Raw genomic sequence first — 72,089 nt, forward strand, 5'->3', positions numbered from 1 at the left:
AGCAGAAAGACAAGGGACATTTGCTAAGTCCTATTTGTGCTGGGCACTTTATGGCTATCATTTTATTTGTCCTTGCAATAGCTTCGGTTGTTGCTGGTATCTCCGATTTACAGATGACAGAAACAAGTCCCGATAATCACAGTGACTTTCTCAAAGTGATGAATATATAAGCATGCAGTCAGGCTTCAAATCTCCATCTGTCCAGCTCCAGAGCCAATGTTCTTTCCACTCAACTCTGTTAATTTCTGGGCTCATGTGCTTGGGACAGATCATTAACATTATTTTAAATAAAGTAAATATAATTCAATAGTTCTATACAGGGTTCAAATAATTTGCTAATGCCTTCAAACTTGAGCTTCTCTCGTTATTGTCTTATTAATTAAAACGATCCCACATCACTTGGGAGTTAGAAGTATCTTCATCCTACATGAACTTTAATACTTGGCTTGTTGCTAGGTAGCCTGCAGAGTTACCCTTGAACGGGCCCCACAGAGATGATGTCAGGTGTCAGGGTACCTTGGTCACTTCCACCTGGGCAAGTTTTAGGATTTTTTTTTTAAACCACTGAACCAGTGAAACAACTGAAGAACTGAATGTAAACACTTTCTTTCTTCTCAAAAGAAATATAAAATTATAGTCCTACAAGCAACTGTCATAAAATCATATAAAAGTCTAATATAATGACTCTTCCTCAGTTCTAAGCTCTGTACTTCAAGAACTTGAAAGGACAAGATTTCCATTTTATGAAAAAAAAAATGAATGCAACAAGACAGAACAAAATATCCATGACATTTTGGGTATGTGCTTAGATTTGTTAAAAAGTTCCTATATGGTAGGTATTTCACTGCAGGCTGGGCCACAGATAGGATGTGGGCTTCAGAATCAGAAATATCAGTTAAAATCCTAGCTTTTCCATGGGCATGTTATTTTGATGCTAGAGATTAATCCCAGGAGCACTTTTTTACTAAGCTACATCTCATGTCCTTTTTATTTTTATTATTATTTTTTTTTTTTTAGATAATGTCTAGTTAAATTGCTGAGGCTGGCCTTGAACTTGAGATTCCCTTGCCTCGGCCTTCTGAGTTGCTGGGATTAGAGGTGTGTGCCACCATGCCCAGCTCCATAGGCATGCTATTTATAATCTCAGAGCCCCAATTTCCTCATCTGTAAAATGGAAGGATTATTGTGAAAATTAAATAAAGTACATAAAGAGCAAATAGGATATTCTTCATCCTACTATCAATTCAAAATAAACTTTGAGAAATCTATATAACAATTTTTCTTTTTTCTGAGGTGGAGTCTTGATATATTGCCCAGGTTGGCTTGCAAATTATGGGCTCAGGAGGTCCTCCTGCCTCAGCTTCTGGAAAGCTGGAACTACAGATGTGTGCCTCTAGGCCCAGCAATAGCAATCATTTTATTGATTCCTTACCATGTGACAGGCTGCTGCGTGTGGGTGGCACACACCATCAAGACAGACTGGGAAAATGTCATGTAAAGCTAAGCAGAATCAACAAGGCTGGAGGAGAGGCTAAAATTTGCAACACATTATAGGGAAAGAACCCAGAGTCCTAAAGTCAGATGGCTTACAGTTCCCGATTCTATCACTAATAATGAAACTTGCAAAACTTCAATTTCATAATCTACAAAATGAGGATACCAACATTTGTCATAGCTTTCCCACTGGATGATGAGAACTTCTAGGACAACGTGGGGAAGCACCTCATTTTGAGGACCCTGCTCAAGGTCAGGTCAGCAAAACACTCAACGCCTAGCACCAACCCAGGCACTCCGTGAAGGCTGGTGCTTGCTCCTTTCTTCCCCCTAGCTTTATCTCCACAGCAGCCGCCATGGGGAATAAGAGCTTGGAAGAACAAGGACCCAAGGATGGCTGGCCTGAGACTGGTTGTGTGCTGCACATGTTATTTTTTCTCTTGACCCAGTCTGCAAAAGAGAAACAAGAGTGAAATGATAACAGGCATGTCCACTGAAGCAAAACAGGTCACAGGAAGAAGATAATACTCAATGACAAATAAAAGTCAACTGCAGCTGGACCCTGAAAGGGTAGGTGAAAATCCATGGGAAATAGGGAAGGCATGTCCTTTTGTGTGGAATAGGCTTTTAAAATATTATCACCAAGCCAGGCATGGTGGCACACGCCTCAAATTCCAAGGACTCGGGAAGGAAGCTGAGACAGGAGGATCATGAGTTTGAGGCCAGCGCGGACAATTTAGCAAGACTATCTCAAAAATAAAAAGGGAGGTGGGGATGTAGCTCAGTGGTGGAGCACCCCTGGATTCAATTCTCAGTACTGCAAAATAGTAAACATTATCACCAACGTGAAAACACACACACTTTTGCAGTTTTACCATCATCTTTGCTGTTTAGGCTGCCTGTGCAAGGTGGAACTCCTAAGAGATACAAAATGTTTATAGCGTAAAACAATGACAAAAATCTTCAGCCTTGTTAAATGAAGGCACCAGACATAAAATATCCACATTGATTTGATATTCAAGACTGTGTACATATGGGTAAGACCCAAGGAAGGGTACTTGGAAAACAAAAACAGCTGATTAGGACAGAATTGCCTCACCCAGTGCCTGAAACCTAATATTTGTTCAATAAATATTTGTTGAACCAGCAAGAAGACTTGATTTTTATTTTTCATATTACAACTGTGAATACATTTGTTAGCTAATCAGAGATAATATACCTTCATGACATATTTTGTTGTTTTGTACCCCCCCAAAACACTTTTGTCATCTTATGCCCAAAGAAAATGATGTCATCATAAAAGCTTGTAGGGGCTGGGGTTGTAGCTCAATGGTAAAGTGTTTGCCTAGTATGCGTGAGGCACTGGGTTCAATCCTCAGTACCACATATAAACAAATAAAGGGATTGTGTCCTTCTATAACTAAAAAAAAAAACAAAAATCATTTTCCTCCCCCTTAAAAAAACAAACAAACAAACAAAAAACTTGCAGACCTGGGCATGGTGGCACATGCCCATCATCCCAGTGACTCTGGAGGCTGAGGCAGGTTCAAAGCCAGCCTGGGCAACTTAACAAAATCCTGTTTCAAATAAAAAGAGCTTGGATATAGTTCAGTGGTAGATTGCCCCTGGGTTCATTCCCTGATACCACACAATAAACAAATAGTAAATAAATAAGTAAATAAATAAATAAATCTAGGAATGTGGGGTTTTGGTACAGAGAACTGGATAAAAGTCACTAATGCATTTCAGTTATCTAAAGCAAGCAGAAGCATTGGTAGATAAACAGGAGATCTGCTATTTGTTCATTTATTGGTCAACTGTCTTGGAAAAATAACCCCTTAAGATCTTAGTTGACAGGTCTGTGACCGGGTGATCCCTCCTACAGCCCTTTCACTACTTTAAAAGTTAAATGTCAAGAGAAAACATACCGGGTTATTATGTCATGTGCATGTGTAGATACAGCATAATGGCTCCTACTATTACACATAGTTATAAAGCACTAATAAAAAAATTAATTAAAAAGTATCAGGCCAATGAAGACAGATGGATTCTCAAAAGAGTTAATATTTGAAAACTTTATTTTCTCAAATGAGCACCAACACAGATCAGAAATATGACAGAAACAATGCACTTCTCTAATACTCCATCACTATGTACAAATACAGGAAAAGGTGAAGACAAAGTGACCTGAAAAAATGCCAACAAAGACAAAAACAAAACAACCCAAACCCAACAAATACAGTTTGTAAACACAAGCATAAATAGATTCTGTATTGTAAGATAGTCTCTGCAGGTTGGGAAAAGGGAACCAACTCCCACTTTCACCAAAATGTTATAAAACACATGGGCAGATAGAATTGGATAACAAGAGAATCCTTGTTTCTTGGCTTTATCTTCTACTGCCAGTAAATTTTATGACCATACTTTTTAAAAAATTAATCTCTTTTCTCTTCTCATAGGACTAGCATTTTTTGCCTTTGTGGCAGATTATTTTAAAATATGTGAATTGATTGTATTCAAGATTTGATTTCCCAGCCTCTTCATGAACCTGAGGTAATCTGACCTTAAAAAAAAAAAGCTGTTTACCTAGAAGGTATGTGTATTATGTTATTAATGTTCTTTTAACCCAAACCAGTTAATGTTTAACATGATGTGGCTTCTAAAACAACCAGAGCCCTGGGACACGTGATTAATATGCTCACATCTCAGTTAAAAGTACAGATTTGACTCTGCTTGATCTTCGCAAACAAATTTCCTTTACAGTCTGTGAAAGTTGAGCACACAAAGAAAAAAAAAAAGGAACAAAATGCAACAGCTCTGTGCTCAGGAAAACAAAGATCTCGTGGTTTGTGCTGTTGGTCCACTCAGAAACAAAAACAACCAGAGAGAAAGAAGAAAAACCTTATGTGCCCACAGTGTAAACTATAGTTACAGTGTCCCCAAAAGAAAACAGGAGGCACAATCCAAAATGCTTTCACTCACATTCTCTCTCTCTCTCACACACACACAGTCAATCAAATTCAAGATCCCGATTTGTTGGATTTTTTTCCCCCAACAAGTGTAATTACTCTAAATTGTTACTACTAAATTTACTTGGTTTTATTTATTTTCTTTTCTAGTCAATATTAGTGCAAGAAAATATTTCCGTTTTCAACCTGGTAATTTACTGCAGAGTCTGTTCCATGGTAGGGTGGTGGTAGTGGGGGATACAGACAGGCATTGCTTTAAAGCCTTAATCCAGATTAAAGTGAGATATCCTCAAAAAAGAAGAAGAAAAAAAAGTACATTGGTGATTACTGTTTCCCTTAAAATATATTTCAAGAAATGCACAGGAAATCATAGAATTTAAAATAAAAAGTGCTCTCAGGGGATCTGAGAAAACAGCACCAAATATATTATTTAAAAAATTAAATATTATTTACAAAAGTATATTTCACAAGCAACTTTTTTTTCATATATATATGTATAGATATATCTACTTGAAAATCTTATCATAAAGGGGACACCTCTTTGCACACACTGACCCACTAGTAAAGACTAACTTTACCCTGTGTATGTGATCTTGTGGTCACAGGAGCTGGGGTAGTACTCAGACCCAGCTGAGAACTTGTGGGCATCAAGTTTGGCTCTATTTGATTTATGTCAAATCAACCCATCAGCAGCCTGAGACTAATATCCCAGGGGCGGGGGTGGAGGCCTGGGTGCACTTCAGGGTGGCCAAGGCCATATGACCTAGGGTGGGGCAGGGGGGCTGGAACACAAATCTGCCAGCTGGACTTCAGTTCAAAATGAAGGCAGCTGCTGGCTGAGGTATAGAACTTCCTGCTTTTCCCTTTCTCACTTCTCCTTTCCCCTTCCCTTCTCCCCTTAACTCCACCCCCCCGAGTTTAATCAACAAACTCCAATTCCCTGAACCTACTTAGGGTGAATGGATGAGGTCTTTGGTTATGCTCTGGGTCAATAATTTGGTGAGAAAATTAAAGAATAAACTGACCAAGGCCATGGGTTGACGGGTCTCCATTGCTCAGCTGTGGCCTCTCCAATACTGCTAAATGTTAGATAGACAAACCACAAATAGAGCTAGTTATAAGAAGCACTTTTGGTTTCACTGACACAAAGGGAAGCCTAATGAGTTGTTTTCCCCCCTGTAGTTATGGAAAAACCTACACTCAGATCTCTTGCACCAAGTATGGTGCCATCCACCCACTGGATGCTCAATGGATGGTGACTGGAAAAAACCCAGCAGCAGGGTCTGATTGGAAACTGCTCTGATCTATGCTACAGTCAAAGGCCCCATCTTCAAGGAACAACAGTGGCACATTGGTCTCCTTCTCTGCCCCTTGACAATTCTAGGACATCCCATGTCCAGTTTCGGTACATGACTACCTTAAAACTGTAGATCTAAAGACAAAAAAAACCTGTCTTCATTTAATCCCATTTTCTTTTTATGAAAGACTCTTAATAGCCAGGATAGTCCCTGAGCAAAGGGTCTAACTGAATCCACAAATGAAGGCCACTTGCTTCAGGAGGAAAAGAGGGGGAAATCCATGATTTCCGTCATGGTAAGCCAGCTTAGGAATGTGAAAGTTGGAAAATGTTTGAAAACTTGGGCCTGGGACCAGAAATTAAATACTTCTGAACCTCAGTCTGCCTTGCAATAAAGGGGGGAGAACAACTTAATCTCTATGGCTACTTCTTAGACAAGAAGCCCTGGGGAACAAAATTCAATGTTTCCCCCCCTTGGTACAAGGGACTGAACCCAGGGGCACTCTACCACTAAACTACATCCCTAGCCCTTTTTGAGATAGGGTCTCAATAAGTTGATGAGGCTGGTCTGGAACTTGAGTTCCTCCTACCTCAGCCTCCCAAATTGCTGGGATTATAGTGGTATGTCTCCATGCCAGTCCAAAATTCAATTTCTAGAAATCCTTCTGTCTTTAAAGAGGAGAGGCACGCTTATTGCCAAACATGGAACTACCCTGTTTTCTGTCATCCTGCCATCTGCCAGGGGCAGGGCAGGACCATGACTGTCTCAAATCTCCCATTCTACAGTCAGCACATGGAGACACAAAAGGTATTTCCATCGTAGACTCCTTTCTTATGGGAATTTCATTCTGTTGTGATGAGATTCTGAAAATGTCTGAGGGTTTGCAGCTTTACTCTTAACCAACTTTACAAATTCTTATCTCCATGAACCCACTCTTTGTGAGGCTGTTAAGGTGAATTTTCCTATAGGAGCAGCCTGTTTGGAGGACTAGAAGGTTTGAATTACCTCATCTGCAAGCATCTTAATATTTTCAGTCTAAGAAATGAGATTAGAGTTTCAGTCCTGCACCATGTACCTGGCTGAACTGCTGCAGAGGAGACTTTCACAGTGTTGATGAAATGGATCAAACTTTTTTTTTGTATGCCTTATAGGGATCTGTTCTTCACTTCCCTAATGCTCTGAAGATTGCATAGGGCGGGGGAGGAGAAAGGGGGTAATATTGGGATTTGTAACCCCTCCTCATTGCTGGACCAGTCTGACAGATTTCTCTCCACATAAGACACTGAAGGTCCAAGAAGAGTAACCAACCAGGTGATCCCTAGGCTCAAGGCCTTTATCTTCCACAGTCTGCAACATGGAGGTGGAGAAAACACCCTGAACACTACAAAGAATTGCTGATCCCACCAAAGCCACTGCGTATCCAAAGAGCAAAGATGCACCTAACCTGGACTGGTTCAAATCTGAACTATTCTTCACACTGTTCCAGTCAGCTTCTTCCCCTGGCAATACGAATCAGTATTGCTAAGGGTCAGGAAAAAGGGGTAGACGGTCAGCATTGCTAATATTTCTACTTTTAATTTTTCTGGCTCAAAATCTGAGCTATTTCTTTAGGAGCTCCCAAGCACCAGCCCCTCTCTTATTCGCTGCTTGCCTCAATTCCTGATTTTACTTGGTTGCTGGTCAAAGCCTTTGGGACATTTGCATCTTGCGTACATTGCAAATGCCAGTGTCCTCTGTCCTCACACGCAGTGGCTAAGGAAGCATAGATGATTGCCCAGGGGCCGAGTGAGGAACCAGATCAGAACTCATCAGGGCCTCACCTACCTCACTCACTGCTGCCAGTACATGCCCCAGCTCAGCCCAAGAGAACTAGGTTCTTGCCCTGTCAGCTAGAATTAGGGCCACTGCTTGTGCTCATTTGCTATCCTGGCACACGTGGTGTCACGTACAGAAGCTTCTGATCAGAGATATTGCAGCCATGAGGTATATTTTTTTTCTCTTTGTCCTTTTAGACAGGTTGATTATTTCAAGCCTAAGTTACCAGGTCTCCAGGAGCAGTGCAATTTTGTTCCTACCTCCACCCTCCCACCCTCTGCCCATTCCCAGGACCCTTGGGATTCCCCCCTTTCCCTCTTGCTAATGCCCACGTGCCACGTCACTGCTTTCCTGACAAGAGGCCATCAGGCAGCTCTTGCATGGGCCCCGGGGGCCCTTTCCAAGGTGGGCTGCCGCCATGTGGTCAAGGATCTGTTCCTTTTGTTGTTTTTGTTTTCAGCCAACACTAGAACAGAGAGAGAAGCCAGGATCAACTCACAAACAGATACAAAGCAAAGAGACAGAGAGACGGCAATTTAGAGGCCGGTCACCAGAAAGATGGTGTCAGTGTGGGAGGATGCCCCAGATGGGAAGGCCCCTAAATGGATGGAACCAAGTGTTCAGTCACTCTCTCACGCTTGGGTAGAATGTTCAGTTAGATGGCATTCACATGGACACTGGGTTGGGTAGATGGTGTCGGATCAGTCCCAGCCATTGTCCTTGATCATGTGTGCTAGTTCAATGATGTATTTGCCTTCTTTATATTTCTGGCTGCTTTCAAAAGCATGTTCCTATGAAACAGAGAAAGAGAAAAGAAATTCAATGACCAACAGGTAACTTTTATGGCATAGAAGCAGAGGCGTTGCCAACAACAGGCATCAGAACAACTGAGGTCCCATCCAGGTTTCACCCAGACCCACTGAGAAACCTGTCACCACTCAAGCATTCTGTCTCCTGCACTCAACAGCAGAACTGAGGCAACACCAGGACTTCCTCAGTATTATGAAATAATTTCATCAGGATCTTTGCATTTTTAAGTCTTTACTCAAGTGTCACTATCTCAGAAAGATCTTTCCCAGCTGTTCTACTCAAAATCCCAACTAAATTTCACCCCTGCACTCCCTCTCCCCTCCCCAGATTAGTTTTTGCCCATAGTATTTATCATTTTCCAACATACATTATAATCTGTAGTTCTGTTTTATTATCTGTCTCCCTTGGTGATAATATAAACTTCATGGATGGCAGACATGTTCATGTTTTATTTCATTGCTGTGTCCCCTAGACAGCTGTGAGGCACCTATCAAATCTTTAATAAATAATTGCTAGGGCTGGAGTTGTAGCTCAGCAGTAGAGTGCTTGCCTAGCACAAGTGAAGCACTGGGTTCAATCCTTGGCACCACATAACAATAAATAAAATAAAGGTATTGTGTCCATCTACAACTAAAAAATAAATAAAATAATTGCAGAATGAATAAGTATACATTCAGTGAAGGTAAAAGAGTGAGAGTATTCCTATGAAGAAAAAGAAAAAAGGCCGAAGAGGTAGCTCAGTGGTAGAGTGTTTGTCTAGCATGCAGGAGGCCCTGGGTTTAATCCCCAGTAGCACAAAAAAATAAATATATAATCTCAGGGGAACTTGATGCCAACCAGATCTACCCACAAAGTTTCCATGTCATTTCTGCTAGTTTCTAGGAACTCAGGAAAGTCTGGTTATAATTTTAAGCTGAACTTGTTAACCTTAGAGAAAAGACAGGAAGAGAAACCAGGTACTATGAGGCCAAACAGGTCTCTCGGCCTTATTTCCTTGTTCTTGCTGTTTCCCTGTCAGATAAGTCAAGCATGTTTTTCCTTCACTGACTTTCTCCAGGGAGACAGGAGCTCTATAAACGCAAGACTGAAGAACCTGACAGCCCTCAAGCCCTAGACAACTGCTAGGTCTCCAGAGGGAAACCTCAACACCTGGCAGGTTACTTTCTAAATTTACAATACTGCGGGCACTCCCAATTAATAAGCCCCAAAGAAAACAGTCCCGCACAGGTTCAGGATAAATGGTTATTTTATTTTCAGCAACAGACATCTAAGAACATCCTGGTGTATTATCTGAGAACAGTGCTCCCTAGAGCTGACACGTGACTAAGGTCAAGGGACAGAAGCAGCGACATCAGCTGTTCCTCTAGGGCCCTGGAATTAACAAACTGAAGCCTATGTGGTGGGTTCCTGCAGCTCTGCATGAACAGTACCATAGACTTTTGGGTTTCAGAGCAAGAGTTTGAACTCAATCTCTTGTTGAGAGGAATCATTCACAAAATAGAAGGAGAGAGGAACCGAGAGAGAATAGTTATAGGCTCAGCAGCAATTTCCCTCACACTTCATTATACCCCTGTGCCGTGTGTGTGTGTGTGTGTGTGTGTGTGTGTGTGTGTGTGTGTAAGTGCACAGGGGCATGCACACTTACACACAATAGAGGAAGTGGTTTGGAAATAGATATATCATTCCACAATAAAGAGTTCAGGTGGAGGAAAAAGGAAAAAAAAAAAATGAAAATTCAACTGCCCTGAGCCACAAAGGCACTAGTAAAATATCAGGACTGGAGTCTACAAAATCACCAATGACTCCACCTTGAGAAGAATCACTTAACCACTGGACTTTCTATTCAATCACAATTGGGGATAATCACAAGATTGTTTTGAGGGTCAAAATATTTTAGTAAAAACCAGAACTGTGCATGCCCCCACCATCAGTCACTCAGAGGGATGGGTGATGGTGAGAGGGGCAAAATGGCCAAGGCCAATTTCTCCCACAATGAACAACAAGCAGCGCCTAAACCATGTTGTCATCACAAAACATACTGTCTGGAGTTTTTCTTCCTAGCACTGAACATTTCCAAGGAGATGCAAAAAACTGAATCTGAAAGCAGTTCTGCCAAATGCTGCTGTAGACTCCACCTGTGGCAGTTTTTAATTTTCTTTTTAAATCACTTGCACATTTTCAAGTGTTATTTAAATGGAATTATACATGTGTGTCTGGCATCTATTGCTCATACTATTTTATTTATTTCCCCCAATAATTTTTTTTATTTTTCAAGTCATATTAGTTTCATAGCTAAACTGAGCAGGAAGTATAGATATTTCCCATATACCCTCCCTAGCACGTCCCAGACACCCCCACTATTACAAACCCACCGAGTGTTCCACTTGTTACCACTGGTGAATCTACAGCATTAACCCTGCAGTAGTTTCGATTATTCCCTTGGGCTCCTTCCCAAACCAATAGTAGGTCATAAGCCACATGACAGGATGGGGAATTTGAGACATTTTACATAGAATAAATCACCCTCCCAATGACAGAGAGACCAATTTTTCAATATCCTCAAAATGACAGGGCAAAACAAAAAGTACTGTGGTACACATGGAAGTACAAATGCTGGCAGAAAAAGATCTGCCAATAACAACAATGTAAGCTTATCTTCACTAACATAAGCTACATGCCAAGTGATGACCTAAGTATTTTACAAAAGCATTATTCTATTCAAAGCACTAAAAACTCTATGAGTAAGGAGAATGAAATAGCTGCCTAAGGACACACAGACAAATAAATGATAGAGCCCAAATCTGAACCTGACTCTAGCTACCTAAATGGTACTTAGCCACCAGCCAGAGGGACAGTGGGGCTATATTTATGGTTGTTTGGTACCCCAGTACATGTTAGAATACCTAGTCCCCAGGGTCTTTAAAGTAACAGATCCCTGTCCTCCTCTTACCCTGACAAAAGAATATGCACTCTTCCTAGGTCCCAAAGGAACCTTAATTTTCTATGTTGAAAGAATGAATTGTGCATCTGGGAGAGTCCAGCCATAACTATATCCACAGTGGACTTGTGGATAATGTTTGATGATGCCCAGCACATGACCTAGGACCTCGGCAATCTTCTCAGAGCATTTACACTTCTTCAAAGTACAGTGATTTAAGAGCTCGGTAGTCAGACAACTCAATGGATTCCTTTCCTGTTTTGGCCATTTGATGGCTGGATAACCTTGGACATACTATTAACCTTCCTCAGCCTCAGTACCCCAATCAGAAAATAGAGATAAAATAACATCTAACCTCGAGAGATGCTGAAAAGTAAATATATTCATCTGTGAGCAAATGGTATATGCTGTTAATATTATTAAGTCTACAAGGGTGTGTGTGAATATGAGTGAACAGGTGTAACAATGAATTGGAAGTGGAATGAGTATTGTAGATAGATGACGGCACCAGGTACTGCTCAGCTTCCTGTCCTGGTCAAGGATATTTCCACAAGGCCACAGGAAGCAAAAGAAAAAAGCATTCTTCTAACGTGAGGCCCAGTGCTAGTCTCTTCACAGGCCCCTCAAGCAGACTCCATTATACTTACATATTTCCAGCCCAGAGTGGTTTTGCAGTTTTCACAGTAAATGTCTGCAACTGCATGTAGTCCTGTTAGCAACACTCGCTCCTCTGCAGGCCCACAGCCCACATTAACTCTATGCCAAAAGAGAGAACAGGAGAACAGGTAGGTTAGTCACATGTAGTACACCATTCATTGTTCAGGCTGAACTTCCAGCAAAAATCCAACCAGACAAGGCTGTCCCAAGGGAAGTCAACACTAAGAACCTCATTTAAAACTTGAAGAACATCCCTCCAAAGGTAGCCACACAGAAATATCTCAGTTGCAATGAATTCCAGACCTGCTAGATTTGATTCACTTGGTCTACTAAGATAGTCCTGATTGAAACTTTGCTTAGGATTCAATTTTTCTAACAAATGCTTTTAATCTCATGACTTAAATGGAGGAAATCCAAGCCATGGGCACAGGTCCTCAAAGTTTACTGAGGGCTAAATGAAGCCAAATATGCCACACAGTCTTGTCCTTATCATAACAATGAATCCTGAACATTGCACATACTACTCCTTCACAGAGCGCCTATTTCAAACTGAAGGCCTTAGATTTCCATTTTACAGTTCAAAAGGCTATGTAAGCTTCACCTTCCTTTCCCAGGAAGATGTTATAAATCACACATCCAGAGATGACTATGGGCTTCGTACGCTGTGTCACAGCCTCTAGTAGAGGCTAGAGGATCTTCCCTAACTTCTTTATGTTCTTCCCTCCATCTTTATGTTCTTCAGCAGATCCTGGTGGAGATCTTTTTCACCTTCTCTCCCCACAGTGACAAATCTCACTTATGGCTATGAGACTTCCATGTTGAAGCTCCCTCAGATACTCCTCAGCTTCTTCCCTGTGGGATTATTAGGGGCACTGTGGCGAACAGAGTATTTTCAGCCAGAGATGAATGAATGAAAGAAAGGAAGGAAGGAAGGAAGGAAGGAAGGAAGGAAGGAAGGAAGGAAGGAAGGAAGGAAGAAAGAAAGAAAGAAAGAAAGAAAGAAAGAAAGAAAGAAAGAAAGAAAGAGGGAGGGAGGGAGGGAGGGAGGGAGGGAGGGAAAGAAAGAAAGAAAGAAAGAGAAAGAGAGAAAGAAAGAAAGAGAGAAAGAAAGAGAGAAAGAAAGAAAGAAATATCCCCAAAGGTTACTGACTGTTGTAACACTCCACAGGGTTTGTTACAGAAGTCAGGGTCCACTGTTGAATTGTTGAGAGTTGCTCTTCCCATCCCTCAAAATTTGCACCAAACAATGGATGCACCATTCAGAGACACTCACACTGAGTTAAAGAGGTATGCTCGTCCTTGACTTCCTTGGAACGACTGAAATACAAGAAAACAAATGGATGGTTAGATATCCATTTCACCCACCCATTTGGATAAGTAACCCCAAATCATAACAAACAAAGCCTTCCAGGATTGACACAGAAGGGAACAGTAAGCCAGCTCACAGACTAGCTGGCAGATGGCATGAGGAGGGGGAAGAAGGCCACATTTGCACTATTTCACAAGCTTAGGTGAGAAGATGGGGGGCAGGGCATACCAAACCCCACTATGTCACTAAAAACTGCTTCCCTACTGAGGTTGCCTGAGATAATTAATCCGTTTGAGATAATTAATCCATATTCACTTCTCCTAGTGCTACTTGATTTCAGCCATCTGTGCTGGCCACAGTTTTCCCACATTGGCTGGGACATAGAAAACCAGTAAGAGGCACCTTTCTTTGTTCTCTTGGTCCTTTCCTACTGAAGGCAGCAAAGAACAAACAAACCATTTATCACTCATCTTTGCCCTTCTGTGGATCCTAACTGCCACAACAGTCACCATCCTCCTAAATGGGATCACAGAAGCTCCCCTTCCAAGGTGTAAGCAACTTGATCTCTACAGCACAGAAATGCTTACTAGGCAGTAATCCCATCTTAGCCTCTAGCTTCTTTCTTCCGGCTGGGGAATGGTGAGGGGAAAGGACAAACAGGAGCCAGAGCTTGCCATGCAATCTGACATCTACTTCCATTAACATAAGCCCTGTCCATGTTTTCCTCCTCTGGTTACACTGAGAAGTCTAGCTGACATGAGCCAGCCATGTTCTGCATGGCTGTCTGCATTTTTAATGTGGTATGAAAATTTTATCCTGAATTTAACATCCAAGCCTGCTCTGAAAACCACTTTAAAATCAACAGCTCTAAAAACAAACAAACAAACAAACAAGGGACTCTGAAGAAATCTGGAGGTGACTAGTTAATAAATGACTAGAGGGTAAAAGCACCAGACAGGGCACAGATCACTATGCATGAATCTGTCATTTATTAGATGTGCAGGGTGGCAGAGACTGGAGCTGCTAGCCACCGAGTAAGGCAAAACTCTTTTTACTTGGGCAAAAACTGCCTCTAAAGCAGCTGGAGTTTTGGTTGCCTCCAATAGTCAAAAAGGCATGCCAGGTACAGCTTCAAGGAGAAAGCGGATGTTCCGCAGCTGCTGCCCAGACCTGCACAAACTCTCTCCTTTTTGGGATCTTGATACATCCCTGGGGAACATAAGACCTCCTAGGCACAACTGAGAAGCTCCGGGTATCACAGCCTTAAAACATGAATCCTAGAGGCCCATGCCAAATGTTTCAATAGACAATGTCCCATTGACATAAGACTAGATTTCTTAAAATTGTTTTTATAGTTGTAGATGGATACAATACCTTTATTTTATTTATTTATCTTTATGTGGTACTGAGGATTGAACCCAGGGCCTCACCTGTGCTAGGCAAGCACTCTACCATTGAGCTACAACCCCAGCCCAAACACAGGCCTAGATGTGGACAAATTGTTAGTTCAACCTTGGAGCACAAAGACACCCCAGGGTTTCAAGGGCAGCCAAAGCTTCAAATTCTGGCTCCACCCACTCCTCTGGTCTCTGTTCTTGCTACTTTCCTTTGCTCTAGTCAAAATAAGCCACATGCGGTGCATTTCACCAACTTTGCCCATGGATAATGGTCCCTCTGATGGGAAAGCTCTCCCAACTTATCCCTTCTAAGCCTCAGCTCAGCTCCTCTTTGATAAGGCTTTCCAACCTCCCTAGGAAGAAGCACCATTGACACCCATGTTCTGGACCCCTCTTGTTCCCCATGTTTTCTTTTTTCTCAGCATTTAATATCCTGGATTTAAACTGTCTATTTAATTCCCTCACAAGGTTGTGGGCTTCCTGAAGGCCTGAGCCATGTCTCCAATCTCTCTGAACCCTTAACACATATTTGAATCTTGCATACAATATGCATTTAATATTTATTCCAGATCAATTGTATCAAGGTCTGAAGTATAATAAACTACATATTTAAAGAATACATTGAACACTTCTGGTTCTGATATCTGCACATACCTGTGATATCACTATAATCCATAGTAAGATTATGGGTTATCCCTCACACCCAAACATCCCCATTCCAGCCTCCCCTTTCCTCTTCTTCTCCTTCCCAGTTGGGACACACAGGCAACCATTGCTTTCAATCACTCATTTGTAGGTTCTAGAATGTCATATAAATGAAATCACAGAGTGTGTAGTATTGTTTTTTTTAAAATCAGGTTCTTTTACTCAGCACAATTCCTTTAAGATTCATCCAGGTTTTCTATAAATCAATAGTTCATCCCCTTTTTATTGTTGAACAGCATTCCATTCTATGGATATACCAGAGTTTATTTTTGGTTTGATTATTTAATGTAAGATTTTGACCTCAGAGTCTCCTTCCAGCTCCAAAATTATATTCTTTTATGAATTCATGGTTCTAAATTATATGTACAGGTTCACTATCCTCTAAAACACATTTGCTAAGACCTTCAAGTTCACCACTAGGAAAAAAGTGGCTACAGGAAAACAAATCCTAGAAGAGAACAGACGGTAAAATGACATGAAGCAACAGGGGTACTCCATCCATGACAGGAAAGGACCCTAAAGAACATATTCACTTATTTCTCAAACACTCACTGATCCTCTGCTGTCCACTAGACACAATGGGGAATGCAGGGAGAGGCAACACTGAGATTTTCCAGGGCCGCAGTATCCCCAGAAGGTTTGTAAGATGATTCTCCAGAGCAAGGAGAAAATACTAGAATTTTTATCTATTTGTATCTACAAAATTAAGTTTCACTAAGCAGTTACAACAAGGAGGACTGAGGGTGTGGCTCAGTGGTAGACCATGCATAAGACCCTGGGTTCAATCCCCTGCACCACCAAAAAAAACTGGTGCCTTCCCTGGGCTGTACATCCAGGAATCAAGAAGGAAGGGTGACAGTGGCACTCTTCTTCTGCCTTTGCTTTTAGCATATTGTGAATACTGCTTTTTCTCTGCTATAGTATGTCAGTCATGAATCTGATCTGATAAAAAGAGCCTTAAATAGCAGGATCTTTGCAATTTTTTAGAATGGGACAGAGCACCACAGAGGTGGTTCACCTACAACAAAGTACCTGAAGCTTGTGCTCTGTAGCAAACTTAGCATTTGTCAAAGTTTTCATTTCTTAATAATTTTTGTGACTTAAAAAGCAATTATGTAAAAATGACTATTTAAACAAAAGGAGCATCAAAAACAATTTTATAATTGTTGACTTTTTTTTATAATTATATATACAAATTCATTCAGTTTTTCTTTTATGTTTATGAAACTTACTAAACGGCCTGGGGCTGTGGCTCAGTGGCAGAGCACTTGCCTTGCACATGTGAGGCACTGGGTTGGATCCTCACCACCACATAAAAATAAACGAATATATCATGTCCATTTATAACTAAAAAATCAAAAATTTAAAAAAAACTTAAAAATTTACTAATTACCTGGAAGAGTTACTCAATCTCTCTCAGTACATATCACATAGTAATTTACATATGGAATTGATAGGTAGGTTTGTGTGTATTAGAGTATGTACTCAAGCCTTTTACTGATAGGCTGCTGCCCTGGGGATCCAGTTGGCTTCAGGGCACAGCCTGGAAGTGACTTTCTCTGGCCTGACACAGATTAGAATTCCTAGAGAGAAAGAAGGGGTGAGGGGAGGGTGCACGGCAGAAGAAAAAGGCCGGCCAGGCCCAGAGGCGCCTCCCAGGCAGGGGCACTACAGTTCCTCCAGGCCTGTTCTATGAGAGCTTACTGGCAGGGGCCCACACTCTGCCAAGGGTGCTGAACCTAGTCGTAGCTGTTGTGGCAGCAAGACCTCCTCAAGTACCCACCAAGAGGCAGTGTTCACAAACCTCTTTTCCTGAGCCTGGCACTCAGAACCAGCTGCGCTTTCTGAGGCAGACTCTGGAAGCTCCTCCACCAAGGCTTCCACCCTGGGGCCCCTGCCAAGTCGACATTTATGATGGGAAAAACAGCCACTGAGAACAACAGGCATCTTGCAAACAGACACAGACAACAGTCCCTGCGGGGCCACTGTATCTTGTGGGGCCCAGCCCAGGCTGGCGCAACCTGGCACAGGCTGGTGCTCCCTTGAGTGAGGGTGGTACTGAAGGTGGGAAGACTGAAAGGAAGTTAAGGAAGCAATTAGAATGAAGCAAACAGAATTTCAGACCGGGAGATGCCAAACAGACTGTCAGACACGTTTGTTTGCTGTTATTACTGCCAGGCAACAAGGCGGTTCTTTCCCATGTTGTGTATCAACTGAGGCTGGTGTGCAGGCCTCCAGGAAAGGCTTTCTGCTTTGTTTTTTAAAACCACACAAAACTTTTCTTCTATCCTTTAAAGTAGTGGTTCCAGGCCCAGCCCTTCCAGCCAGCTCAAAGGAACGGAAAGGGCTTAGAGTTTCCTGTTTAGTAGCCAAAACCACCAATTTCTGGACCCTTTGAATGTCTGGAAGGCAGCAGCTCCCTTTCAAAGCAGGAGAACCATTGAAAAGTGAATACTTTTGGTGGGAGGCAGTGACCGAGAAGCCTGTAGGTTCCTGCCCCTTTGTGATAGGTGCAGGTCCTCACCTTGCTGTCCTGCTCACTTGGTCAGACTCCTCACAGCACAGAGGTTCCAGGACAAGAACACAGCCCCTCCGCTCATGAGGAAAAGCCAACCATACTCAGCTTATCATGCACTCAGGAGGTGCACAGGGAGATGAGGGAAGCAGAGGTCCACCTGCCTCACCTGCTGTGATATCTGGAGGCTAGATGACCCCTTGCGTCTTTGTACAGGGTATAAGGATCTTGTCTTGGCATCAGAAAAGTCAGGTTCAAATCCTGGCTTACTAGCTACTGAACTTTGGAAGAGTTATTTAATCTTTCTCAGCTTCCGCATGTTTTGCATCTATAAATGGAAACCATGCCTTTTTCATAGGGTTGTAAAGCACAATAAGTAAAACAAGGTGCAGAGTAAACAGGTTCCCATCTCTCCTTTTCAGGAACCTGGAAAAGAGATGAGAAAGATGACCCTTAACTTATTCGGTCATTCAAACTTTGTTTCTTTGGTGACTCTGGTCTTGCTCCTTCTTTCCTAACATGCCAAAAGGTAAAGCTCCCTCTCTTTGCATCTCAAGTGGAGAGAGAGAGAGAGAGAGATAGAGATAGATAGATAGATAGATAGATAGATAGATAGATAGATAGATAGATGATATGGGAACAAAGCTCCCTATTGATACTTTCAATTTACAATATTCTGTGAATCCACCCCTGGAAAAGCACTTGGCACTTGCTTCTCTAACCTATCATTCTTCTACATGGCATTAATTTCCTGGGCTTCAAAGAGTCAGGCTGCCAGGGTTTGAATCTTGGTTTAGCCATATACCAGCTATGTTACTAATGAGCAAGCCAAATAGCTTCTTCTGGGCCTCCCAATTTCCTAATGTGTAAAAATGGGCACATTAAAATAGTAATCTCATTCATACCGGATTTGTTTAAAAAAAAAAAAGATAACTATATTGGTCCAGGTATAATGGCACATGCCTGTAATCCCAACTACTCGGGAGGCTAAAGCAGGAAGATTGCATGTCTAAGGACAGTCTGGGCAACTTAATAAAACCCTGTCTCAAAATAAAAAGCAAAAGGGTGTAGCTCAGTGGTAGAGCACCTTTGGGTTTAATCCCCAGTATTGCAAAAAGAAAAGGGAGAAAAAAAAAAGAACTGATATAATGTAAAGTTGAGAGTTTGGGTTTTTTTTAAATTAAGGTATAATTTACATTATCAATATTATATGTACTTTTTTAGATAATGATGGAGCTTTATTTTATTCATTCACTTATATTCGGTGCTGAGAATTGAACCCAGGGCTTCACACATGTTAGGCAAGTGCTCTACCACTGAGCCACAACCCCAGCCCATCAATATTCTTTTAATGTACTCAATTCAGTAGATCCAAGGTTGTGGAACCATTACCCCTAATTCCAGAACATTTTCATTCTCCAAAAAGAAGTCTCTCACCATTAGCAGTCACCCTCTATTTCCCTTGTTTCCATCTTCTGCAACCACAAATCTACTTTCTGTCTCTACAGATTCGTACAAGGCACCATACAGTTTTAATGGATGGTTACAATTGATCTCCTTCTAAGCACTTTTTAGCATTTAGTGGGAAGGTAGCAGAAGTGTTTAGGTAGAGATACAAAGGAGGATTTGTAGGTCCTTGACCTGGGATGTTGGCTGCCACCCCCAATTCAATAGATCTAACATTTTGCAAGCAAGAGTCAGATCAGTCTTTTTTTTTTATTCTTTCCCATTCTTTTCTGACTATGGTTAGGCCTGTGAGGTTTTTTAGGGTCAATTCCAAAGGGTTGAAACCCAAGCAAAATAGCACTGGATTCTGCTTGGATTTTACCCTTGAGGAAACATATGGAGAAAGTGAGAAGAGTGATAATAAAGAACAATGATGAAGGCTTCCAGAATTAGAACATGAGTGCAATTTTAAGAAACTGACTGCTTAGCTAAGAGGAAAGAAGACTAAAGGGGATTTCTTCCATCTTTTCTACAATAAGAACAAGAGGAAATGGACTTAGGTGGAATAAAAGAGACCGGTTAATTAAAAGAAAGAATTTCCTGACTGTGATTTCCACACTGGGACATAGGTCACTAGGAAAAAAGACAGGGATAAAATAAAACCATTTGTATGTGTTAATGACTTGCCAAAAGCTTTCACATACCTATCTAGTAAAAAGCCATGTGTGCTGCGAGAGGGAGAATGGTGACTTTCTTAAGGCCCTCTTCCCAGGTCTTGGGGCTATAGTAGGTCTCCATTTACCCTCACATTCCCTAAACAGATGGAGGGAGGGGCAGGGAAGGGGCTGACTCTAAAGGAGGAAATATCTGCTTTGTGGAGTCATAAAATTCCAAGAGCATGGGAGCATTCATGATGCCTAGGATTGCAAAAATAAAAGATGGTAAGGGGACCTGGGTGTCACATTTTATTGCTGAACAGGGGAGATTCTGAGACCCAAGCCACTGAACAATCAGACCCTTCAATATACATTCCCACTGCCTACACAAACCGCCCACCTTCAGGCCTGGGCCTAGGGAATGGGAAAGATCCTTCAAAGCTTGCTCCCTGGTGGTATCCTGTCTGCTGATGTTAATGAGAAAGGCAGCTTTAGAGTCTTGGAGGCCTTGCTATGTAACTTGGGCAAGTCACTTCATCTTTCTGAGACCCCCAGGGCCCTGTGTACAAATGGGAAAAACAATGCCTCTTCCAGGATGCCCTACTCCAGAGGGATGTCATGGAGATTAAGTGAGTGTGCGTATATTAAGCAGGGCCTGGCTCATAAAAGGCATTTAATAAATGTTTGTTTCTTTTCACACATCCACAGGCTTTCTTGGTGTCAAATGGGAGCACTGCATAGTCTGGAGGGCAGGATAAGCCTCTCTAGTCTGCGGCAGCAGGTTAGGATGGTAGATGCTAATGGAAACCTGGGGCCAGAGGGAAAACAGATGCTGCCAGCTGTCTACATCCTGCATCCCCTCCTCCCTCTCCACAGGGAGTGAGGCCTAGAAAACATGCATTCTTCAGGAGTGAAGAGTGGAGAAGACCCATAATCAGACAACCCCATTCTCTGCAGAACAAAGGCTGACATGTCAGTCTCACTAGGTCTGTTTGGGGAGGCTGGCTCCCCAGTTAGAAACTGGGGGTGGTACGATTAGGAGGTAAGAGCACTCACTCAGCCCTTCAGAGCTGGGCTCTTTGCAGTTCAATTAGAGAACTAAAATTTTAAGAAGGCTTTCCTATTGGAGCTCAAATTCGCTCAAAGCTGTCAGGCCTTTGAAAACAATTCAAAGTTGCTATTATTCAAAAGACAATGCAAATTAATATGCCTGGGAACACAAATTCCGATTTCCTGATTTATATTTTAGTATAGTACTCCTGATTCCAAAGCTATCGGTGTGTTGGCAAATAAAAATATCCATATAATATAAAGGATATCTATGGAGTCAGTGGGTAAAACCTACAGACACTCAAAATAATAAGTCCTTCCTTGCACCCAAAGAAAAAAGGGCAGAGAAGGCTATCTTTCATGGCTGCAGCCTGTACTATGGAAGGAACTGCCTTCTAAATATTGGCAAACAAGCAATGACTACAGTGAAAAATGGAGATGAGACTGAGGTGACTCTTTAAAATAGATTGTTAATTGTAAAAAGACAAAAAATAATGGCTCATCCTGATATGGGGCATTTAACTATGTACCAAATAGGATTCAAACTGCAATTCAGAGCAAAGTAGTTTAATCTCAAGAACTCAAGCTAGAAGGTTCAATCACCTTCCCTATTTTGCAGATGAAGAAAGTAAAACAAAGAAGTTAAGAAACATGCAGGTCCAGAGAGTCTCACTCCAAAGTCCAGGGGAAAATGAAGATGGGGTAACAAGGGTGTTGTCCAAGCAACTTCCTAAAAAGGACACTGCGCAACAGAGTTAGACTAAAATGGTCACAAATTTGTCAGAATGTGCAAAGCACTTTCTCACATATTAATGATTTCACCTCCAAAACAAGAGGAGAAAGTGAAGCCCAGAGCTATTAAAGTCAGTTCCCAGTTTTATACAACTCGTAAGTCAAGGTCAGAACCTACACCTAAGGCTCTCAACTTCAAGTCCCAAGTTTTTTCTAGAGGGTATTCACTTGGAAAAATCTGTCTCTTTAATGAAGAAGGATGGATCAATCTGTCAGTACTGATGAAAATCTCGTAGGTCATTCAAATTCCTCTTCTCTGATTCCATATTTACTTAGCAACTGTCTAAATTTAATTCTCTCACTCCAGTGGGTTTACCTTCAAGGAAGATAACACACAGGTTGAGCTTTCAGGATTATGTGCTCTACTGTAAATCAATGAATTAGAATTCTGGCTTACCAATTAGCTTCTTGTGAGTTGTGTTACAATGAATCACTTCATCAGAGCTTGGTCATTTTTGAGTGAATGGAAAAAAAACTCAATTTGGAGACCTTCAATGTTTAAGACTGAGGATCACCAAGAGAATGTTCTGAGTCCCAGACTAAAAACAGCTTTTCCAGCTCACTGCCACACAAATGAATGAATGGTTCTTATTTCACAACTTTCAAAGAAAAAAAAAAAATCAAAACCTAAGAAGCCCCTTGAAATTCCTTCTTTCTTTGGCACCTGGACTTCATGGTGAACAATAATTAGAAGAAAAATGTTTAGAGAACTAGAAAGTTTAACGATTTTTTTTTGTGGGGGGGAGGTGGGTACCAGGAATTGAACTCAGGAGTCACTCAACCACAGAGCCATATGCCCAGCCCTATTGGATTGCTTAGCACCTCGATTTTGCTGAGGCTGGTTTTGAACTTGTGGTCCTCCTGCCTCAGCTTCCTGAGCCGCTGGGATTACAGGTGTGGGCCACCAAGCTTGGCTTAAAGATGTTTAAGTAACCACAATCTGAGGGAATATCATACAGTGAACTGCAATTGGGGTATAGAGTTGAGGATCTTAAAGTGTACATATGACTTTATCCAGTTTCAGTTTCACAGACTCACAGACTATTGGGATTTGCAGGACTCCTAAAGATTAATCACTCACCTGAAGCATGGTTCCTGTCCTCATTTCTATCAAGCTCTTCTATTAATACCTTCATGGATAGAAAACTCACTACCTCCTGGGGAAGACCGTTCTACTGCCAATCATCCTGATGCTGCCAAATCCCTTACATGAGCTGAGTTCTGTCTCCATGGAGCTCCCTGAAATCTTCCACCTTTAGATCCTTTTGCCCTATTAACTATTTGGGTCATAGCTTAAAAAGTTCTTGCTCACACCAAGATTTCCTTCTATGGACTCAACTTTCTCCTAGTCAGTAGCTTGGTATAATGAAAGAATTAAGTACAGTCGTGCACCACACAACAGCATTTTGGGTCAGCAATGGACCATAAATATGCAATGGGGGTCCCGTAACATCACATCACCTAGTGATACATAGCCATCTAGGTTCTATGTAAGTACAGTACAATTACCTGGGAGCATATTTCTCAGAATGCATCGCCATTAAAATTCTGTGAACTAGATTCAATCCCTAGTTCTTACATTTTCTCTGCCATGTGTTCCTGGTTCTCATCACCACTCAGGTCTCAAGTTTCTCATCTGTGAAATGGGATGACATTGTCTACTTTCTGTCTACTAGTCCCTTCTAATTTTCTGCATGTGCCTTGGTTTTGCATCTCCCTGACCATGTTCACCACCATCGTCTATGTCTTATTTTTCATTTCATACTACAAGGTGTTCTCCAGATGTTCTTAACATCTCTTTCCCATAAATGCAAACCAAAGCACAAGGCCTTATTGACAACAATTAATTGAGCTTCAGGCTGCACTTACAAAGGAAAGTAGGTTGACTGATGTGTTCTCCTCCGAATGGCACAGTTGTCCAGCTTTCCTCTGATGAGCACATTAGCATACATCCACCTTTAACCTCTGTGTACATATACCCTCAGGACCATGTTTAAGAGTGGTGAGATGAGGTAGTTAGGAAGGAAGAGACCACCCTGCTTAAAAAGGGTCATAGTAGTTAAGAGTCATGGAGGGACTGAAGAAATCACAAAGAGCTCTTCTGAAAAAGAGCATGTAAATATCAGAAAGACTTGAGGATAGGGTGTTTACCAGGGTGCAAAAATTGGGCACTGTTGATTCTTGGTATTCCCTCTACAAATGGAACATAACTAGATAAGAATAAGCAGCCTACCCAATCCCACCCCTGCCAGGCAAGGCTAGATAATCTGCTCCAACTATCCTTGGGCAGATCCCTGATGCTCTGAACTGGGATTGTGTCATCTGTGAAATGAGGGGGTTGAGTATTACAAGGGTGAACATTCTGTGAGTCCATATTCTCAAGAGAATAACGCCTCACACATAAAATGAATGTTTTTGACTCAGAGTTACAGCTCTTCTCTCATGTTTTTAAATTTCCTGTTTATATGTGTAAAAAGCAGGTCTTTTCTGTTCACTGGCTGATCCATCTTATCTGATGATTCCTTAAGATTCTTACCTTCTCCAAGCTACTTAGAAGACTGATACAGGAGGATCAAATTTGTGGCCAGCCTGGGCAACTTAGTGAGACCGTGTCTCAAAAAAAGTCGGGGGTCAGGAATGGGGATGTAGCTCAGAGGCAGAGTGACACTAGATTTAATACCTAGTGCTACAATAAGAAAAAAGCAAGAAAGGGAGGGAGGAAGAGAGGGAGGGAAAAGGAAAGGAAAGGAAGGTGTGGTCACACGAACAAATATTGGGACTCCATGATTAGAAAGCAACCAATATTTAATGCACAGACATATACCAAGATTTGCTGGGTACCACAGAGGATGTAGTTATCTGACACTATTCTGAGCTACTAACATCTATTTTCTAATTAGTATACCTAGACATAATATCTATTTGATAATAATCTCCCCTAGGAAGAGATGGGAATACAGACAGGCTACACTGGTCCAAAGGGATTTTCATGAAATAATAAAACAAATAATGTTATCTTGTATATTCTATAGTTTGATGGCCTCAGGGCACAGTCCTAAGCACTCTTACCTTTTGCTTCTCCCAACAACCCAGGGGGATACACAGGTAATATTATCTGTATTTTAAAGGTGAGGAAACTCAGGAATGGACCAAGTAGAAGCACTCCCAGAACCTAATTCTCACAAACCCCTGCTACTTTCAGCCATCTTCCTACTTTGCTGTGTGAGCACTGTCTATTGTATACACATCTAAACTCAGGGCATTCTTCTCCCTACCCTATCCCATAATCTTTCCTTACTGGTGGGGGTGGAGGGGGTGTGGGATTCTTAACAGAAGGGCAGTACATTTGAAAGCAGAACTTGTTAGTTTTTAAACAAGGACCAGCCAGTTGGACCTCAGAGTGGGTGTTCCCATGCAAATTCCAGCACTTTCATGTTGCTCTGTGAACGGGGCCAGCCTGGACAGCAAGCCACGGCTTTTTTTGCAGCCAGCTAAAGAGTCTTTGATTAGGTCTAGAGAAGGACTCAATTAGCATCATGGAAACACAGAGCAGATTTCAGAAAGGAAAGGTCAGCCACAAGCCCTAGCATTTGCTATCAGCCATCTGCCAAGCAGGAAGTGCTACTCAGATCTATTTTTAATCATCTTCCCTAGCTAGGGCTCCTGGGAGAATGCAGAGGCCAGTGTTATACCAAGACAAACATTTAATTGCTACCTTTCTGTACACATTTTAAAATAGTCTCTGGATAGTCAAGACCAACTTACACATGCAAGCCCAGTTCTTGGATTCTGTCACTCTGGCACGTACCCACAGTGTCATCTTTGGAAGCCATGGTTGAACATTACACCTTGGGGAAACAATCTGAGACAGTCTGGAATATCAGCCAACTCCACAGACCTTGATAAGCCCTATAACTAGGTTCCATGTATGAGCCTTGGTTGTAAGTGACAGGGAAGAAGAAGTGGAGTTTAGGTTTGGAGTATATGGTAATTCCCCCAAAGAAGCAGGACTGCAGAGGGTGCTCTGTGCAAGCCTCCTCGTCACTCTCATTTTGATTTACCCACATTTATCACTTCAGAAAGGTAAATTAAAACCAGTTCATCTGGGCAATAACCTCATTTATTACTCAATACGTGGAATGGCTACAGAAAGGGGAGAGGTTTCATCTCAATTCCCAAGAACCCAGCCTGTACTGGGGCTGGCCCATCCAAGCACAGGAACATTTTGTCCACTGGCTCCTTCCCTCTCCCGCCTAGCAGCGTTCAGGCCTCAGTTCAATCCAGCCCAAGGAAAGAAACATTTCTGAGAGGTCTGAACAGGAGTCTGGCATGGCCGGGGCAGATTATATAGCAACAGAGCCTGGCTCAGGCAGCCCCTGCGTTCTCCCAGCCCACACATCAAACAGAGTTTCCTTGTCTCTTGACACTTACAAACTTTCAGCCTCCAATTTCCACCCTAAGGTAAAGCCTAAGCATATGTACCACTGGGCCCCAGCCAAGCCAAGTTCCATCTGCCAGTAAAGGCCTGGGGCCAGGCAGCAGGCCAGCACCCAGGCCTGCCCCACCCAACACAACACTGGGGAGCTACAGGGCTCACTGTGCCCGCTGACAAGGGGGTCTGCTTGGGGCTTTGCCCATATCTCCACTCTCCCCTTCCCTCCTGTGAGGAGCTAATCTGTCAGTGAGCTGCCAGTGGGAAAGCTAAGCTGAAAGGGCACCTTGGCTGTGGGATCTCTGCCTGAGGATGTGAAAGAGGAGACTGGGTATTTGGGGCAACTTAACACCAGCCCGAGCCTGGCCAGAGGGCCGGGAGGAAGGGACTGAATAGGCAGGTATGCGCTTCAAACAAGGCTAACCCCCTTTAGTGGAGGGCAGGGATCCCTCCCACCAGTGCTGTGAACTCTACTCTAGTGAGCTAGGGCACACTTGTCCCTGGGGGGTAGACTTAAAAAATAAGGGCCAGTGCACAGGGTCATTCCCCCTGACCTAGTTGGATCACGGTTTATTGAGGGCTTCTAAACACTGCTGACATCTGAGTTCCTCTTCTTGTCTGGTTCCAGGAGAGAAAGGGAGTTAATCAGCAAACAGCTTAGGAAAGGACAACACCCGTCCCTGCTGAGGATCACCTGTGCTCCTGCTCCCCTCTTTCTTGTTTGCCAGGGCACCCCCGGCCAGAAAACCCTATTTTAAAACACACAAAAACGCAGAAGAAATCTGGGGTGCCACGCTAGGTCTGAGTGTAAAGCCCCAGCAACAGAAGGCTTCCTGGAGATTTCAAAGCCAGGCAGAGAGCCTGAGAGGGACCAAGAGAAGGGCCTGGGCTGAGTTCTGGGGCTAATTCAGAGCAAGAAATAGGCTGCGTGACGGAGCACTGAAGGGCACGGGCATTGGGGTCAGGCCTGATTTCTGCTTCTTCCATTGACTAGCTGGGTCTCCCTGGTCAACTCAAACCATCTAAGCCTCACTTTCCTCATCTGAATATGGGAACAATAGTGGTCCATCTCTCTCTGGGGTGGTATGAGACAAAGATGTGATTCATATCAAAAGTGTCCAGCACAGTGCCTGCACACAGGCTTTAGTAAATAGTGAAAGGATGACTATTTACCGTCATTTGAAGGCCTCCAAAGAACGGTTTCTGCTTTTAAACAAATGCCAGTCAAAACCACGCTTTGGGGCCTCTAGAGAGTTACCATGAGTGGAAAGGGAGGGCTAGATGGCAGATAGTAGGCAATGGGGACAGCATATGTAGGAATCATCCAAGTACTAACATCATTGGTCCCAGAATATTAGTACAGTTGCATCTGAATGGGGAAGGGAGGGAAGCTCCTTAAAATAGATCCCTAGTAGGGCTGGGACTAGGGCAAGAGAAGCCCGAGAGCTTACTTTAAGAACTTTAAGGCAAACTTTAAGAAGGCACCCTGCAGTGCTGACCCTGTTCTTGTACAGCCTGAGAGCAGGTGCTACCTTAAGCCTTGTGTCCTAACTGACTTGCTTCCATTAGCCAGACACGGCCCTGACTGGACACACTCAAACTTACTGAATAGGAATCTCTGGGGGTAGGACCTGGAGATCTGTCTTTCTGGACTCACTGTCCAGGAATCCCCATTTTCTGATGCCAATTTCAACTACCCTCATGTAAGCCCTAAATGAAGACTATAAAAGCTACTTATTTCCCCCTACACTTGGCCCTGTCCCAAGCCTTAGGGTCATACCCAAAACACCTGAATGCTGCAATTCATCCTTCCTTAAAAATAACAGAAAAACTAAAGCGCTGGAGGTGTGGCACAGTGGTAGAATGCTCACAGAGATGCCAGCCTTGTGTTCTATCTCCAGCACTGTAAAAAATAAATAAGTAATTGAAAAAACTCAAAAGTATTGGGCTGCAATTGCCAGCTTTCAGTAATTCAGAGAGCCTCACTCAAGAAGCCAGAGAACAAGCCAGACATAGTGGCACACTTCGGTAATCCCAGTGACTTGAAAGGCTGAGGCAGGACAATCTCAGGTTCAAAGCTGCCCTCAGCAACTTATCAAGACCCTGTGTCAAAATAAATAAATAAGGGGCTGGGACTGTGGCTCAGCGGTAGAGCGCTCCCCTAGCACGGGCAGGACCTGGGTTCAATCCTCAGCACCACATAAAAATAAAGGCATTGTGTTGTGTCCATCAACACCAAGAAAATGAATATTAAATAAATAATTAAATAAGAGCTGGAAATGTAGCTCAGCAGTAAAGCACTTCTGGATTTAATCCCAGGGCCCCCTGCCCCAAAACAATGCCACAGATGTCAGGCCCTCTAAACCTCCAGGTCTCAGGGACCCTATAAAGGCCCTCCTCAAAGTTAAGACTGCTTTGTAGTTTGACAATGATTTACCTGCTTGCTAGTTAGCTGATGACATCACCAGGGAGAGACCAAACTTAGTTAATTTATAAAGTCATAGCTGATGCTCAGTAACTGCCACAAATATCAACATTCTTAGTCACACAAAGTTCTAGGACACAGAAGCTTAGCATGAAGCTGATTTTTCAAAACAGGTCATGTTATATTCTCCTCCAATTTCAAATTCTATCACTCCCTTGCTTCCAACCTTTTAGTGGCTCTCCACTGCACATCAATTCATTCCTGTCTCCTTAGTTTGGCCTCTGCACCCTGAGTAGTGCATCCCTGCTGACCTCCAGCTTCCCTCAAACATACCCTTCTCCATCTGTCTTACCAGTGGTTCCTTGGCTTCATCTCCTCTGTTCTTTAACTCCTCTTTTCTTGTTCACTTAGGAAACACCCATTCTGCATCCTGAATGAGCACCCATTTATAGCCTGTGTTTCACCATAGTTTAGTATAATTTACCTATTAGCCTACCCCACTAGAATTTTGTTGTATCCATCTCTGTATCCTCAGGGCCTCATAGAATAGTATTCAGTACATGAGCAGAGAGATTAAATGACTTGTCCAACACTTCACTAAAAATTTAGTGCAAAACCAGGCCTGGTTTAGGGCTTACATGAGGGTTGTTGAAATTGGCATCAGAAAATGGGGATTCCTGGGCAATGAATCCCAAATCTGACAGTATACCAGAAAGACAGCTCTCTAGGTCCTACCCCTAGAGAGGTAGCTTGACCCCTCCTCACTCAGGGCTTTTAAAGATGGTGCACTGACTCTCATCAGCAGGGCCTCACATTGTTTTCCCATTAGAGTGATGAGACTATAGGAAAGTATGTGCACTGTCTGGCTTGGTCACCCTGAAACCTATGGTAGGAACCTGTGTGTGCTACATGGCTGAGGCTGAAGTCTGGCCTGTGGAATGGAATTTTCTATGTAGCTAATTGACGCCAGAGTGTCAATTAACAGGATGCCTCAACCCCTACACTATCCATACCAAATGTAGCCATCCTGGTGCTTTAAGATTACTCTTGAAATCACACAAGCCCATTTCTCCAACATTTCACAACAGACATTTCAACCATCTATCCTAGGAATTAGCTGGGTTTGTAAACCCAGCAAATAAGCCCAGGGCCAGACTGGGCCTCTCACCTGTTTTGTAAATAAAAGTTTCACTGGAGCAAAGCCATGCTCATTTGTTTACATGTTCTCTGTGGCTGCAGGGCTTGGAGTTGAGACTATATGTCTAGCAAAGCCTAAAATTATTTACTATCTGTCCTTTATGTAAAAAGTTTTGCCAATCATTGGATCTAGAGCAAATAATGGGGAATCAAGACTCCAAACTGGGCCCTCCCTCCTAGCAAGGGACTGGCTGCCCCGATTCTGGAAGCTAGTGGACCAACTGGCTTTTGAATGAAGTCATTTCTTTTTTTAGCACTGGTTACAGGCCTGGGATCCAGGAGGAGATTTTTGCCTGTAAGAGACAGAAAGGGGACCAAAATGCCTCACACATGGTCTGTACCTAATAGTGCTCAATAAATGTTTATTGAATAAATGAACAAAGGTATGGGAAGTCAGCCAGTCTGGTTCCTGAACAAAAGAAAAAAATCCATCCTCCCTCCTGTCAGTTTCAAGGTGACCGGTCACACAGGTGGCTGGCAGCAGCCTGGTGGCCTAGATGTGTCAGGCCTTATCTTATCCGCTTTCCTCCTTCCTCCTGTACTTACCCAGCACCTACCCCCACAGTGCCCAGGGCAGACTGGCCTGTTGTTTTTATAGAGAAGGAGACAGACAGGGAGGAGCTTTCCTCCCCCACAGATATATTTTGCTTTTCTTTCTCCTGCTGAGGGGAGGATGGAGAAATATGGGGACTTGGGGTTTGAGAGAACTCCACGAAGTCTGGTTTCACTTGCTTCCTCTCCCTGGGTGTCCTGGGTGAACTTGTCTGAGACGAACCCTCCTGTCATATGGCACATTTGGCACCTAAAGGGAAGAGGCCAGCTGTGGGTGAAGCTGGGCGGCTTTCAGAAGGTCCAGAGTATGTACAAAGCAGCCACCACCCAGTGCTGACAGGCCCGGCCCTGAGAAACAGGGACATTGCTCAAAGACCCAAGTGAGCGGCAGGTGGTTTTACTAGGCTGGGTTAGCCCGGGCTGCTGCCGGGGAGGACAGGGACAGTCAGGGAAATAGCTGTATACATTTGACCACCTCATGAAAAGCAGGTGATTTGAACATATGGAAATGGTGGCTTCACAGTTGCCCCAGATAATCCTGGAGGGCAGGCTCAGGATGGAGGCCCTCATTTCTGCTGTCCCCAGCTGCTCCTTCAGATCCTGAGCCTTTCCAGTAACCAGGGTGTACTGGGTACAAGCTTGGTGAGGACAAGGCTTCCACCTGTCACTGTATCCCCAGTGTCTGACAGCTAAGATGAGCTCACTATACGTGGAACAAATGATAAGAGATAGGGCAGGAGGGTTCACTCTGGGCTCTTTTATTTTAGCAAAGAAATGCTCTTCTGCCCCCTTATCCATCTGCTGGGAAACTGATACCACAATGAATGCTCACAGTGGGGCCAGCCCTAACAGGGAGGAAAAAGAGCTCCTGGGTCGCCAGAGATGGGTAATTTTCCTGTTGATGGATATAAGTTGCCCCCTTCAAAGATCCATGACTGACAGAGGGTTGAGGGGGAAAGCAGAGGCAGGGGATGGCACCACCTGCTCTGCCTCTTGACATCACTGTGGCTGGAAGGGAGGGAGTTTAGGGACTGATTAGATGTTGCTGTTGTTTTTAGTAGCAGCTGGCGGAGCCATCTCCTCATCTCTTCCTCTCCTCCCCCTCCTCCACTGAGTCACTGTCCAGCCACCAGCCACAGGCCAGAGAGGGCAGGGAAGCAGAGAGCTTGGCAGCCCAGGCCTCAGAGATAATGCTCTGGGTCACCAGGTCAAACCCTCCCCTCAGGAGCTTTGCTGAGGGCTTTTGGGATCAAGCATATCAGGGATTCTTCTTTGGTTTTGTTTTTTTTAAAGATAAAGAAAATGGCTCCTTTCAAAAAGATCTCACCCCACCCCCACCCTGAAGCCCCAGAGAACAAGCAAAACTGACAAGCAAGGCTCAGCTACTCCCAGCACCAGGCCAGCCAACCCTCTTCCAGCTGCCTGGGCCACTGTTGTCACAGTGGACTGAGGCTTTTGTAACCCGGTTGATGCATGAGTCAGAGGCAAAATGACCACCTGACAGATTAGAAAAGGGCTAGAGGCAGATTTTTCCATTTGAATTCTAGAGAGGCCTCAGTGCTGCTTGCAGGTAAAGGCCCCAGAGAGCAGCAGCAGCGGAAGGTGCTGCTGATGTTATTTAATTACCTCCGGAGACCTGCTGGTCCCCTTGGAATTATAAGAAACAAGAGACTCAGTTGATTACAGAGGTCTCGGAAGACCAAAGACAGCTGTATGGCTCTAAAGTACAACAGCTCAAACTCTCAGAAAAAGAAGGGAAACTCAGATATACCAGGGTGCCAGGCCCTGGTTATATTTGAGGGTCATTTCCATTTGATTTTGCTTAGTGAACATTCATAAAGTGAGAGCTACTAATACTCATTGTGCATTTACTTTGTCACATGTGGTAAGGACTTTACATTGATCGCCTCATCTAATCCCACAAAAATCCTTTCAGGAATCTAATATTAATAGTATGTCCATTTTGCCATGAGACACAGAGGTTACTTGCCAAGTAAAAAAGTCCAGGGCTGGTTTGTGGCTCAGTGGAAGAGTGCTCGCCTAGCACGTGTGAGGCACTGGGTTCGATCCTCAGCACCACATAAAAATAAAATAAAGTTATTATGTCCATCCACAACTAACAATATATTAACATTTAAAAAAAAAGTCTAAGAGTTTGGCCCAGGGGTTATACTGCTAACCCCTAAGTTATGTTGCTTGGTATCTTATGCTATTCTGCTAGACTCAGAGGATGCAAGAGGAAGAAGCAACTTCTGAGTATAATCCCTCACACACATCTGGATGGGTGAAGGAAAAGGAGAGCCAGAGAGGTGAATAGTCTTTTAAGATCACAAAGCCTGACTCTGCTGAGCATGGTGGCACATGCCTGTAATCCCAGTGATTGAAGAGTCTGAGGCAGGAGGCGCACAAGTTAAAGGCCAGCCTCAGCAACTTAGTGAGATCCTGTCTGGCTTCAATATTCAGTAACCTCCAAGGCAGTAAAGTGGTGTGATGGGGGCGGAGGCAGCAATGTGTAAAACCAAGAGGCTCTCTACTTTTCTTTCTGGGATTCTGAATCTATAAAATGAGAAGCTGAACCAGAAAACTGGTTCAAAGGCACCTCCAGACCTATAGTTCTGAGAGTCCATGACTCCAGGACATCCAGAATCTTGTTAGGAAATCAGACAATTATACATAAAAAGTGCAGTAACCGCAGGCCATACCAAAAGGTAGTCATTAATTAATAGCCAGAAGAACAATCAAGCAGTGAATTCTACAGATGTTCAGAGGAGGGAGGGAATCCTACAGACCAGGAGACTTTCTAGAAAACATCTGAGCTGGCCTTTGAGAATGGGTGGGAATTAATTAGAGAGAGAGGAAAAAAAAAAAGGAAAACAACAGGACAGAAGAAAGGATTTACCACCAACAGGGGCTGATGCCAAAAGGAGTACCCAGGTTACAGTCAAGCTGTGGTAGAAAGGGCATGGAGAGATCCAGATTTGAGATTGCTGGGCTACTTGGTAATCTTGCCCTTACAAGTCACTTCAACCTGACCTTGAAGAGATGTTGTAAAGTAAGTGGTGGAATAAGTAAAACATCTGATAGAGTCCCTAGCACACAGTAGAAGGTCAAGAAACAGCAGTTAATAGCAACAATGTAGATTTTCTCATCCTGTGAATTTTTATGTACCAAACACAACCTCATCTATTCTTCTGCCCTCTGTGGTAAACTTTGCATTCCTGTGTCCCCTAAGGTCACAGGCTCTTTGAGTAGAAGAATCACATTGGCTTCATCTCCTTATCTTTGGCACCTAGAGCCTAGGGCCTGGCATGATTTTGTGACAAAACTGACACAGGGGCACTTCACCACTGAGTTACATCCCCAGCCCTTTTTCATTTTTTGAGATAGGACCTCAGTAAGTTGTTGAGGCTGGCTTTGAACTTGCAATCCTCCTGCCTCAGCCTCCCAAGCTACTGGAAATGCACCACTGAACCCAGCCTTTTCTCCACCAGCTTTTTTGAGTCAGGGTCTCACAAGTTTCCCAGAATGTCTTGGAACTTGCAATCCATCTGCCTCAGTCTTCAGAGTTGCTAGGATGACAGGCATGCACACCCCACGCCCAACTGGCAAGGTGGTTTTAAGGCATTAGAAATACTGAACTGAAAAATCACTGCAAAACAGTGGATTCTGGTCAGGTCCCAAAATACAACAGCCAAACCAGCAGTGGTGTGGCTTTATCATCCCAGGGGCCAAATAAGTGTTGGTGCACAAGCGAAACCACAGCAGAAGGAACATGCAGCTACTTCTTGTTCCCAGAGTGCATACCCTGCTGAAAAAAGTCTCTCTGAATTTTGAGGAGGAACACAAGCTTGCCATCACCTATGTCCTTGCTAAGTGCCCAAACACTAATGTACAAACCATATCAGGTTCGTACATTAAAACCTCACAGGCATTTGTAACCCACAGAGTTAATTTTCAGGGTACGCCTCATCGCTCAAGTCAACATTTCCTTGTGGTATTTGAAGTAACCACATAGAAAGGATCACATTTGAGCAGATCCGTGCTCCAGCTGCTTGCAATCTGCAGCAAAAAAAAAAAAAAAAAAAAAAAACATAAAGATGATTCACCAGACTTGGTCCCCAGCAGCTCCCTTGATAATAAATTGGTGAGCAACTCTACATGTGCCCAGATCATTAATTTTCACAGTGAGCAAGAATGACTATGAGATAAGTCTGCTTCCATCTAAAGAGTATGACTTTCGGGACTCAATTCTCTTGTTCATGTCTGCAAATGAGACTTAAAAAAAAAAAAAAAAAACAATCACTGAGCGCTTAGATTTGTCTGCCAAGTAGTGGTCAACAAATATTTACTGAATGACCACCAGGTGTCTGGAATACATTCAGACCACAGCAGTGGACACACTCAAGCTGCCCCATTTCTAGTCTTCTCAGCACATCATCTTCCACATTACAGCAACATTCACCATTAGCTGGTCATGTCATTACTTGTTCAAAAGTCTTCAGTGGCACCAAACTGCCAACAGGATGAAGTCTGAACTTTTATTCTTCTGACAATCTGGTTTCAACCTACTCTTTCAATCTGTTTCACACAGTTCCTCAATATCTAACCCCAAAGAAGGGCTGCTCCCTGCAGGCTTCCTGTCCGCCTCTTTGTTCATGCTGCTCTTTTTACCAACTCCTCCCCGTCCACTTCCTCATGTCCAGGTTCATGCTTCCAGGCACAGATTCTTCCACGTATTCCCAGAGAGAGCCTCATTTTCTAAATAGACAGATCTTAAGGTGTAGTTGGAGGGTTTTTTTTGTAGTTGTTTGTTTAAGCAACAACTTGAAGACCCTGATGAAAGCTACAGAACCTTCCTTAGAAACATATAGGCACATAGAACTATACCTACAAATTCAGGGATCCCTTGAAGCCAATCCACAGACCCCAGATGGAGATGCCCTCATTCCTAATATCTAGCACAGTGCTATAAACACAAAGAGAGAATACCTCCATATATTTAGTATTTGTGCACAGATAGAATGAAGCAAATGAGATGAAAGAGCAAGTTTAGGCAACATTCCCCCACGGCATCACCTGCACACACCCCAAGATCTGGCTAAAATGGTCCCTCTGTGGATCACCTATGCTATACAAATTATACCAGCTTCATTTATGACTTGTCTCACCCTGAATTGGTTAAATCTCTGTCTCTGTGGAAGGAAGATATCATAAAATACTGTATTTAACAAGTTACAAAGAGTTTCTTCTTACCAAGAAACACTATAATCTAACCACATCCCCTGGTTCGAGATTTTTCTGTGCAACTTGGTTCCCCTGTCACACCTTCCTGGGTGGTCAACAGCTTTGGAGGAATACAGAAGACCTAAAACTTCATTAACAGGAGACAGGGCTTTCAAAGGTCAAATACTTGAGGAAAAGAAGTCATTCTGCAGAGGGAAAAAAATGGTTCTCTTTATAAAGCCAAATTGGTCAGATGTGTTTTAAAACTAGACTTATTGGGTTGCGTTGGACTCTTTCATAATTTATCACTCCTGCCTTTGTTGAACCTCAGAAATGCCTCTTCAGAAACACTGCCATTCAGGGCTGGGTGTGTAGCTCAGTGGTAGAGCCCTGGCCTGGCATGCACAAGACCCTCGGTTCGATCCCCAGCACGGCTTAAAAAAGAAAAAGAAGTGCTGTCGCTCTATAGCAAAGTACCATAGGCACCAACTATTATATATGGGTTATAAAGAACAGCTGTTCTCAACCTTCTGTTTCTGAGAATCCATCCATTACTATGCTAAAGCTTGGGTCCTACTATTCTAGAAACAAAAGGTTAACTTTTATAAAAGTTAAGACATGGGTTTCATGCAATCCTACTTTTCCCCCTGTTGTTAAAATAGAAATACTAATTTTATTCAAATACAGTTTTTTATAAAACTCAAATTTATCACATATCCATTGGATTAAAAAAAATCTCTCAACTAATAAAATTAGAATTCGATGTTTTGCAAGTTAAGACAAGCTCATGGGATAATCATATTCAAGAGCCACACCATACATTGTATGTATTCCTTATATGATATGACATAGCCGCTATCACTGACTAATACAGCAGTGGCTATCACTGACTAATACACCCCAATACCCAAAATAACATTTCCCATGTACCTAGACAAAAAAAAAAATGTGAGGGAAGTTTTTGGAAATTCTGTTCCTTTGTTTGTACCTTACATGAAGTTTTCAGGACATCGATATTTTAGAAAGCAGTTCTGTTGTACGTTAAGAGCGCACACTGGTGGGAATTACTAAAAGGAAAGCAGTCCTGACAGGGGTCCACAGGAGATGACCCTTACTGTACTTCCTCACCAGCACCTGCTCCGTGCCACTTTTTTGGTGGGTGTTGGGTGCGTACTGGGGAATTGAACCCAAGGGCTTTTGAAGTACTGAGCCACATCCCCATCTCTTTTTATTTTTTATTGAAACAGGTCTCACTAAGGTGCTGAGGGCCTCACTAAATTGCTAAGGCTGGCTTTGAACTTGTGATCCACCTGCCTCAGCCTCCCCAGTCACTGGGATTAAAGGCGTGTACCGCCATGCCCAGCAGTGCCCACAACTTCTAGACCATTGCACTGGGGGTACAGATCTTTTTGAGAATCACTGGCTCAGGGAAAGATGGGAAACTGAGGGCACAGCTGGCCTTTTTTGCAGCAACCAGATCAATAGGAGGTTTCAGAATATCTGACCCCCTGTCTCTCTTCTCAAAGCAACACTGCATCTAATCTCTAGACAGGAAAAGAAAACCAAAATGCCACCACTGTAAGCCCAATGGAACCCCATAGGGAACAAAAACAACCTGCCTCCTAAGTTCCCAACTTCAGAAGGATTGTCCAGATCTTAAAAGCAAGTCAGGCCAGAGCTCCTCACATAGAAAAGTTGAAGGGTGTACAGCAGAAATTCCTGGCCCTGAGGCTGTGTGACCTCAGGCTGGTCACTAAGTTGCACAAGGCCTGTTTCCTCATGAAGGGGACATTACACTACATGATCTGAAATTCTGGGAGTCTTGTATTTGTTTCCAGAAAGATCATCTGACCTAGAAAATCTGACATAACAATAACAAAACAGTATTGGAAGGTGAGCAAAGTATTTCTTCCTTCCACCTGTCCTGGCCACCCACTCTATAGTGCCTTTCTCCAAGGACCCAGACTAAAACAACCTATATCTTGGAATGAAGTCACAAGTCCCCAATTTTGATTTGTGATGGACTAACTTAACTCACCATCCCCAAATGGCCTAATCCATTGTGTGGGGTTGGCAGGAGGGAGGCAAGAGAAGGACAACAGACATCTTCACACAAAGCTTCGTGACGTCCCTGAATGTGACCACTGGTTCAGATTTTTCTCAGGGCAACTAACTGGTACAATTGAGGAGCTCATTGTTGTATAACCAAAGCATCTTTTTTATAGTGGGGATGACCCCATTAAGAAAAAAAATCCAACAGTGTGAGCAATTCCTTGTGCCAACTCAAAATACCTCTGCTTGCAAACACCAGCATTTTGACCACAACACCCGCTAAGAAAGAAATGGTAGGATGTTGGACGCCTCAGCACATTCTCTAGATAGTTCTATTATCAATTCAAAAGTTGTTCCCCCACCCTCATACGGAGTAAAGACTTTGTTACCATTTTACAGACAGAGCTGGTTTTTGTTGTTGTTTTGAGGTGCTCGGAATTGAACCCAGGGCCTAATGCATGCTGGGCAAGTGCAATACCACAGAGCTCCAGCCCCAGTCCCACACTCAGCTATCTATTGCCCCTTTCTCATGTCCAACTCCTATGTTCCAGGTTCTAAAGCAAAACTGTCTTGCCTAATCTAAATCTTCCTTGGTATTAGGCAGGAACAATTCCCTGCAACCTACTCATCCACTCTCCTTTTTGGGACAGTAAGGCCACGAGAAACAACTGGACTACTGGATGTTTGCATTGAGCTTTATAATTTACAAACCATTCACCAACATACCATGATCTCTCATCTGAGCCTTATAACAACCCAAGGAGGCAAACCTGCTCCCCTCCCCAGTAAGGTCTGTATCTGCATGAGACTGTCATGGGGTGGCACACGGTAAGCACACCATAAGTTTAAGTTATTAGCCATGTGCCATGGTCTGAATGTTTGTGGACCACCAAATCATATTGAAATCCCAACCCCCAAGAGGACAGTATTAGCCATGAGATCTTCAGGGTATTATTAGATCATGAGGGCAGAGCACTCATAAGTTGGATTAGCATCCTTATAAAGAGGCCAGAGAGAAATTCCTCACCCCTTCCAACATAAGATCATGGAGAAGCAGCCATTTGTGAACCTAAAGGTGAGCCCTCACCACAAACTCTGGCAAAACCCTGACCTCAGACTCCCCAGCCTGTGACAAACAAACTTCTGTTGTTCATAAGCCACCCAGCTTAAAGTACATTACAGCAGTCCTAATGGACAAGACCATATTAAACACAGCAAGTACTATTTTATGAATGAAAAACGAGGCTCAGGTTGGACAACCAACTGATTGCAGATAACTAGGCCTCCAGGAAAATACAGTGAGCTGGGAAGGGAGAAAGCCTAGTGCAGGATTCTTTCTACCACCATATCGACATAGATCCTAATATGTCTAAAACCTTACAGTCACACATTTCCAATTAGGCTTAGGCCTAGGAGAGCCTGAAGTCTGGTACTGTCACAGTAGGATGGCCACATACTCAAGAGCATTGGTTCTTTGGACCTCTGTGCCTTCCTCTCCATAATGAAGGCAGACTCACTGTTGGTCAGTCGGTTGGTTGTTTTTTTTCCTTATTCTTCCTTTTTCCAAATAAACATCAAGCTTTCAGACTACAGGCCCCATTGCAAGCATAAAATATCATTTAATTGCATTTCTGCACCAGCTCCAGCTATCTGCTTCCCAGTCCCTAACTCCCACTGGGCAGATTCTGAAGCCACACAGGAGATTAAGTCAAGAGGGGAGAACAGGAGGGACATTCTCTCCTTGAACTTTCTTAAATGGAAAAAAGAAAAAAAAAAAAAGAAGAAGAAGAAGAAAAGAAAAGAAAGGCCTATTTTCCAAGGAGGGGGCTGGGGCAATGATCTTTCCATTATGAGGACCTGCATAAGAATCTATAGATTATTTAATGCTGGGGGTGGCTGTGAAGCGAAATAAAGGAATCTTTGTGCGACGCCAGCCACAGTTCCCTCACTCTTTCCCCAGTCAGGCATTTCAACCAACTCTTTAAATCATCAAGCTCTAATGCACCCCATCTGTGCACTGGCTGCAGCCAATGAAACCAAAGCCTTTGCTGACTTTGGCCTGGACTTGTGAATGAGCCTTTCTGCCCCAAAAGGGGCAGGATGGAGGACATAAGGCCAATGAAGTCTTTTTTTTTTTTTTTTGCTCATTATTTGTCTTCTCCCAATGTTCAAGCTCCATTCGTCCTTTTATTTGATTACTTGCTGAGCTCTTACCACAGGTCAAGTTCTAATCTGGAGACTAAAGCTGAGAGGACATGGCCCAGTGATGTGAGAAAGAGCTCATGAGAGGAGCAGGGAAAGAAGAATGCTCTTATCAGAAATCCATGGCCCTGAACTACCCTTTACCTGCATACTCTGGGATTGTGGCTTACTTCCACTCAGTTGCAAACTACCTCAGAAGATAAGATTCTGCCAGGTCATCAAAGACCTTGCATATCAGGCCAAATAGATAAGACATAAACTTGGAAGGTCATTACTATCTCTATATATTCAAACTCTAGCCATCTCACAAGGTTCAGTGCAAATAATCACCTCTTCCAGAAATACCTCCTGAATACCAAACAATAACTCTCTCTTCTCCAAATGTCCAATCCAAGATCCTGGGCAGCTTTTGTAAGTCTCAGCTTCTCCACCAAAATAAAAGATGACTAAGGACCTAAAGACTTCTCATGAGGGTTAATGGGATAGCATTTATAAAAGTGTCAAGTAGCAGTTTTTAGTACATAGCGGATGCTAAAAAGGACTGTACTGGTACATCAATGTCATACATAGCACTTTTTCCTTGTGTTAAAATGATGTCTTGGCTTCCCACTAGATTTAAACTAACACTTTCTTTGGTGATTTTCCCAAAAAAGATAACTTTGCAATTCCCCTCCAAGCTCACAGGTCCGTTTCCAATGCCCAGAGGACTGGCTGCTCTCTTCTCTGACAAAGCCTCCCACATCCAAACTTCCTGACAAAGGGTTCCCCCCAAACTCAAAGAGAATCCGACAAAAGATGATTTGTTGATATAAAAGGAAGCCAAAAAGCTGGCTGAAACATAAATAGAATAAAGGGAAATAATTTTCAGAATCACAAAGAAGGGAAAGTGGGACAGAGTGAAAGTCCAGCTAAGTCTTTGAGGGCCCAAGGCATTCAGCTCATGGTAACTAAACATCCTGGCATAGACGGAGAACAAGGGACCCCGTCCTCAGGCCCGATTTGAGATCTTCTGCTAACACAGACCTGGTTATTCTGTCAACCTTCTTCGCGTCCTATGTCTAACCAGCCAGTCAGACTGTAAGGGTCTACACTGTTGACTGGAGCCCTCATCCCTGCCTGGCTGCGCCTACCCAACCAGAGATAAAGAAAGCAAGGCCACCTTTTCCAGCAGTTCTTATAAATAGGTCAGCAACACTAATTTTATTTATTTATTTTTTTATTTTTGGTACTGGGAATTGAACCCAGGGCACTCTACCACTGAGCCACATCTCTAGCCAGTTTCTTTTTCTTTTCTTTTTTCTCTTTTTTTTTTTTTTTTTATTTTCAGACAGAGTCTCACTAAGTTCCTGAGACTGGCCTTGAACTTGGGATCCTCCTTCCTCAGCCTCCTGAGTCATTGAGATTACAGGCAAGAGCTACTATCCCCAGCACTAATTTTCTTTTTCAACCTAGTCTGGATCTGCATAAAGGTTGGTTTGTTTTCATTTTAATGGCATGAAGTCCAAGTTCTGAGATGCAGTTGAGGGAAGAATTCTCCCACGATCTTTTTTCTCTTTGTCAAGCAGCCCTAGTAAAACCTGTTTCTCCTCCCCTGGGAACACAGGTCCAAGAGAGTGGCAGCTCCTGTGAGAATGCTGCCTGAAGGAAGGGTCCAGTGCCTGAATCGCACAACGGGGTGTTGGATTTGTTTCTTATTAACCCCAGTCCTAACTTCAGAAGCTGTTGCCAACGCTCCTCGGGGAAAACAAGGTCTGGTCTTTCTTCTGATTATGATCAAATGTCATTCTATATTACCTCGTGCATAAGCCCAAAAGGTCCCCCTGAGCCAGTGGATCATCTCTTCAACAGGACACTTTTGTTTCTCCCCCAAGGCCACTCATTTCAGTAATGCCACTGTCTCACAACTTCCCCTGGGGCTTGTCAGGGACTCTCTCATCTTTGTCAACATACCCCACTATAATGGGGCTGGCAATGTAGGTAGCTAGATGGCAGAGCCCTTGTCTTGCATGCATGAGGCCCTGGGTGCAGTACCCAGCACTGCAAAACCAATGTGAATGACAAAAACCCTTCAAAACCATAAGACCCTCTTCTCCCCACCTCTCTTAGAATTCACTTTCCAAGCAGAAAGCACTCTTCGCCACATTCTGCCAACTAAACCAAACAAGCTGAGCAGAAGGTTCTAATCCTTTCTCTGGCCTGCAAGCTGCCAGCCCCCAAAGCCTCCAACAAGGGTGACATCTAATTTCCAAAATAACAAATTAAACCATTTCTCTGTCCCTGCAACTTGGAGTGATTTCTCAAGGAAGTGAGGCAGTCATGTGAGTCAGCCCTCTTTGCACAAAAAAATAGAGTAGAAATATCCCAGCCCCTTTGCAGAGTTTATAAACATCTGTAACCTTAGGAAAAGTGCCCTCACCCGGGGGGTAGGCAAGAAAGGCTTACGGGAAACATGTACCTTGGAAATGAGTTCATCATGATTGGCCAAGTGAGCCCTGCAGTGAATGCAGCTATAGGTCCGATGGCAGGAGGGCAGATATGCCTGGAAAGTCTTGGATCTTGTCATCTTCACCATTGGCGCCGCTGAGCGTGGGGTGAGCTCTGGGGCAGCCCACGAGGCACTCCCACAGGATGGGTCGCACGGGAAACACCGGAAGACACAGGTAAAGGCCGTGGTTTGGCAGGGGGTGGGTGTGGGGCAGGCTCCACACACTGGTGACGTCTTCAGAGGAAGGACCCTCAAGTAGAGGTCGAGGGCTGGTTCTCAGCAGCCTGTGGCACCAAGTAAAATAGCATTAGCTGATACAGTAAGGCTTCCTATAAGTCATGTAGAGTCTGAATGCCACCCAGAAAAAGGCTAATGCTTACAGGATAAAATAATCCCCCTCACTATTTCTTGAACTGGGCCCAAGCTGCCCAACGCATGAGAAAGAAATCACTCCAATCTTGCTGCTCTGCTACAGTTGAAGATTCAGTATCAACTCGGTACTTTCAGCAGTTACCCAGCCAATTGGCATTAATATCCTCAGGCAAAGTCCAGGATTGAAGATGAGCTACCTACAACCCCAGAGAAAGGATATCTTAGGGTCCCATTTCCTGAGCAGACCAAGGTGAATGATCAAGGAAGAATTCAGCCTCTAGTGATTCACTCCATCCAATATTCATGTGTGGATTTCCCATCCACTGCCAGATGCCAGGAGAACTCCAACATATGAAGCCACCACTTGCAGAGGCAGCAGCCCCCACACCAGTCTCTGCTTAGGGATTGAGCACAGGGTACAAAGGATCAGCTTCCCATTCAGCAGAACTAGCCAGCAACTTGGGAGTAGTGATTCCCTTTGCAATACCTTGCTCAGAAGTAGATGCATTTTTATTTTTAAAAACAAAAAAACAAGTGAGTGAATCAATGTCATAAAAAGGCTCCTTCATCTAAAAATCATAGACAGTGAATTTTAAAATTTTTTCCTTCAATCCCTGGATTTCCCATTATTCATCCCACAATATCAAACATCTCTCCTCCCACAGCCTCACCTCTTTTATTCTACTGGGAAGCGAGGACACCAGAGGAAGTGGGTGGTTCCCAGGATAACCAAATGAGCAGGTTAGTCCCAGTGAAGGTCTAAGGAAACAGCTCCAAGGCCCGAGGCTCACTCTGCTCCTCTGTGGCTTACCTACCTCAGGCTTTGACACCTGTCTATTCCCTGGACTTCACTAATGGGGATGGTGTTCCCACTTGTCTACCTCCCAGGAGAACCCTGAGCGTTAATTAACACCTGCGTCAGGCTTTGAAGATAAAATTATTTAGAGGCGCATGGGGAGAGGGGCATGGGGAGAGGGGCGAGACACCACACACAAACAAAATCAGATCTTCCTTGCCGGCTTATGTCTAGGATCCATCTGGACACTTTGGAGAAATCCTACAAATTCCTAGTCTTCTTTTTGCTCTAAACCTCACTGGAACCAAATCTTTCAAAAGGAAGCCACCCTCCGCCTTGGCATCCTTCCCACCACAGCAGTCCCTGATACCATTGTACTCCTGGAGCCTTCCTGCATGGCCAAGACCATACTAGGCTGCAGGACAACAGTGGTCACTACCCCTCGTGCCACAGTAAGAACACATTCCTTCTGCAGCCCTGAGTCACACTGGCCCCACATCCAATTACATGCAAGATGCCTGATGGTTGGAGGGATTCAGGCCTGCAGAGGCCAGGGAATTATGTCTCTCTGCTCATTCTCCCTTACAGACCTGAGATCAGGTCACATGGATGTCACACATACTTGAAGGATATGGCCAGGCGCGGTGGCGCACGTCTGTAATCCCAGCGGCTCCAGAGGCTGAGACAGGAGGATCACAAGTTCAAAGCCAGCCTCAGCAAAGGCGAGGCACTAAGCAATTCAGTGAGACCCTGTCTCTAAATAAAATATAAAATAGAGCTGGGAATGTGGCTCAGTGGTTGGGTGCTGCCAAGTTCAATCCCCAGTACCAAGAAGAAAAAAAGAAAGAAATACTTGAAGGATACAGAAGTGGGAAATGATTCCCTCAACTTTGCCTCAGAGTTAGGCCTGGCCATCCCAGGACACAGGGCTAGAAGATACATGAACCCCCTGGATCCAGAGCCCCTGAGCATCCTCTGGGTAGTGGGCGAGGTGAATGGACAAAACAGGCTACAGTAGACCAGTGCTACAGGATGACAGAGTTACAGGTGGTAGAAAGAGCCAGACACCATCTTGGTGATTCCTGAAATGACTTCAACCTTTCCAGTGTCTGTTCTACTGTCAAGAAGGACAGAATATCCAGAGAGGGAGGGGGAAGCGGGCTAGGGTAAGGAAGACAGGCAGAGGAATGTGAGAAGTAGGCTTCCCCCAGGCCCAAGGCTTCTGAAGTCCATGGCCTTGGCCGCCCAGCAGGGAGCACTGGGCTCATCAGTCTTACGTAAACACCAAGGGAAGAAAGGGAAACAATGACCCTGGCTGCCTTTCTGCGTTTACAGAGCAGCTACAGAGTCTGTTTTCTTATGCATGCAGACAGCTTCTAAATTATGCATTTCCCTGGAGTAGAATTATTCCTTTTCTCACTTCTCTTCTGTAGGAAACCCAAAAAAAAAAAAAGTTCATAGGCAGAAGTTTCTGGTTATGCTCAACTTCAAATCTGAATCCCAAAACTTATTCAAGGCTACTTTCTGCAGAATAAGCATTTACACTCTGTATTCAATGTGAGTGTGTCAGCCAGGCACACGCCTGTAATCCCAGTGACTCAGGAGATGGGTACAGGAAGATTGCAAGTTCAATACCAGCCTTAGCAACTTAGCAAGGCCCTAAGTAATTTGGTGAAACCCAGACTCAAAATAAAGGGCTGGGGATATGGTTCGGTGGTAAACTGCCACTGAGTTAAACCCCCAATACCCATTTTAAAAAATGTAAGTGTGTCCCAAAACACACACACACACACACACACATGCACACTCACTGTTCACCATGGCTCTGAACTTTTTTGCAGGAGAATAAATCCACCACGTGAGCAATGGCCCAGACTGTCTGGTGCTAGAAAGTCCTGGAAAGTCTAGACAAGCATTAGCCTTCACTGTGATACAAGTGCTCTGCTCCCCCCCACCTTTTCCCCCTTCCCTGTAACTGGGATTGAACCCAGGGCCTCCCCCAAGCTAGGCAGTGTTGTATCACTGGGCTACCTGCCCTCACTCAGCTCTTTAATATGAATCCACAGGCATCCTGAAGATGTGACCCCTTCCCTGGGAAGAAGCAAAGGAAGAGGGAAATTACTGGAAAATGCCTCTTGTTGAGACCCAGGACAAGCCAGAAGGAATGAGAAAGAGCAGGGGGAGAGGAAGGTGACACCGAAACAAGAAAAGGCCAGTGTGGCTAAGAAGAAAGGAAGGAGCAGGCTGAAATCACAGAAGTTATCTTTCAGCCAGGGACTGAAGAATGTATCCACCTGGTGCTGCCTTCTTCCTATTTCAAAGGGAAAACTGAGAAACTTGCTTGTTTGAGTCAATTCTTAGAAAGGAAAATTTAACTGGTGATTTTTTTTTTCAAAGGGGTGAATTAAGGATACAGGTCTATAGAGCATTTTTAAGTTTTGGACTTTGATCCCTACTGAGGGGGCGACAGGGTCCAGGGGCTTCATGAATCCAAATTGATCTCCAACAATAATCAAATTAACTCGGTATTTTAAAGCCTCAGGGCACATGTACAAATTAAACAGCATTTTAAGTGAACTAATAATCCATCACAGTGGAAATTAAAGAAAGATTTGCTACCACCCCCAGCTGGCTCAGCATGGAAAGAAAAAACGTGAAATATTATGATTAAAAACAAAGATCTCAGATACACCACCTCAAGAGCCAAAGGCAGAGGGAGCTTCCACACTCCGAACCTGGCTGGCCTGCCTTTCATCAGGGGCCACAGTTCCAGCTGGAACTTAGAATGGAACCTTCTGCATGTCACCAGGAGAGAAGGGTAGTAGGTATGCATTTTTTAATCAAGCCATGAAGAAACTGAGGAGTGCTGTGTGAGCCAGACCACGCACGGCCACAGAAACTGACTAGGCACATGGAACTCACGAGAGGAAGCAACTCCTCCAGACTGGACCAGGCCATCCTCAAGGTGTGCCTCTGTATCATTGTTTCCTTGGGGTGTTTGCCGGAAAGTAGGCAAAGACACTTCTTTTCTGCTTTCAAATCAAATTGAACCCAAAGCCTGTGTGTAGCTAGATTCACCCTAGTGGAATGGGTGGCCTGCTGCCCCCATTGGGACTCTTTATTCTGTATTGAAGCACCCTACAAGATGGTGCCATGGAGACAACGTCTCCCCAAACCCAGAACAACCTTTTCAAGGTGAGACCAGCTGGTGATGACACTGAAAGATGCATGGAGTGTGCTGAGATGAACATCTTCCCAAGAGGTGGCTTCATCGGAGGCCCTGCTATCTGATTTATGCAACCCTGACAAGCTCGGAAGCCTCTTTCTCCTTCAGATCCACCCTCTGCATTTTAGCCATTGTTGTCTATCGTAAAAGCAGATCTGATGATGTCATTATTCCCATGATGTTCAGAAAGGCAATACAGGGTACTGGCTCACAAGACCTGGAAGCAGTTTCAAATCTCAGCTCCATCATTTATTAGCTGTGCAACCTTGAAGAAATTACTTAAGCTCTCTGGATCTCAGTTAGATCATAATATCTACTAGATAAGGCTCTTGTGAGGATTAACTAAATTAAGAGATACAAAGCACTCAGCATGTGAGCCTGGCATGTAGTAACCTTACAATAAATTCCAGGTATGTATTCCAAGTACTTAGGATTTGGGCAACTCGTATGAAGCTCTTTATAGTTCCCAACACCCCATACCTAATTCACATGCCCATGGTTTTGTTAATGCCATTCCCTCAATGTGACACAATCTTCCCACCTCTCCTCTCCAGACCCTCACTTGTCCCCTAAAACACAGCTCATAGGTGCTCATATTCAACAGATGAATAAAGAAAATGGGGGGGGGGCTGGGATTGTAGCTCAGTAGTAGAGCACTTGCCTAGCATGCATGAGGCACTGGGTTTAATCCCCAGCACCACATAAAAATAAACAAATAAAATAACAGCATTGTGTCCATCTACAACTAAAAAAAGAAAAGATATGTACACAATGGAATATTACTCAGCCATAAAGAATAAAATTATGGCATTTGCCAGTAAAAGATGGAACTGGAAACTATCATGCTAAATAAAATAAGCCAATTGCAAAAAAAAAAAAAAAAAGGTCAAAAGTTCTCTTTGATATGTGGATGCTAACCCATAACCACGGAGGGTATGGAGAAGTATAGAAGTTCATTGGATTAGACAAAGGAGAATGAAGGGAAGGGAGGGGGGGATGGGAATAGGAAAGACAGTAGAATGAACTGGACAAAACTTTCCTATACTCATATATGAATACACAGCCAGTGTAACTCCACATCATGTTCAACCACAAGAATGAGATCAAGACTGTAAGGGGTTGTACCCCATGTATGTATATAATGTCAAAATACACCTTACTATTATGTATCTAAAAACAATTTTTTTAAAAAGAGACCACTCAAATGTCACCTCAGCATTAGCTCAATGGCCCCTTCTGTGTTTACCCGGCTTAATCCTCTTGGAATTCTTTTTCTGCTTCTGCATCTTCTACTAGAGGGGCCACTTGTGGTCCTTGTTGTACCCCCTGAGCTCAGCTGCATGGCAGTCACTAAACACCATCGCTAAAATGAATTACCTCTGCTTCTCACTGGACCGGGAGCTGAACCAGTCCACCTATCTGCGCAGGTAGCACACACGAAAGAGGTCCCCTCCACATAATGAAGGAGGAGGCAAAGTCACCCTGGGTCCCAGTGCCTCACACATGCTAGGCAAGTGCCACAGCCCCAGCTGTTTTTTATTTAAATTTTGAGACAGGATCTTGCTGAGTTACTTAAGGCCTCACTAAATTGCTGAGGCTGGCTTTCCTGGGTTTACAGTTGTGTGCCACCATGCCTGGCTTAGAGGTGACCTTTTAAATCCTAGAAATTAATCAAAGGGGGTCTGTAATTGGCATCCATGCCTATTCTTTACATCACTGAGGCTATGTTAAAAAAAAAATAGCAGCAGCAGTTCAAGCACCGTGGCACACACCTCTAATCTGGAAGGCAGGACCATGACTGAGTACCCATGTTCTGTTCAGCCATCCATGAGGAATGTGAAAAGCCCTGATAAACAGTGGTGGCAGTGGAAAGCGAGCTGGCAAGCCAATTCTGAGACTGGAAAGCGAGAAAAAGAGCAAGAGATGAAATGCCTGTGGAAAGCCTGTAACCCACCAGCATTGTCCTCCTTACCCAGCCTAATCGCACCAGAATCCTGAACCCAGAGAAGGCAGGAGAGACCCAGGATCTCTGGCCCGCCACACAGGAAGAGTGGACATCAGCACAGGACCTAGAGGCAGATGGACTTGGATTCAGTCTGGGTTCTTCTCACTAGCTGCATTACCAGTGGGCAAACAGCCTGAAAGGAGATAACAACAGTGTCTACCTCCTGGAGGAGACAAAAGAATCAAATGATGCAAGTGAGGCATTCAAACACAGCACCTGACACCTGGTCAATACTCAATAACCTTGATTAGCTACAACCATCCTTCCCAGCAAGGGAGAAAGAGTGAAGGAGCTGTTCCTACTCACACAACCAAAGGCAACACTGTTCCTGTGCCCCAGGTTGATTCACAGTGGTTAGGAGGTTAGGGCCTAAACTAATCCACTTAAAGATACATTGTGCTTTAAGTAGGCTTTTGTAGCTTAACTGGGGACCTGATATTATTGCTGTCATTCCAAACAGCACAACACTCCACCACTTAGTGCATCAGACAAGTTACCTACGGGGTCTGTACTGACTGCTAATCTCAGGATGGGGCCCCACTATTGAAAACTACTCTGAAAATCCTCTATTAAAACTGCCACAAGCTGATGTGCAAGATACACAGAAAAAAAAAATCAATATCATCATTTTATAGATACCTCTTTTATAGCACTGACCGAGGTGGTACTTCAAATCCATCTAGCTGATAATAAAAAACGAGTCTGAACTGTCAAGGAGGCATTCTCCCTGAAAAACAAAGCCAACCATTCATCGCCAACCTGCACACAGGGTCTAGTCTTGATTTCAGGGGGATTATCTGATAGACAATACTCCTACATGATCTCTAGGATTTCTTCTGCTCTTTAAAGTCCTGATTCCATGTGCTAATGATGCCTGCCAGCTGAATCCTGCAGTCCTGCCCCAGAGCAAAGTATCCATCCACCAACCTTCATTTTGTTAAGGCCTTGATTTTAGGGAGGTCATAGAACATGACAGCATTACAGAGACCCTTCTGGGAGAGATGCTAATATGCCTTTCCAACATCTGTTCGCAGAGCAATGTTTTTACTGTGGGATCAGTTTGACACTTCACCTGGGGAGGACTCCATGTAAGACTTGCATCTGTTAGAACATCTGCATATAAGAGGAGTTCCCCTTGAACATCTTGCAACTTGCATGCCATTTACTAGATATCAGAATAGCTATTGCTGACCAGCTATCAAGTAGATCAGATATTACTTCAGGTTTCTCTACAATTTCAATTTTAAAAATAACAAATCCAGAGATGGTGGCATATGCCTTTAATCCAAGCAAATGCAGGAGGCTGAGGCAGGAGGATGGCAAGTTCAAGGCCAGCCTAAGCAACACAGTGAGACCTTGTCTCAAAACAAAAATTAAAAGGGCCGTGGATGAAACTCAAAGGTAGAGTACACCTGGGTCCAATCCCCAGTACAAAAGAAATAAGCAAAAGAGTTCAAAGTATTTGAGATTAATTACAAAAACATAAAAACATATACTCAGGGCTGGGATTGTGGCTCAGTGGTAGAGCACGGGTGGGACCTGGGTTCGATCCTCAGCACCACATAAAAATAAAGGCATTGTGTTGTGTCCATCTACACCTAAAAATAATAAATATTTTAAAAATACATATAAAACACAATAAGATTTAAAATAAATTAAGAAATTAGGATAGTAAAATTAAAAACAAAAGGAGAGTCTGGACATAGACATAATTACTGAAGTTACACTTGGCTTTGAGCTCCTAGTCACCAGGGGGAAAAAAAAAAAGACAAGGTTTATCATTTCCTATAAAATAAAAACATATTGGTTGTTCAGGATACAAATTTCCTGTGGGTGATTAGAGAAGAGACAATGAAAAATCTAGTGGACATGATTCCCAGAATGTCTCAAGAGCTCCTAGCCTATAACCCCCTTGCAAGATTCCTTTGAGCTTGGCACCTTGGTGCATACCTGTAATCTCAGCAGCCTGGGAGGCTGAGGGAGAAGGACTGCAAGTTCAAAGCCAGCCTCACCGACTCAATTAGTCCCTATGCAACTTAGCAAAACCCTGTCTCAAGAAAAAAAAAAAAATTTTAAAGGGAGTGGGGGCTGGGGATGTGGCTCAGTGGTTAAGCACCCCTGGGTTCAATCCCTGGTATTAATAAAAATAAAATTGTTCCTTTGAGTGTTCTCCCATGAAAAGAGACAGCATAACAAGCATCCAAGTACAATTGAGTAAATGGGATTCTACACAGAGTCAGGTCAAGCCAGGATTTCTGATTGTCTTGCTGGATCCACTGATACAATACAGATCCTCCAGAGGAGTGGAAGAGCTACAGGGCTTTCCAGTAAGGCCTCCTGAACATCATTTATCCTAACTGGGATCTTGAGTAGCAAAAGCATGGGCAGCCTCCAGATGCCAGGTGCAGACACTAATACTTTCAGCTGCTAACCCTGTTGCTTGGTGCAGTGTTCAGCTGCTTTCTCCTGAAATAAAATGGCTTCACCATGCTCTTCCACCTCTCTGAACCTCAACCTCAACCTCATGGGTGCTCTTCCATCTTTTTGGGCTGGGGTGTGGCTCAGTGGCACAGCACTTGCCTTGCATGTGCAAGGCCAGATCCCATCCCCAGCATTGCAAAATGAAACAAAATACCATTATCATTTGTTTCCTTTGCCCCTGTCACCTTCACCCCAATTCTGTTCCTTCCTCTTGAAGGCCGGTTGCCTAAGCAGGAAACACCCTTTCCTCCCTCTCCCTTCCACATCAAACTTCATTTCTCCCCTAGACAGTTGGTTCTCCTTCTTAAACCTCCCTTTCTATTGCTCTCCTCAGTCACCAGCAGCCACCACCCCCCAGGCCCATCCTCTGTCACTGTGGACGACTGTGTTTGCTCCCTAACTGGACTCCCTGACTCAGCTCTCACCTCTCCAGCCCATTCTAGAATTCTATTTATAAAGTACAATCTAATCACATCTCCTCGTGTTTCTAAATCTCCAGTGGTTTCCTAGCAGCCTATAGGACATGGTCCAACCTGTCAGGTGACATGAAGAGCCTGTTCCCAACTCTATATTCTCATCACTTCCCCAAACTCCAGTCTAAACCTGTTTGCCGAACACACCAAGTCTGGTCACTACCCTGTGCTTTTTCTCAATGTTTCATTACCTCCAATCTCTTAACCTATCTTCTGTGCTTAGTAAATGCCTGTTCATCCTCTAATACCCAGCTCAAATAAGACCCTAAGCAGAGCTGATGGCCCCTCCTGCCAGCAAAGAAAAACTTTACCTTTATCTGGAATGGCATTTTATTACATTGCTCATGAGTCTCTCCTCATCAGACTGGGAGCTTCCTGCAGTCAAAAGTCCAGTCTTTGGCTGAAGTACTAATTGCTTTTGTGCTAATTGCTTACAAAAGAAAAAAAAAAGTCTAGTCTCATGGGTCATCCCTCAGTGTGTTCCTCAGGATTTAGTGTCCAAAACATTAGAGGTTTTTTTTTTTGTTTTTTTTTTTGTTTGTTTTTTTGCACCAGGAATTGAACCTAGGGGTGCTTTACTGCTGAGCTGCATTTCCAGCCATTTATTTATTTATTTATTATTCTCATTTTGAGACAGTCTCTCACTAAATTACTTAGGGCCTCACTACGTTGCGAGGCTGCCTTTGAACTTGCGATCCTCCTGCCTCAGCCTCCTGAGTAACTGAGATTAAGGGCATGTGCCACCATGCCCAGCACATTGGAGATTCTTGAAAAATGTTAACTGAGTAAAATGAATAACCATCAGGGAAATCATTCTGCCATGTAAAGCTGTTTTTTTTTTCCTTTTTAAATCTCCTTAGTTACTGTGCCACTATCCAAAACATTTAAAATATCTAGTTCTGAGCATTACATAGGACTCACCATTAACACTCCCCCAAATTATAAAGCCAGCCCAATTCCTGTGACACCCATTTGCTGAAACTGGTTGATGATGTCTGAAACTTAGTACTGCGGAGTTACAGCTCAGATGAGCCATACCATGTGAACCTCTGACAGTTTTACCTAGCTGCTATCTGACAGCAGAAACATTTCTGTTACTGCCACTCCTAGCCCTTCACAGTCTAGACTACCCCATCGGGCACTTTCCCAAGTGGCCTAAACCAGTCTGGCACTGACTTTTGGACCCCTATAGAAACTCTCAGACTTCTAATCTAGGCGTCTCCTCCCAGGGTGGTCCCCACAAAACCCCCAGGGCAGTCTGAGTTGCTGCTCTAGGCAAGACTCAGAGAAAAATGAGGGTCAAGCTTGCTTTAGGCCAAGAAGGAAAGGGATCCTTTCCTTTCCCAGGCATGATGGGGCATGCCTGCAGTCCCAACAACTTGGGAGGATGAGGAGGGAGGATTGCAAGCTCAAGGTCAGCCTGGGAAAGTTAGCAAGACCCTGTCTGAAATTAAAAAAATAAAATGGGCTGGGGGTATAGCTCAGTGGTAAAGTAATTCTGGGTTCAATCCCCAGCAGAGAGAGAGAGAGAGAGAGAGAGAAAGAAAACATATCTTAGAAATTAGATAGGTGATATAGCCTATCCTCGGAGGATATTTCACCAGGGAACACTCCCCAACTCCCACTGAGTCAGGTGGCCTATTCCACACACTCAGCAATATTGACATTTGCTGTTTTTCTTTTATTGAAGTGATTATTTGGTTGTCTTCATGTTTCCCAAACTCAGATATCTGCAGAATAAATGTCTTTTGGACTATGGACACTGTGTAACCTTGATTTCTCTTTAACTGCTGGTCCCCAGGGCACAGCCGGGGCCCCAATTAGCTACAAACCATCCATCCCAAATCTGCCAATACAATTCCCTTGTTCAGCTGTCAGCACGCCTTTGGCTTTCTGACTTTCATCTCCCCACTCAAATAAACCCAAAAATCTAGACTCTGACACAGGAGGCTGGGCCCCCTGCCTTTCCACAACTGGAATTTGGAAACTGAACTTTTTAGAACTCAAGAGTAAAAAAGGGAAGAGGCATCTTCAAAAGGACGCTGGTATGTCTAAATACCCAATCATCACCAGCCCAAAGATGGATGGATTTTGTTTTAGAAATTATTAAACTGTCATCTAATGGTGTCATTTCATAAAGGACAGGAAAGGGCGCCAGGTGGGAGAAACTGACTCTGCAGAAATGCCTGGATTTCTTCTCTGTATGGGAACAGCAAGTGGATTTTATAAATTATTAAAGCCTCTTTCCCTTTCAGGCCTGGTACATGGAGGGGAGACAAGCACACTGCCAATATGGCTTTGTCGTATAATTCAAGAAGCCTCCACAAAGCTGGTTGTTTAATGGGTCAGCCTTCCTACTAGATGGTGAGCTATTTCTGGCCAGAGACACTGTCTGGTTAATCGTCCCTCATTGCTAGACCAAAGCATGGCATGAAGGACAAGCTCAGGAAGCCTTGGTTGAAGGAAGTTGAGCAGTGGGGGAGGGAAGGAAGAGGCCCTAGCAACTGCCCATGAGCCTCTGGATGCTACAGCTTATTAATTCCCTATTATGGGTCAATGAAGGGACAAGAACTTGATATGCATCATTATCTCTATTCTTCATAACAACCCAGAAAAAAAAAGAGAGAGAGAAAGAATAGAAAAAACTTTACAACTCAAAAAGTCAGGCATTATGGGGCTGGGGCTGGGGTTCAGTGGTAGAACACTTGCCTGGCACATGTAAGGCACTGGGTTCAATCCTCAGCAACACATAAAAATAAATAGATAAGATAAAGGTATTGTGTCCATCTACAAAAAGGGGGGGGCATTATGATAATTATCCCCTTTTTATAAGGGGAGGGGAATACTGGGAATTGAACCCAGAGGCGCTGAGTCACTGAGTCACATCCCCAGCCCTTTTTTATTTTGAGACAGGGACTATGTTCTTTAGGGCCTCACTAAGTTGCTGAGGCTGGCCTTGATCTCGCTATCCTCTTACCTCAGCCTCCCAAATCCCTGGAATTACAGGCATGTGCTCAGGCTCCTGGCAGTTATCTCTGTTTTCTAGATGAGGAAAAGGCTCAAGAGAAGTCAAACTGTTTGCCCAAAGTCACATAACTAAAAAGGACTAGACTGGGACTCAAGTCCCTTCCCACTCCCAACTGGATTCTTCCTACCCAGACAAGCCAGAGAGGTGGCCTGGGGAAGCAAAACTTTGGTCCTTTAACTTTCTAGAACTTTCAGCAAAATAGGAGAGTTCCAGTAAACTAATTATAATGTCAAAAGAAGATGCTGCACCCTCTTAAAACACCAGACTCAGTGCTCCAACATTAAATTGCAAAAATGAGAGAAAATCCAAAAGAAAAGGAAATAATCTGAACCAGAAGGTAGGACAATAGATGAGCACAAGACATAGCTGGGTTTTGGTTCTTGGTGGTGGAGCATTTAGTTCCAAGGCTGCAATTAAGTCTGGGCCTTTTTTACTCAAAACCTAAAGGAAAAAATTAAGTCTCATGAGTACAACTAACTAAAAGCACCACTGAATTTAGGTTTACATAATGCACATTTACATACCATTAATACAGCAAATACTGAGAAATAATTCATTTATACCTTAAGTTCCATCTGGCAGTGGGTCAAGTTAGAGAGGGTCCCCAGCGGACAAACACCAAGGTAATAAGAGACAAAGGGGAGACAAATATAATGAATGACGAGGGCAACAAATAAAAGGAAGAGGCAAAAATAGAGCAAGGGAAAGGTAAGGCCAAGGATGTTTGGTGATTTCTGCCAACGTGATTAACCACTACCCTAGGGGTTTCCAGAACTCAGACATGTGTGGAGTTGGCTGCATTAGGAAAATGCAGGTGGGGGAAATAAAAGCTGCAGGAAATATTAGGGTGGGGTAGGGTGTGGGTTATTACCATTTGTTTTTATTACAGATTCCCCATTCTGAAAAAAAATATATTTTTTGTAGGTCTTTGGTGAGCCCCAGGAATTCTCATGGCAGCCAGGTTTGAGAATCCCTAGACACAGTCTCCTATTCACGATACTGTTTGATTCATGTCAGTTGGCCACTGTTCACAGCTAGCTCTACATCCATAAGTGTTCTACTATAAGCCAGGCACAGTGGCACACCCTTGTAATCCCAGTGACTCAGGAGGCTGAGGCAGGAGGATCCCAAGTTCAAGCCCAGACTTGGCAACTTAGCGAGACCCTGCCTCAAGAATATATAAGTTTAAAAAAATTTTAAAGGCATTCCACTGTGAATGGAAGTCACAGGTCCCTGCCATTGCTCTTAGCTGCAGCAATGGCAGCCCAAGCAGCACCCCTGCATTCTCTTTCCCATATCTCAAGTACCTGCTGAGCACTCTTCATACACATTCCCTCTCCCCTTCATACCTTGTGCCTTTGCTTGCAGTTCCCCCTGGTGTGCTCCTGCATTTTTAAATCTTCTTTGTTTTTTACGAGACCACCTCCAAAAAAGGACCCAGTACTTGCTATGCATTATTATCTTGCTTCTTCACAACCCAGAAAAGCACAGGAAAAAAAATTTGCAGCTCAAAAGGGTAGGCATGATTATGATTATCCCTGTTTTCTAGATGAGGAAAAGGTTCAAGATAAACTGTTTGCCCAAGGTCACACAACTAGAAAGAACTAGTACCAGGACTCAAGTCCCTTTCCACTCCCAAAATAGATCCTTCCTACCCAGACAAGCCAGAAAGAAGACCTGGGGAAATGAATCCTTGGTCCCTAGAATGTTTCTGCATGTTTAAATTCTCTTCCTCGGGCTGGGGTTGTGGCTCAGTAGAGCGTTGGCCTAGCCCATTTGAGGCACTGGGTTTGATTCTCAGCACCACATATAAATAAAGGTCCATCAACAACTGATAAAATATTTTAAATAAATTCTCTTCATCCTTTACAGGACTACCTCCAACCAAATCAGCCTTCTTTTCCATATCTCTGTAATGACATTAAACTCTTGCTACCTTGTACTCTGGCTGTTTATCACTTTGGAGAAAATATGCTCTTGTGGGCAGGGTCCATAGCTTAACTCATCTTTATCTCCCAAAGGCCTTATTATCTGTTGAATGATTATTACTCAAGAAAATAAAACAAAACCAAGGTTAAACTTAAGCTCTAGGCCAGAGGTTCCTCTTTCCTACTGGCAACTGAACCCAAGGGCACTCTACCACTGATCTATATCCTCAGCTCCCACCCTACTGCTTTTTTAAAATATTTTTTAATTGTAGATGGACAACACATTTATTTATTTATTTATTTATTTAATGTGATTAGGATCAAACCCAGTGCCCTGCAAGTATTCTACCACTGAGCCCCAACCCCAGCCCCAGCCCTTCTTATTTCTTATTTTGAGACAGGGACTGGCTAAATTGCTGAGGCTGGTCTTGAACTTGTGATCCTCCTGCATCCGCCTCCCCAATGGCTGGGATTACCAGCATGTACCACCACACCCACCTTCATGGGCTATCTCTACAGTTGGGCCTAGAGAAATTTCTCAGAACATATAAGAGAATAACAAGAAGTGCAACTTTAAGGCAGAGCCGCACCTCCATAGCAGAGTGCTTCTTTGCCCCATAACAGACAGAAACTTTGCCTAATATGAAGAGATGAGTGATTTGGGGTTTGGGTCAGGAGTTTGTATTCTTCTAAAATGTAGAGTAGAAAGGGCCCTTAGCCTGATAAACAAGAGGGATGTTTTGTTTCTGTTCTTTCCCCTAATTAGTGCCAGTGTCTTAAACAAGTCCTCTTCATCTCTTTGAGCCTCAATGTTTATATCTCTAAAATGAAATACCTAAATGCATTTTTATACCAATCCAGTATCTATCCAGCTTGTATCTAAAGTCACAAGTCATTCATTTGAAATTAGAGAAAACAAAAATTAAAAGGTTAACACTGGAAAAAAATTAGGATGCAGGGCCCTATACAGTTACTAAAATCAAGCCACAAATTTGGCTCTGCACTTCCTGGCAGCCAAAGCAAAAGGAGAAATATGAGCAGTTATAAATTTCCAATTGTCCACAAAGAAAAAGCAAACCAGTTCCCTGGGAGAGACAAAGCTTTTCCTGGCACCATGTTCTGAAAGAATTTCTCCCATGAACTTCTTAAAGGGAACATAAAGAGAGGTTGCATTGAACGTCTTCAATAATACAAACCCTTATAAGAACAGTAGAAATGAGTTTTTTAAAGCTATTTCTGACAGTGTCCTTCTATGAACACAAAAACAGACATTGAAGTTTTCTCAGTAAAAACAGTTCTAGAAAGGCTGAGATAATATGGCCCAGCTATGTAGCTGTATCAAGGATAAAGCCAAGATGGCCAGGTCAACAGGTAGACAAGACTTCCTTCTGAAATTTTCACAAATAGTCCTTCTTCCAAGCAGGTGCTTGTTAAGAGATGGGCAGCAGGCAGTTTGTAATTACATGATCTTTAAATTCCATACCAGTTCTGATTTATGTGGCATTTCTGGTTTCCATTCATTTACTTATACTAATGTAAGATCTGGGAGTCTTCCTCTCCCCCTGCCCATTCCTGAATCAATGGATTAGGAACGGATTTCTGCCAGCCATAGAGGAGACTCCAACCACTAACATGCATGTTATTATTAGCTAGCTGGGTGCTTATGTGCCAGGCTCTGTGCCTGGTTCCCCAGCATTCTCTCACTTAATCCTCCCATAAATCCTGTGTGATAGGAACTATAATTAGTCCCATTTTACAAATAAGGAATAAAGATTTAGAGAATTTTCGATTGCCCAAGGTCATAGAGCTAATTATCCAGTTCTTTCTGATTCCAAAGCCTAGGCTCTTAGCTCGTGTCTAGTGTCTCCTGGTATTAGTGAAATGTGATTTCTGATAGAAATGCTAATGTTTGTCAAGAGAAAACAGTGAGGCCTAGAGAAGGTCAGGGGAAGAGGCAAGCCTTGTTTATTAACAACTACAAAACGCTAATAGAGCTTTTGAAAGCTTTGGCAACTTATAAAATGGAAAAAAGAGATGACAAATAGTGTGAAAAGCAGAAATTACAAAAGAAAAGCTAATTCTGAGAGAGTAGTTTCTTATCCTGGGAAAAGGAATTTTAGTCTCTTTTTCTGGGACAAGAAGGTACTTTTGCCAGGCATAATGGCACACCCCTGTAACCCCAGCAGCTGGTGAGGCTGAGGCAGGAGGAGTTCAAAGCCAGACTCAAATTTAAGTGAGGCCCTAAGCAACTCAGGAAAAACCCTGTCCCTAATTAAAATATTTAAAAAGAGCTAGATATGTAGCTCAGTGGTTAAGTGCCCCCTGGGTTCCATCCAAGGGCCCCAAACAAACAAATAAACAAAAAGTCACTTTCCTCTTTTCCTCTTTCTCTTAAAAAAAAAAACAAAGCAAATAAAGTGCTACTTTAGAAACTGGAAACCTTGCCTTGCTTGGTCATGCATTCATTCAACCAACAGGTATTCATCCAGTGCCCACTCAAAGCCAAGTTTTGCCAGCAGAAAGTCAAGGAGCTCTCAGTCTTCCACGCAAATAAACAAGTAGACAATATTATTTCTAGATGGTGCTAAAGTGCTTTGAAAAAATTAAGATCAAAAGAGGCTGAGGAGGGAGGCAACTGTTCTAGATCACAGAAAGATTCTCTGAAACCCAAGCAAAAAAGGAGTCAGTCATGCAAAAATTTGGAGAAAGGGGATCTTGAAAAGAAGGGCTAACAGTAGAAAACCCTTGGGGCAAAAAGATATATGACATTCTCAAAAACTTCAGGAAGGCCAGTGCAGCTGCAGCAGAAGGCAGCAGGGTGCACCAGGGGGGGACTAGTGGGAGAAAGTGGAGCAAGGGGACAGGCCATGCAACACCCACAGAGAAAGTGGGATTATATCTGAAGGGCTAAAGGGCAAGGGAAAACATTGGTAAACTGTAAGCAGGGGAGTGGAATAGTCTATTTATTTATTTATTTATTTGGTACCAGGGATTGAACTTAGGGGCACTCAACCACTCAGCCAAAAATCCCCAGCCCTATTTTGTAATTTTATTTAGAAATAGGGTCTCACTGAGTTGCTTGGCACCTCGCTTTTGCTGAAGTTGTCTTTGAACTGGGGATCCTCCAGCCTCAGCCCCCAGAGCCACTAGGATTACAGGCGTGCACCACCACATCAGGCCTGACTTACTTCTAAGTCCTCCAGAGCTATAGTCACAGCTCCTAGGGAACTTCAGGACGGTGAAATCCTTTACAGATCCAAGCACTTTACAACCTTTTGTTAAAAATGATACACTGAAAACTGTCAACTCTAACAAAACACCTTTAGCCTACAGGCCCTGGCTGGCTTTTCCATCATTGTAGGCTTAAATTCAAAATGATACCTCTCCCTTTTCCAGAGATTTATACCTGTGGGAGCACCTAGTGGTTGAGTTGATAGACCCTAGGGAAATGCTGAGGTAATTTACAAAGGGAACTGATCCTGAACCTCCATTTGAATCTCACCTGCGCATCTTTTGCCTCTGCTTTTCCTATCCTAAGGTATCCTAAGATACCCTATCCCTTGCCACATTTTTGTTGCTTTCTTTTTCCCATATGCTCAAAACTAAATATTCTGAACGTGAGCTATTTGGCCAAACTGAAAAGTATTAGATGTAAACAATCCCACAGCTAATGTTCCCGCATAAGGCACATCTTTGGCAAGGACCAGATGTGGTAGTGCACATCTGTGGTCCCAGAGACTCAGATGTAGTCCCAGAGACTCAGTCCCAGGGAAGCTGAGGCAGGAGGATTCCAAGTTTGAGCCCAGCCTCAGCAACTTAGTAAGGCCCATACAACAGAGTGAGACCCTGTCTCAAAATAAAAAATTAAAAAAAAAAAAAAAAAAAAAGGCTGGCTGGGGATGTTGTTCAGTGGGTTAAACACCCATGGGTTCAATCCCCAAAGCTCTCCCCCCCAAAAAAAGGAATAGCTGAATTTGAATTTGGATAACTTAAGAGTCCTTTTTGAAACTAACTTGCAGCTTTGATTAATTCAAAGTACTTTTGAATTAATTAATTCAAAAACCTATATGCACACAAGAGCACAAGAGGGAGAAATCTAAGGTGTGACTGCATCCGTTGTATACATGTTTGTGCTAGAAGGTAGAGAAAACAGCATCAGAAACTGGATGACTAACAAGATCCACCTGCACAAAGGAGCAGTGGGAAAGAACCAAAGCTGAGTAGACCAAGAGGTGTGGGAACTTGTGTCTCTGTTAACATCTGATGCAACAAGCCCTTCACTCCCCTACCCCACCTCCCAAATAAAGTCACCAGTCGACCTTTCCCACTGGCTACACAGTCTGGAATACCATCCAGATATTAAGCAAAAATCAACCTTTCTTCTGTGAACAGAACAGCAGCTCATCAGCACTACTCACATCCCCAACCCCCACGCACCTAGAAACATCCAGTGGCATAGAACAGTGAACAGCAGCCCTCAAATGAGCTGGGGTGGAGCAGGGAGAGAGAGAAGGTTGCCAGTCTCTGAACACCAACTGCTTCATACAGTTGAAAACAAACTACACTGTGCCCTTAGATTTTCCAAAGCCTAAGTAGTGTGACTGGTGGCTCAATGATCTCAGGATTGCATGCAGTATGGGCTATTTACCTGATCTTGTACTTCACATTCAACTTAATGCCTTTTATAGCTCATTGCCACCAACTCCCACTAGACCAGAGTTCCTAATCAGCCACCTGCATCACAATCTTATGGACCACTCATTAAAAATGCAGATTCCAAAGCCTTCTGCTCCAGAGCTCCCAAGTGGAATACAGAAAATAAAAAGTAAAAATAAAAATGTTCAGGAGGCTGAGGTGGGAAGATGGCAAGTTTAAGGCCAGCCTGGGCAACTTAGCAAGACCCTGTCTGAATATGAAAATTTTAAAAGAAACAGGGATGGTGGAGCATGACTGTAATCCCAGTGATTTGGGAGGCTGAGGCATGATCACAAATTTGACACCAGTGTCAGCAATTTGGTGAGACCCTCAGCAACTAAGTGAGACCCTGTCTCAAAAGAAAATGTAAAAAGGATGGAGGATGTAGCACAATTGTAAGGAGTCCCTGGGTTCCATCCTCAGTACCAAAAATAGATAAAAAGGTTAGGGTGTACCTCAGTGGCAGAGTGCTTGCCCCGCATGCATAGATCCTGGGCTTAATCCCCAACGGTGCAAAAAAAAAAAAAAAAAGAAAAAGAAAAAGAAAAGCAGATTTCTGTGCCCCACTGAAAATAAACTGCTCTAGAATGGCCTGACAAACTATTTTTAATCACTACTGGGATCAGGGTAATCTTTTTGCACATTTAAGTCTGAGGACCTCCACCCAAAAGTGATGTTTCTCAAACTGTGGGTCATGACCCATTTGGTTAGTAAATCAAATTCATGAGTCATACCAGCAGTTCACTTTTTTTTTTAATGAAGTATAAAAAATTAAACAGAACACACCGCAGGTAGTAAGTGCAATAATTACTGTTTCCTGGAACTTATTTCAGTTGGGGACCTGTACAGTGCAGTAAATGTATTCCTCATGGTGGATCCCATTCAATGTCTGAAAATTATGTTCCTAGAGGAAATAAGGAAAATAGCATTTTTATACATGCTGTTTATTTTCTTTTCTTTTTCTTTTTGAGTGAGGATTAAATCCAATGATGCTTTACCACTAAGTTACATCCCCAGTCCTTTTTTAATTTTTAGACAGGGTCTTTCTGTTGCCAAGACTGGTCTTGAACTTACCATCCTCCAGCCTCAGGTGTGGATGGGATTACAGCAATGTGTCACAGCACCAGGCTTCTATTCCATTTTCCACCCCTAACTCTAAGCTTCTTGATTTTAGTACAAGCACAAAGATAAAGACAGATTCAAGAAATAGTGTCACTGAATCCCAAGTTAATAAGGCAAAGCCCAACTGAAGGGTGAGCCCAAGACTGCTTGATACTCTATGGTGCAGGTGGGGACAAAGGGTGGTACCAAAGGGAAGTTTACACAACTCTCCTCAGGATAGGCTTTATCCCTGGGGGAAAGAACCTGTAGCCACTCCTATCACACAGTTCAGAGAATGAAAATGCTCCTCATTAGAGGAATGATAGTCACAGCATTAAGTACTAAGGAAATGAGGAACAGATGGACGGAACTCAGATTAGACCCACCTCTGAGGTCCTAAGGCAGAGACTAGGTAAGAACAAAGGTAGGGAGGGGTGAATCCAATCTCACTCATCTCGGATCCTGTGACACCAGAACCAAGAGACCACTGGGGAGCACCAAGCTTGTGAGATTAAGTCCCATGGCAGTTAGTGAGATTTACTTAATTTCTCAACCCCACAGATTCCCTCGCTCCTCTAACATTCTGTATGTGGGGTACCAGAAAGACTTCTGCCCTTCTTGTCCAAAGACATGGAACGGGGAACCCAATCTTGCTGGAAAAGAGAGGAACAAGGGGAGAAAGAAAAGAAGGGGGGAAAAAAGATGAGTAGCTAACTATCTTGTTAGCTTTATGACACAAAGACAAAGACTCACTCAAAAGACCCCCCACACCACACCACCACGTTGCATGGAGAGCAAATTCGCAAGGAGACCAAAAAGCAAAAAAAAAAAAAAAAAAAAAAAAAACCGGCAAGACTCAGGAGCAGTTCTGCGTGCTATTAGCAGAGACCTGGCTGTGGGTCAGCTATACACGGATCAGATGTAAACGGAGGACGCACTCTAAACTCTTGTAGCTAGGAGTGAAGTCAGAGATGGCAGTCCCTAGGACAACAGGTCCAAAAACCAGATGGCGCCCCCCTCCCCGGCCCGAGACAGGAGAAAAAGCCCACCATTTGAGGAAAAGCACCCCTTAGAGGTCAGCGGCCAAGCAGTGAGAACCTGAAGCAGAGAGGGGTCGGGGCTGCCCCTCAGCGCCAGCCCCTGGGAGGTCCCCGCGGCAGAGGCCCCCACATTCCCTTGGGCAGGAGAGCTCGCGCCCACCCTTTGGCAAGCCCCGTGGGGAGGCGCTGGGAAGCGGCCAGGCAGGAACTCGCTGCGGTTACCTCGGCTCGGGGCTGGCAAAGCGCTCCCGAGAGTTTCGAGGACAGCCAGTCCCCCAGGGCGGCGTCCCCGACCCCAGTGTCTCCAGAGAACACGCAGCGTCACGCGGGGACAGAAAACGTCCGAAGCCCCCACCCTGCCTGACCCATTAGAGTTCAAATCCTCAGGGACGACGCTGACAAGGAAGCAGAGACTCGGTCTCCCGGTCCCCAGACTTGCCAGGCTCCTCGCCAGGGGTCCCCAGCCCCGTACCAGGGACCCGCGCCACCTGGGCTCCTCCGCCGCCGCCACCGGGCCGGGCAGTGTTTGTAAACAAACCGGTCACGTGGCCCCGGCGGCCCGCTCCCCGCCCCCGGCTCCTCGGCCCCCACGGGGACCCCACGCGGGACCTCGCAGCCGTACCGCCGGGCCCAGGGCGCTGCGCACTCGGCGGGATCCGGGCCGGAGGGAGCTCCGGGCGGGTGTCCAGTGCCCGGTGCGAAGAGCCCGCGCTGACAGCGCGCCCTACGCCCACGCGCGCCCAGCCCGCGCCGCGCTCCCGGCTCCTGGCTCGCTTACCCGGCAGCAGGCTGCCCCGTCCGGCCAGCGCCGGGCTCGGCTCCGCGGGGGTGCGCAGCAGCGAGGGACCGCCCGGCTGGATCGCCCGCTGCCGGCGCGCTCTTAAAGCCACAGTCTCCGCCACTGCCGCCGCCGCCGCCGCCACTCTGCATCCCTTCAAGTCCGGGCCGGGGGCTGCCCCGTGACGGACGCGCCCCCGCGCCTATCCCCTCCGCTCAGCACCTAGCAACACGACACGGGTTGGCCTGGCACGGCCGCAGCCCATCCGCACGGAGCCAATCAGCGGAGGACGGAACTCCGCCCCCTGCTTCCCCTATCTCCCACCCCCCACCCCTCTGCCCTGGCCGGTCTTGGGTGCGGGGAGTGCAACGAGTCCCGGGTCGGGCCGGTCCCGGCAACTAGCGAGCGGGGCTGGAAGAAAGGGTGATGAGCATGGGTGGGCTTTCTGCGCCTGGGAGGAGGCTGTTTGGATTTGGGGTTTGTACCCAGGTCAAGACTGGAAGTCCCAGAACCTGGAGCTGGGGAGGGGGATTCATAGTATTTCCTACCTAGATGGCCAAAATAGTAATTCCACCCTTACACCTGAAGCCATTCCTATCCCGGGGTCTAAGTTGACAGAAGTTGCCCTCTGGAGCTGGGGCAGTTGAATAGTACCAGACCTGTAAGTGCTGATTTTCCAGGACTTTTAAAGGGAAAAGAGGTTGGTTAGCCCAGGAGAGAGTAAGATGGTCTGAGTGACCAGAGGGGAGGAGCCCACGTTCTAGGTCAGTGGGGTGGTGCTTTTCAAGGAAGAGAGGTTAAAAAATAAGCTCCAGGCAGTCGGGAGATCTAGGGAGGTACCAGGTGGGTGGAGTGGGGCAGAGTCTCCCAGCAGGAAAACAGGTCAATTTGATAAAGAATGCTAGCCAGGGAAAGGGCAGAGAAGTCCAGCCCTATCTGTCAGCCACTGGAGTTCTGCAATTCCTCCGAGGAAAGCACGTGTTTTAACTGCCAATTTAGGAAAGGAGAAAATAAAAATAAAGGAAACCACATGTTTCATTGAGCAGGTATCAGGATGTGAGATGCTTCTGGAGGTCCAGAAGACTCCTACCTCTGTCCATACACCAGTTTGCACATAAATTCACAGTGGTGCTGGGTTAGACACCCAGGTGACTCAAAACTTCACCTTTAACTGCATTCAGTTGTTTTTAAAATATATTGGGTCGACCAAATTGTATTCAATTAATGTATATTGCACGGTCCAGTGTGAATTCAGGCCCAATGTTAGTAAAAACAACAAAACGCCTCAAATACTTCAGTATCAGCCTTTGATTTGCAGTTTCAGTGTAAGGGCACTGTCGTCGTGTATAACTGACTAGTTTGGAAAGTCTAAATTGAAAGTCTAGTTTTAATTTCTGATGCGCCAATTAAGAACAGTTTAGCATTTAATCCTTAAACTAAGAAGAGGTGATGAATTTTTTTTTTTAATCAAAAGCTTGATTTCTACCTCTGATCTGCCTCTTGGGCAAGTTTCTTTGTCTCCTTAAGCCTTGTTTTCCACAGTTTAAAACAAGGAGGATTAGGGTCATTTGCCTTGTGTATGTGAACCCCTGGGTTCCATACCAGCATTGCAAAAATGAACAAAATAAGGAGGACTGAAATAAGATATTTCTCAAGCCCCTTGTAACTCTGAAGTTCTAAATAGTCAAACTTGTTACAACATTTCTGCAATATTGTGTTAGGGACATTTGTGTTATTCCTTTTGCCAGATCACCACCCCCTAACAGTAGATTCTGCATTGGTTTAACACCCTAGGATATGGGTATTATGTAACAAGATTGGTGGCTACTGTGTCTGTTTAAATAAAAGACAATGTTAGCTAAAGAAGACTAGCCTGGTGCAGTGGTTCACAGGGAGCTCTGAGGACCCCTGCAGGCCTGCTCTGTGTTTGCAGAAGAGGCAATAGGACCACAGGGCCTGAGGACAATAGAATCTGCCAGTCAGCTATCAACAACAACATTTTATTACTATTATTATTAAACCTGATAATGGCTCCTCCCAGTGAAAAAATGCCAAGTGTTGTGAGTTGACAAAGAAGAAGGGAGAAGTGAAACAAGAAGTAGGTGAAACCATTCTCTTCCTCTCTGAACCCAGGCACATTTAGTTGTCCTCAGTATACATTCCACCAGTACCCATCATGTGCTTGATTTGGACATATTCTGAGAAACCATTGAAAGGAGAGAAGCTAAGACAAACAAAAAAATTATTATTTATCCTGGAGGAGAAGAGAGATGAAGCAATATAGAGATATCAACAAATGTATTTGGAGGCAGACAGCTCTTTTAAAACAAGTGAACACACAAAAAGTTTGAGAGGTTCCTGGCCTAACAGAGTATTCACCTGGCTTTGAAGAGTACACCTTATCCCTCTAGGAAGTCAAATTTATTCATTCCTAAAAGCCTTCAAAGCCATTCTTTTCCAGCATCTTCTCTCATCAATCCTCTGTTCCCACTGTTGCCATGTAGATGCTACTACTACTATGAACAGGTCACTTTTATGTGCCCATCTTAATCTCTCCTAGCATTCGAAATGATTAACTACCTACCTCTTCCTTTCCCTCTCCCATATACTGATACATCAGCAGGTCCTGTCTTTTCACACCAAAATATACATTTGCTCTGAACATATCTCCACATCTTTCTCTATTGCTTCCACTCGGGGCTGAGCCACCAAGATCTTGGTTTTTTTTTTTTTTTTTGGTTTGGTTTGGTTCTAGGGATGGAACTTAGGGGCACTGGACCACTGCCACATCCAGAGCCCTACTTTGTATTTGATTTAGAGAAGGTCTCACTGAGTTGCTTAGTGCTTTGCTTTTTGCTGAGGCTGGCTTTGAACTCGGGATCTTCCTGCCTCAGCCTCCTGAGCTGCTGGGATTACAAACATGTGCCATTGCGCCCAGTCCAAGGGGTAAGCAACAGCCACCCACCAGACCTCTCTGCCTCCACTCCATTTTCTATGAAGCAGCTAAATGATACATCTTCAAAACAAACTCAATTGTGGTGACCCACAGGTCTTCCCATCTGTCCCTTGCTCACCTTGCTCCAAACTGGCCTTTTTGTTCCTCAAATATTCCAGGTCTGGTCTTGTTATAGGAAATTTTACAGTTACCCCTCAGAATCTATAAGAGGAATTTACTTGATGCTTTGACTATATCCCTTGTGGCTTTGAAGCTTACACTTTTTTTTTTTCTCTCCCAGATCTTCTTTTCCCTAAACTTCTCCTCCCTGATCTTCTTTTCCCTAAACTTCTCCTCCCTGATCTTCTCTTCCCTAAACTTCTCCTCCCTGAGCTCTCCTCCCTAATCTCATTTTCTCTGAATCACCTTTATAAAACCACCCTGTTCCTGTTCCTAAGGATGAGCAGAATCACAGCCTTTGATACAGAAGTTCCCTATCCTTCTCTTTTGCTAGAAAAGCTTTGAACTTTTTTTTCCATTTTCTCAAGTTTGTTATTGGATTGGCATCAAGGACAAGGATAGCGCTTTCATTACATACCTATGGAGGGTTGGTTCCAGATCCCCTCCCCACCATGGATACCAAACCTTGCAGATGCTCAATCCCTAGGCACACCCTCCTAGATCCTTTAAGTCATCTCTAGATTACTGATAATGCCTAATACAATGTAAATGCTATATAAATTGTTAGATTATTGTTTAGGGAATAATGACAAGAAAAAAGTCTACCTGTTCAATACAAATACAATTTTTCCACTAAATATTTCAATCTGTGGTTAGTTGAATTCAAGGGTGCAGAACTCATGTTCCCTTCACCTAGAACATTTACAGGTGTGCACCACCACTCCCGGTCCTCAATATATTTTCTATGTAACACATATAACTCTCTTGTTCATTTTTGTTTGTTCTTTAATGCACGTCCATCACATCCAACTTTCAAGTGTAAACCCCACGAGAGCATCTGGAGCCTTGTCTGTCTTGCTTCCTGTTGTATCCCTAATGCCAAGAAAAATACCTGGCTCTCAACGAGTATGTTTGTTGAATGAACATCTGAACAAATGAGTGAATGTGCCTATTGCCTCACCTCCTTAATCCTGCAATTTCTTTCTCTTGGAATGCTGCCATCTCCTGTGTCCCTCTTCCTTCCCCCTCTACTCTTTTTTTTTTTTTTTTCATCGCATCTCAAAGTCCTTTGCCTAATGATTCAGTCCAAAGATCCAATCAAATGTCAATTCTTTGGAGAAGGTTCTCTTATTCTCCTCAGCAAAATGAAATGTTTCTCTTTTCACTGCCCTGCATAGCACTTTATTCATAGCTCCATTACGTCACCCAACACTCCACACTCTCTATTAAAAGTTATCAGTTATCTGTCCTCTCTGCCAGTCCCTCCTGGGCTGGAAGCCTATCAGATCATCCTTGCATTTTTTAGCCCCTAGCCCACGGTCTTGTGGGACATGGTATTCCCACCCTTAAGGTTTATATCTGAGTTGCATCCAGTGGGAAAGCAAGCAAGAATAGATAGGGTCTGTTCTCAGAGTAAACTGATCAAGAGATAGCCATCTTACTTTCAAGTAGGACCACATTAACCCTGAAACTTCAGGATATTCTAATAATAAAAGGGGCAGCCTACATTTAAAAAAAAAAAATCACAGGACAATGGAAACTTCCTGAAAGCTAAAAGCTAAAGGCTCTCAAACTACCACACCATCTGGGAACACATCCAGCTCTGCCTATGTGGGGAGTGGAGTTGCTCCTCACAGGCCTGACTCTACCCTCGTCCCCCCCCACCACCACCACCACCACCATCAGTAAAGTCTCATGACATTACATCACAGAGGAGGGCCTGGTGCCGTCTTCCCGAGGACAGATCATGGTAACAGTGCTTTGTTTCTTTATGTACAATAAGTGCTTTCTCTGATGCCCCTCCAAGTCCCTCATTTTCTGTCATGAAAGTGGCTGATGTTGTGTGTTTCAGACTTGCTGGGGAAGGGGGCGTACCTTGGCCTTCCTGAACCTATCTTAACAAAACAGCTGCTACCATTTATGCAGCACATATTGCCTACAGAGCAGTTTCCATTCTATCTAGTTATATTTAATCCTCAAAGCAACCTGCAAGATAAGTATTTTTCCTCTCCTTTTAAAGGAGCTGATGCTGTGAATTTGAACCCTGATCTAGTTGGCTTGAAGGAATCCATTCCTTCTTTTTCTCCTATCAAAAGTAAAACTGGTTATCTCCCATTATCTTCAAATAGCCTAATCCTAGCCTGGCGCAGTGGCACGTACCTATAATCCCGAAGGCACTGTCTCTAAATAAGTGAATTAAATAAAAATGACTGGGAATGTGGTTCTGTGACAGAGTATCAGGGGTACTGTTCCATCCCAGTACTGCAAAATAACAACAACAACAATCAAAGAACTAGGGATGCAGTTCAGTGGTAAAGCACTCCTGGGTTCAACCCCCAGTACCAAAAACAAAAACAAACTCATCCAAACATCAAAGTACTCCACAAAACTATGTCTAGCTAAAATGTCAGAAGCAGAGTGTTGAAGGCTTAGCACGTCCCTGTTAAAAACAACAGTGGAGTTGGGTATAGCTCAAGGCTACAGCCTACTACGCACAAGGCTCCAGGTTTGATCCCTAGCACTGCAAAAAAAACAAAAATAAAAACCAATGACAATAGTATTTATTTGATGCTTTCCTATGTTCTAGGGTCTTATATACACTTTACATGCATTGTTTAATTTAACTGAAACTTTGCAACCTTATGAAGAAAACACCAGATACTACAAAATCCAGAATCTCTGAAAATTCAGTTTGATGCAGGTCATTTTATGGCAAACTTCAAGATAAGGTCATTTATGGACTTGATTAGTTTCATCACCTAGTACATTCATGTATTTCTTTTGTTTTCTTCTCTCTACCTCCTGTGTGTGTGTGTGTGTGTGTGTGTGTGTGTGTGGTTCTAGGGATTGAGTCCAGGGGCACTTTACCACAGAGCTACATCTCCAAGCCTTTTTATTTTCTATTTTGAAAAAGGGTCTCACTAAATTGCCCATGCTGGCCTCAAACTTGATGAAATATATGTACATGTATATAAAATACATAATCCCAGCTACTTAGGAGACTGAGACTTAGGAGACTGAGACAGGAGATTGCTTGAGCCAAGGATGGTGGAGCCAGTCTGAGCAACATAGCCAGTCTGACCTTTATCCTTTGGTACTGGGGATTGAACCCAGGACCTTGAGCTTACTAGGTAAGAATTCTACCACAGAGCTACATGCCCCACCCTCAACACTTTACCTTAAAGTTTAAAAAGATAATTTAATTACGGATGTTATAAAATTTGTTATTATTAACAAATGACTGGTTCTCTGGGGAATGCAGTGGACGAAAGCCCAGATCTATCTTATTTATTTATTTATTTATTTATTTATTTATTATAGGTACAGAGGATTAAATGCAGGGCGCTTAACCACTGAGCCACATCCCCAGCCCTTTTTATTTTTTATTTTGAGACAGGGTTTCACTAAGTTGCTTAGGGCTTCACTAAATTGCCGAGGCTGGCCTTGAACTTGCAAATTTCCCACCTCAGCCTCCCAGATTGCTGGTCTTCTAGGCATGTGCCACCAAGCCCAGCTCATATTCTCTTTTGAATGGGCTTCATCATCCTGATGGTTCCTCATTCATGAGTTAAATAAAAGTATTTTAATACATGTTTTCTATACATGGGTATTAGAAATATGCTTTTTTACCTATTGAGATTAATGTTTTGAAATAATCTAAATCCATCCAAAAGAGAATTAGTTGAATAAATTGCAATGCCTCTGTACAAAAGAATACTGTACAGCCATCAAAAAGAGGCAGCTCCTAGCCAGGCATAGTGGCACATGCCTCTAATCCCAGATATTCAGGAGGCTGAAGCAGGAGGATCACAAGTTGAAGACCAGCCTCAACTTGTGGGCTATTTAGCAAAGCCCTGAGCAACTTAGTAAGACTCTGTTGCAAAATAAAAAGGGCTGAGAATGTGGCTCAATGGTTAAGTGCCCCTGGGTTCAAACAAAATAAACAAACAAAAAAGAGGCAGCTCCAAAAACAAAATATAAGTAAATTAATAAGGCAGCTCTAAGGCCTGGGGTTGTGGCTCAGGGGTAAAGAGTTTGCCTAGCATGTGTGAGGCCCTGGGTTCAATCCTCAGCACCACATAAACATAAATAAATAAAATAAAGGTATTGTGTCCATCTACAACTAAAAATAAAGATTAAAAAAAAAAAGGAAGCTCTATATGTAGATGTTCTAGAGGAGCAAAGATCTGTTTCCCTAATGAAACTAAAGCATGTTGAATGGTGTCTGGCACATAGTAGGTGTTACTTCATTTCTGGATATGATAACAAACAACTCAAAATATCAGTGGCTTACACACACACACTCATTTTCTCTCTCTCTCTCTCTCTCTCTCTCTTATTTCTCCTCTGTGGGTACATGGGGCAGATATGGGGGCTCTACAGCAGGCTGAGGGTCATAGGTTGTGTTTCAGTTGTCTCCTAGTATTATTTACAGACCTCCAAATGTTCAAAAAGTGCATGGTGATTCTCAAGCTTCTACTTAAAAGTGATGGTGCATGCCTGTAATCCCAGAGACTTTGGAAGGCTAAGGCAAGAGAATTGCATGTATGAGGCCAGCCTTACCAACATAGCAGGACCCTGTCCCAAAATTTTAAGAAATTATAAGAAATTGAAAAGGGCTGGGGTTGTAGC

General features: G+C 43.7%; 1 protein-coding gene across 1 annotated transcript; it reads right to left on the bottom strand.

The window, feature by feature from the left end:
* Positions 1-3,554: 3,554 nt before the first annotated feature.
* Positions 3,555-42,687, bottom strand: Ypel2 (yippee like 2). Its single transcript, XM_026397997.2, has 4 exons — positions 42,390-42,687; positions 13,255-13,298; positions 11,972-12,080; positions 3,555-8,367 (listed from the first exon to the last, which is right to left on the bottom strand). Exons 1-4 carry the CDS (start codon positions 42,504-42,506, stop codon positions 8,278-8,280), a joined length of 360 nt encoding a protein of 119 aa, XP_026253782.1. The 5' UTR covers positions 42,507-42,687; the 3' UTR covers positions 3,555-8,277.
* Positions 42,688-72,089: the final 29,402 nt, after the last annotated feature.

Source organism: Urocitellus parryii, chromosome 7 (assembly GCF_045843805.1).
Source record: "Urocitellus parryii isolate mUroPar1 chromosome 7, mUroPar1.hap1, whole genome shotgun sequence".
Taxonomy (NCBI): Eukaryota; Metazoa; Chordata; class Mammalia; order Rodentia; family Sciuridae; genus Urocitellus; species Urocitellus parryii.

Excerpts from the sequence above, each read along its gene's own strand:
- Ypel2 (XM_026397997.2), bottom strand. The coding sequence starts at position 42,506 with ATGGTGAAGATGACAAGATCCAAGACTTTCCAGGCATATCTGCCCTCC. Across the intron at positions 13,299-42,389 it reads ATGATGAACTCATTTCCAAG|TCGTTCCAAGGAAGTCAAGG; the intron begins GTACATGTTTCC and ends CTTGTATTTCAG. Across the intron at positions 8,368-11,971 it reads CCACTCTGGGCTGGAAATAT|GAACATGCTTTTGAAAGCAG; the intron begins GTAAGTATAATG and ends TCTGTTTCATAG.